The 72089-nt window shown below is 43.9% G+C and overlaps 1 long non-coding RNA gene across 1 annotated transcript; it reads left to right on the top strand.

Moving 5' to 3' along the window:
• Positions 1 to 39455: 39455 nt before the first annotated feature.
• Positions 39456 to 44025, top strand: LOC103171638. Its single transcript, XR_006085916.1, has 4 exons — positions 39456 to 39885; positions 40299 to 40607; positions 42268 to 42318; positions 43521 to 44025. It is a non-coding gene; the product is annotated as an uncharacterized LOC103171638 (long non-coding RNA).
• Positions 44026 to 72089: the final 28064 nt, after the last annotated feature.

The raw sequence follows: 72089 nt of genomic DNA, 5'->3' as shown, positions 1-72089 counted from the left end.
TTGGGTTGTTCTTCGCCTCCAGGATTATCGTGGATTAGAAGGACGACTTGGCCGAGGCTAGAGTGGAGCGGCAGATTTTGAAGAGGTCCAGCCAGATTTGTCGGTGGACCGTTAGGCCAGATTTGAGGCAGCTGCGTTCAGCGTCCCGCACCTGGCTCTTCATTGAGCCGAGGTGGGTGGTGAACCAGGGGGAGGAGCGAGAGTAGGAGACAGTACGGAATGTGATGGGGGCAAGAGTGTCGAGTGTGGTGGAGAGGGTGTTATGGAGGAGCGTGAGAGGAGAAGACGTGTCAGTGAGGCTTGAAGGCCAGAGGGAGAGGAGTTCAGAGGACTCCAATGCAGCGGTTAGGGATTGTGGGCATAACTACTTCCAGGGGCGGAAGAAGAAGGTGGTAGGTCTGGTGGAGGTGGGTAGGAGGGTGGAGGTGGTGAAGGAGATGAAGTAGTGATAGGAGACGGTCTTGTCGCTAATGGTGACATCCGAGACACTGAGGCCCCGGGTGAGTACCAAATCAATTGTGTGGCCGTGACGGTGAGTGTGGGAGTTGATGTGGAGGGAGAGGTTGAGCGAGGAGAGCAGGGAAGAGAAGTCCGAGGAGATGGAGCAGGAGCTGGTGAAGTGCAGGTTGAATTCGCCCCGGATGATGAGGCAATCAGAGCAGAGGCAGAGATGCAAATAGTGTAGAATTATCGAAGTTGAAGGTGGGAGAGGTTTTCGGAGGCTGGGAGAGTAGGAGGATTTTGAGTGAGAGAAAGGAGGGATGGGAGAGGGTGAGGTGCTCGAAAGAGGGTAAAGTGACAGAGGAGTAGGGGGATAGGGCAAGTGGTGACCTTGAGATAAGTGCTTCACCAACGCCACAACGGTTGGGGCGAGGGATGTGGTGGGACGTGTAGCCGGTTGGTGTGTCCTCTGTGAGGGGGATGGTGTCGCCTAGGGTGAGCCAGGTTTCCGTTAAGGCTATGATGTCAACGCTCTCATCGAGGATGTGATCGTTGATGACCAGGGCCTTGTTACAGAGGCAGCGGACATTTTGTAGTCCGATGTGGAGGGAGCGGTTGACAGAAGGGTGTGTGGGAGGGGAGGGGGTCCAGGTTGTGAAGTAGTGGTGGAGGAAATGGGGATGAGGGAGGAGAGGTTGGCTCCCCGGGTCTGTGTCCGGGGTGGCTGGCGAGTGTATTGGGGAATGGGGCAGTCGGTGTGGCTGCTGCTGGACAGCCAACGCCGAGTGCCACGGTGAGCCCGGCCGGCGGAGGATTCCCAGGCTGGTTGTGGAAGGGTCAATTGGGGATGGAAGCCGAAAGGGACGGAGAGACAGTCGGACAGAGCGGGAGAGATGTTGAGGGTGAAGGGTTTGTGGGCAGAGAGGAGGGGGGAGGGAAGGAGGGGGTGAGGGTCAAAGCGGCAGCCAAAGTGCGCACGCGGAGACCGGGAACGAGCGGTCAGTCGGATGGCATTAGCCCATAGGCTGGGGCTGGGGCAGCGAACCCAACAGGACCATTGTGGAACACGTAAAAGGCGCTGATATCAGCATCAAACTCGACCTTTGCTGCTCTCACTATAGTTACATTTCACACAGACTCTATATGAATTACCAATCTTTTGAAGAACAAGATAACGAAAGATGACGCAAGAGTATTTTTTTTAATTTGGTGATGATTCATTGGTTCAGTGAGTAAGTAACTAAATGTAGACAGTATGGGAAATATATACACGTCAACCAAAATTACAAGCATTTTGAAGAGATACATTCCAGAGTTAATTTTACACATAATTTGTCACAACGCTTGAAGCCGCTTTGAGTCACTGATCATTACGAACCTAAGACACCACTTGATTTTCGTTTTACAATTTACGAAAGGCCGATACATGATTGATTTCTGATATTTTAGAAGCCAACCCCATCCTATCCTCAACCAATATCTCGATATAAACGACCCCGCTATTACTCCTTCCCCACTGCTCCACATCTCTCTCTTCTCTCTTTCACGTTAGGTTTCTAACATGCTTAAGAACATGTGGCTTTGGCCGTCAATTCAACTTCCATGATCAACTCTTATTCATATAATCCTTTGATATGTTGATGCTCGCTTCTTTGGGCTCGTGATTATTTTGGGCTATAACACAATTTTCTGGATAAAAAATAATATTTAACTGTGGTTTCTTGACCTTCATGAGTGAACTGAGTTGAAAAGGAATCTGGATTTTCTTTTACGGAACACAACGGAAGCATTTAAGTTCATACATTCTCATATATCGGTTAATTTGCCTTTCTTTCACAGAATATAATGCGAAACACTTTCAGATGGCTCAAGGATGCGGTAATCCACAGCATCAATGGCAAGGAATACTATTATTCACAGAATCATGGAATCATAGAATCGAAAAGCACAAAAAGAGGCCATGCGTCCCATTGAGTCTGTTACGCTTCTTTGAAAAGAGTAATGTTATATCAATCCCAATCCCCAGCACTTTCCCCATAACACTGCAAACACGTCCTCCTAAAGTAGCCAACCCCGGGTTTTCCGCAAAATTTACTTCAGACATCGTCGAGTAAACTTACGGAACAGGTTTCTCGGGAGAAAACGAGAGCAGAGAATGTTTATTTCAAGAAAAAAATCGATAGATTTCTGTTCGAGAATAATATCTTGTGATACGCTCCACATACGGAAAACGCACACACTCACACACGCGCGCACGGACATACACACAATATACAGCATATAGTTTGGGAGACAACATGTCAGGCTTCACTCAAGAAAATGGATGGCGAACTCGATGGATATTTGTCTTTTTAGGCAGCAAATTCAGAATAAGAGGATATTATCTTAAAATTAGACCTCGGCTTTTAGTAAAGGAATTAGGAGACAATTTATCATCTAAAGTGAAGTGGATGTCTGCACCTCTCCCCCTGAAGGTTGTGCATGCTGAATCTATTCACATCTTCAAGACTGAGGTTCCTCGGATTGTTTTAGGTCTGGTTATTAAGGGTTACTGGGTAGGTTGGTTAATCGGACTGCAGGTCCTCAATCCTTCTTGTAGCCCACTCGACTTTGCGTCAGTCTCCTCCCGACTAGACTTCTGAACTACTCTCTTTGTGTAGTCCTGTAGCTCAGTGGTTAGAGCACTCGCTTTGCAAGCGAGAGACCTGAGTTCAATCCTAGGCAGGTCAGAGCGAAACCTCGGGCAAGTTTCCTTACTCCACACAGAGTCCAATAATAATCCCCAAATCAATAATAAATTGGTCATTTTCTATCTCCGACTGCTTGTGGGACATCGCTGTGCGCTATCGGCTGCCGCGTTCGTCAACAAATATACAGTCAATTCACTTTACAGTGTGTTCTGTGAAGCGCTTTGGGACGCCCTCCCGACGTGAAAAGCGCTATATCAAATGCAAGGATTATTATTATTATTTGCCGGTCTCCCCAGCTCCATCATACATAGGATCAAACTCATCCAAAACTACGTGGTCCGCATGCTCATTCCTCCTATAACAAGTAACCCGATCAGACCAGTTTCAACCGCGCTCCACTGCTCGCCATCACCGACCTGGTCGAGGTCAGATCCTCCCACTCGTTTACAGGTCACTTCAAGCCCTGGTTCCTCCCTACATTTCTGACATGGTTAGTCCACAACGCAAAACCCGCTCCCCCTGTTCGACTTCTTACAGCCTTCTCCATGTGCCTCTTGATCCCTGTTGACCACTGGAGGTCACCCTTTCAGCCACTATGCCCCGAAACTCGGGAACTCTCTTCCTCAGACGCTTCGCTTCACCCCTTGGCTTCCCGTCATCTGGACCCACTGAATATATCCCTGTTCGACCGCATCTGAAGTCACCTTTCGCATCCACTGTCGACGATTCCTGCTCCACCACTGCCCAGTGCTCCGAAATGCTGCACTCTGTGAGGGACGCTGTATAATTGCAAGACATGTTTCTTGTGTACTCCACAACGACATGAGAACTCTAAATTTGTGACTGTGAGCTTCCCCAGCTCTGCCCTGCACAACCGGCAGAATATCAATAACTCTTTATACCTCCATCCCAGAGTTGCTTTGACTTACCCTTTCTTACCTCATTCAAGTCTGTCTCAGAAGCTATCCCTTTGCTGGCGGCAGGGATGAATTTTTAGTTTCTACCCCGCTTCACTCCAATTCCCAGCCTGGTTTTGTCATCATTATTATTAAACGTGTTGCCTTGACTTCACAAATCGAAAGGCGCAAGATTAATGTTAATTTTTCATTGAAGTTGAAACAATTTTATTTGAAGAAGTGTGGAATATAATTTCCACAGTACTGCACCATAGACTGAAAAATTATATTGATATCATGTCTTTCATTTTCTGAAGACGTCTGAAAACGATCAGTTTGCGACCGTTGTGTCTTGCTGACCCTCAACTGAAAAAGTCAGATTTTATAAGGGTCCAGTTGTTTGTGAGTTCAGGAACAAGATTCTCTCTTGAAATGTGATTGAGAAACGGGGGTCATTATGGAGTCCTGACCTCACCAGTGTGTGTCGTTGTGGGGGTGTGTGTGAGTGTCTGTTTGGGTGTGGGTTTGTATATACAATTTCTGCGCAACTCAAATGTGAACTGAGTTTCTCCTGTTGTCCTGACTGACAAACCCGGAAAATAAAATTGGACGCTCCTTGCACTGCAAATTGCTGCCACGTTAACCTACACAGCACAGAATCTCGACACTTTACAACAGCGGTGTCCAAATGTCGGCCCACAGTCCGCATCCCGCCTTTTGGGTGATTGATCCGGTGAGACACCAATTCCAACCTTCCACCTTTCGCTCCATCCACGATGAAAATTATCGTAAGGCAGCGGCTGGAAATCGCCTTTGCGAGTGTGCAACTTGGCGAATGAAATTCAAGCCGGACATTGCTGCAGTGTGTCAGGAAGGAAAGCATTTCGCTGATCAATCACATCCTTAGACACTGACAGCTCGTCCAGCTGCAGAGAGCGAATACCGCGCACACGATAACGTGCCACAACAGCAGCAAGATTACATTTTTTGGGGGGCGTCACAAGGCGCTGATGTCAATATCAAACTGGAGCTTCGCTTCTATCAATATAGTAACATTTCACACAGACTCTACTTGAATTATCAATCTTCTGGAGAACAAGATAATGAAAGATGACGCAGGAGTGTTTTGTTTTCAAATTAGGTGATGATTTATTAATTGGCTGGTTAAGTGAGTAAGTAAATAAAGACAGAAAATACGGGAAATATACATACATTTCAAGTCCAATAACAAGCGTTTTGAAGAGACAATTGAAGACAATTCGTTTTACACATCATTTTTCACACCGCTCGAAGCCGCTGTGAGTGACTAATAATTGCCAACCTCAGGAGTCACTTGATTTTCTTTTCATAATTTACCAAAGACCGATACATGATTGATTTCTGATATTTTAGAAGCCAACTCGATCCTCTCCTCAACCCTATATCTCCATATAAACGACCCCGCTACTACTCCTTACCCACTGCTCCACATCTCTCTTCTCTCTCTCACGTTAGGTTTCTAACATGCTTAAGAAAATGTGGCTTTGGCCGTCAATTCAACTTCCATGATTACTTCTTATTCATATAATCCTTTGATATGTTGATGCTCGCTTCTTTCGGCTCGTGATTATTTTGGGCTTTAGCACAATTTTCTTGATAAAAAATAATATTTAACTGTGGTTTCTTGACCTTCTTGAGTGAACTGAGTTGAAAAGGAATCTGGATTTTCTTTTACGGAACACAACGGAAGCATTTAAGATCATACAGCCTCATTTATCTGTTGATGTGCATCTCTTTCACAGAATATAATGTGAAACACTTTCAGATGGCACAAGGATGCGGTAATCCGCAACGTCAATGGCAAGGTATACTATTATGCACAGAACCATGGAATTATAGAATCGAACAGCACAAAAAGAGGCCATGCGGCCCATTGAGTCTGTTACGCTTCTTTGAAAAGAGCAATGTTATGTCAATCCCAAACCCCAGCCATTTCCCCATAATCATGCATCCTCCTGAAATACCCATCACGCGGGTTTTCCGGAAAACTTACTTCAGACATCGTCGAGTAAACTTACGGAACAGGTTTCTAGGGAGAAAACGAAAGCAGAGAATGTTCACTTCAAGAAAAAGTAGATAGACTACTGCTGGAAAATAATATCCTATGATACGCTACACATACGGAAAATGCACACACTAACTCACGCGCGCACGGACATACACACAATATACAGCATATAGTTTGGGACACAACATGTCAGCGTTCCCGCAAGAAAATGGATGGCGAACTCGATGGATATTGGTCTTTTTAGGCAGCAAATTCGTATTTTCTGAACAGAATGCGTATTTGATAAAACGGGCATTTCACCATATTCATCAGCTGTTTTCTGAATTTGGTTTGTGTCAAAGCATAAATACATGTGTTTGTAGAGCAGCTCAATAGCCGAAGCATATCTCCAAACTGTAGTGCTATCCATGAGTGACCAATATTATTAAGAGTCGCAAATTCGATTTCGTATTTAAAATAGGCTATCACATATGTCACCCATAAGCATATAAAACTCACCGTTACTGTAAAGAGCAAAATGATGGATTTTCTACGATTCTGCATCTCTGGATCTTTCTGATTTTCCCCATTGCTGTGGCCTCGGAGCCTTCTCCGTGCAGCATTGCTCAATAAGATATATCTGATGGTCAGTACATTGAGCAGCAAAATGAGAACAAATGGGATAAATGGCGTTAAAATGCATTGACACAACTGAAAAGCGGTCCATATCCATGAATAATAAAAATTTGCTTTAACAACACAAAACCAAGGCGTGTTGTTAATTATAAATAGCGTTTCGCGCTCGAGGTACCAGGGTATGTTGATCACACAGCTGGACACGCAGATCGACACAATGACCACAGTCGCTGTTTTCTCGGTGCAGTATTTGCTTTTCAGTTTCTGATGACAAATTGCTACAAATCGATCAAAGGTGAAAGCGATTGTGAGCCAAACAGAACAGGTGGTGGTTGCATGGAACAGCACCTCACGGATGCTACAGATAGGAGTCAGGTTCAGGAAAATAAATTGAAACCTATAAGCTTCTGAAATTCGCTTCCACATCACATCAGTGATCACCACCAGCAGGTCTGCCACTGCCATGGCCACCAGGTAGCGAGTGATACATGTGGAGAGACCGCACTTTCCTCGGGAAAGGATCATAATCGTCACCAAGTTAACTACAAGAAATAAATCACAAAATATATCAGATTCATTTAATGAAAATAATGCCATCGTTTCGATAATCAGTACTTCGAATAAACTTTCCAATTCATGAAACACCTTTTCGTGTTGTGGAGACGTTTTAAATTGCTTTAGAGAATATACTGTGAATTGAATTGACTTTATGTGTTGAGGGCAAAACGCGGCAAAGGATTGACCGAAATACATTCCTGGATTGATTTAATTCTTTTTAAGAGATTATTCCGATCGCAAATGCAATCCGCCAATCAAATAACTAAAGAGTTCCTGCTTACTGCCCGTTAAACTGAGGCTTGTGTAACCAGCATACGACAGCTTAACATATCGGGTTGCCAGAAATATTTATTAGAAAATTGAATTAACACTGGAAGAAGAAGCCGTAAGTGTTTACGGTGAAGTTTCAATGTGACTTTCAGGCGTAACATTTGAAAACTGAGGTGAGCATATCTCCACAGGTTATTGAGTTGTACAAGGCAGAAAGTTCGATTAATTTGTCAATTGGGAGTGGTGAGACAACTGATGATGTCAGCAGGCAAAGCACAAGAATAACAATAATTCCACACTGCAAACTTCACAAATAATACTGTGATGCAATTTTTGGTGTCACAATAACATGATGAGGCTCAGCATCAACTGCATGGATTGTAGTAGGAAGCGATTGATCACTGCCCGTGATGGAGAAATGAAGTTGGTATATTACTTTAAATTTAGTCACCGTTTGTTTAGCGGCTCAATATCCAAGATAGATTCAAATATCGCTTGGATTGCCAATCACAAATAATTGTCGATTGAATAATTCCTTCAAATATTTTTAACAATTTTTTCCGAAGGTAAATTCGGATTCGATTCGAATGAGGAATCTGCAGCCTGTATACTGACACACACTGAATTCCATACTGCCATTACAGCTGCCCTCGTCAGGCTTCTCTGGTTTTCTATCAAAGAAAGGATTGATTTCAAGATCCTCTCTCCAGTCCACAAGTGCGTTCACGCCCTGACACATCCCTACCTGTGCTGAGGGGAGAGGAGAGGCCATGGATTGAGTGGTTAATTATTACAATGGAAAAAGATGGAAGAAGCAACAAAAGTAGGCAGGGAAATGGAAGAATTACTTTGATGACTTTGACTATCAACGTGTTAATGATGTATCCTCCATGTGTCCCTTGCCATCTTCCGCAATACTCACTGCAATTAATTCACTCACTATATCACTTAACCATCAGATTAGCGATCATGTTAATTATAACCATTTAGCGACTAATGCTCGTTAATGCGATCATTTGATTTAAACTGATGTCAGAAAAGTATTACCTAATCAATCACATAAAACAGATGACTAAAAATTGTGATGCGCCCCAGTGAGTCTGATGCACTGAAGAGAAGTGATTGTGGAATCATGAGGACAAGAATCGTAAAATGCGGGTGAATGAGCAAAGTTCAGGAATTCATTGATTAAACACAAAAACGTACCTGGAATGCCAATACCGGCAATGATTGGGTAATATATCGTTTCTATCTGATTGATTATTTCATCCAATGTAAGTACGTTCATTTTTGTTCAGGATGATGCTGAGTTTTTGTGTTGATCACAAACGCTTTGCATTCAATTGTTGGATGACACTTTCAAAGAAGTATTTATATAGCAGAGGAATTTCCCCAGTGAATGTGACAGGTGGTGTTATCGCTGATAATGATTGTAGTCGAATCAACAAATAATTAAAGACAGCTGCTAAAGAATATCAAGAGGGAATAGCAAATGTTTTTGTGAGTTCGTAATAGGGGCTGTATGAGAAAAAAGAAAAACTTGACATTGACCCGATGTCTTTTACGGGGGAGAGGGGACGGGTTGTTGCGGGCGAGTGACCAAAGGCGCGGTCGAAATGAAAGGTCTTCAGCAGTGACCTGAAAATGGGAAAGTAGGGATCGAGAAGAAGGGAGTGAGGAAGACAGTTTCAAAGCCTTGGGGCATAGTGGCTCAAGGCACAGCCATAGAGTGTGGAGCGGAGGAATCGGGGGACAAGGAGGAGGCCAGAACCGGATGAACAAAGACATCGGGTGCTGTTTTGATGCCAAGCAACGATTATTACCATCGGCTATCGATTTCTCAACAGTCTTATTAACAATTCCAGTTTCCAGCGTGAACAAACCCAATCAATATTCAGTTTCACAAGTCCAGTTTCAAAATATTTTGGATACGATGCTTTGTCCAGACTAAACACTGATGTTGAGCTATTCCCATGCATGTGCTCTGTTATCCTCAATCATGTAGGAACTTTGTTTTTTTATTATATTGCTATATAAGTCTGCGATTAATTGATAGATCCTATTTTTCCACATCTGTGCAAGTTGCTTATCTTATAAAGAACGTGACATATACAATCACTTTTTAGTTAGTATCATATCTGGTTTGTTGGAAAAAAACAGCTCTATCTATTGCATCTATGATTTCATAGTGATTGAGAATGTTCCCACTGAAAAAGAGAATATTGAGCTGCGATATGATTGACATTGCGATTCAAAAGTAGCTAAACAATTTAAATCAGCCACCCTATTTCAAACAGTACAGAATAATGTAATTAGCCGACACATCCTGCAAATGAAGTGGGGTGAATTCAGAATCAATCTTTTGAAACACTAATTCAGTGAGCGAACAGTAAACCGGTGGATCCGGCTCCCTATGGAGACAACAGCATCAAGATCAACAACACGATTACAATAGCATTTCACGTCGGGAAGACGTCCAAAGCGCAATAGCGTGTTTCAGCCACTAGTTTTTGTCGGGTTTGGGAGGGGTTGGGCTGGGGGGTTGCGCTAAAGGGAAGAGGGTAACGAGGGACGGCCGATGGCATGGTCAAGGAGGAGGGTCTTGAGGCGGGACTTGAAGGATGATAAGGAGCGGGCGAGGCTCAGTGCCTGGGGGGATGGCTACAGAGGCTGGGGGCAGAGTGGCTGAAGGCTCTCCAGCAATGTTGGGCGGGTTGGTCGGGGAACGTGGAGATGCCAGAGGCGGCTCAGAGGAGGGAACGGGCGGGTTGGCAGGGCGTGAGGAGACAGATGAAGTTGAACATTATGATTCCATCAAACACAGCTGAGAGAGTTTTCTTTTAGGCAATAGCATTACGGGACAGCACATTGGCCGTTATTGTCAAATGTTCGTGTGGCCGCCAGGAAAGTGTTAGATGAACAAGATGCACCTCCGTATTTCCCTTGTCTAGAATTTCTTAGGTTCTTATGTTATTATATTATTTTTATTATATTATTCTCACGTTTGCTGGTTTATTTGATACCAATTTTTCTTGATGTGAATATCGACGTTTATACAGGTTGTTTCGCTAATATTTGATAGTTCACCAGAAACGGCTTTCTGATAAGTTCACGTGGAGGACAAAATTTTGATTTGGAACCTTTTTCAGGGATCCGAAGTCGAAACATATCTGGTAAACAATTTCCATCCATAAGTTCTATGAACGTTAAACTTTTAGGTCAGGTCACGATTGTAGAAGCTATCAGGTTCACAGCGAGGTTAAATGCTGAAGGATAAATGCGATATGTGAATGGTCTTTACTTTAGAATAACCAAGAATTCGGTATAGAAAATATAGAATTCAGTCAAGACCAAAGAGATGCAGATGGGATATTACAATCCGCTTGCTGCCGCGATCCAAGAGATAGATAACTGATTAATATATTTTTTAAAAATTACCATTAATGCGCATGTGAAATTCAAAAAAGTTGATATGAAACAACAGCTTCATGGATTATGTTGCAAAGTGCCACTCCCGTGAACAGGAGAACTTGGGTTTGATTCCCAGCCGGGCCTTGCTAAATACTCCAACATCAGTAATGTTGGTTTTTGCTGCTGCCATTTTCACAGTATGATGTAACACTGCTATGTTTGTTGCTACAAATAAAACTGAAGGTTTAGTATATGTCTGAGAATTGGTCCACCTCGTTGCGGTGGTGACCATTCTAGTTTAAGAACAAAGTCCCAATGGCACTCTACACACGTTGCAGCGGATAGTGGGCATTTGTCTATTATTATATTTGAAAATCAACTGAACAAGAGCGAGCTTCTGTTGAGCAAACGTTTAGACCAACCTTTGGGCAACATATCACCAGGTAACGGAACAAACTGGGGAAGGATCGAAGTTTTGACCATTCCCTCATTGGCAGAAACATGATGCTGAAACATCCGAATTATTTACCAGCATTCAGATTGGGAAGGAGAATTGGCTCAGTATTAGATCTTTGACTGCAGAACTCATATGCTCATGAATCTCTTCGATGGCGCTCTGGTACCTATCGCTGATGGCTGCAATTTCAGCCACTCGTCTCCGAAATTCAAGAGCATTCTTCCTCTCTCCCGCCACCTTTCTTCTCTATTTTCAGGTCGAGTCTGAAGAGCGTCCTCTTCGACAATGCCTAGAGTCACGTTCCCCCTCCCCCAGGCTCGACATCATTAATCACTCTGTGGTGCTACCGTGCATAAGGTGTGCAATATAATTGCAAGTTGTTGTTATTTTTATTAACCGAACTGTGATCATGGTCAGCATTGTCTACACTACCGGCATGAACTGCAATGTCATGCACGTTTGTAAAGCCAATCTTGTATAACTTGTTAAATATAAGCAATATAAACATGGACTGAGAATCTTCGAACCTTCTTCCTTCGGCAAAGTTTGCCTCACCCTGATAGTTCCATCTATTTTTCTTGAGGGTAAATTCTGAATCTCGGTTTGTGTAATGACTTAATGGAAGAAACGAGATTTGATAATTTTTTAGCAGCATATGTTGTAGGTGAATGGCTTCTATGAAAATTCATAGACTCATAGAATCATAGAATTATACTCCACGGAAGGAGGCCTTTCGGCCTATTGTGTCTGTGTCAGCTGTTTGAAACGAGCTATCCAAACAATTCCCACCACCCCACCCACTCCATTGCCCAGGAAACTGTCCTCCCTAAAAGTTCTCTACCTATCCCTTCAAAGTTGTTATCCAATCAATTTCCACCATCACTTCAGGCAATGCTTTCCGGATCGGAAAAACTCGCTGTCTGAAACCATTTCTCTTTACCGCCCTCTGTTTATTTAAACCATAATTTTATATCGGTTGTCTTGGATTACCGACACACGCCCCCCAATCCACCCCCACACAAACACTCGACCCACACACACTCCCAAACCCCCGTTAGAAATATTCTCTCTTTGTTCACCCTCTCGAATCCCTTCATAATATGGAAAAATTCTACTTAGTCTCCTCTTTTCTAGCTCTGCTCCAGGCGAATAATCTTAGTTTCTCCAGCCTCTCCTGATAACTCAATTCCCTCATTCCTGGATCCGTCCTGGTAAATTTCCTTTGCTTCTTATCCAATGGCTTGACATCCTTCCGAAATGTAGTGCCCAAAACTGAACAAAGTACGCTCGCTGATGTCAGGGTCCAGGGTCTTACAGAGATTCATCTCACCTTATTAAATATTGTACCCTATGTCGCTATTTATAAAGTCTCGTTTCCGATATGCTTCTTACCAGCTTCATCAGCCTGTCCTGCTAACTTAAAATTTACCTATATGAAACCCCAGGTATCTCTGTTCCTTCACACTTTAAGCTTCTATGATCTAGCTTTTATTGCCTCTTTTCATTCTTGCTCCAAAAATGCATCATTTCGCATTTCTTCACATTAAACTTCATCTGCCATGTCTCTACGCGTTTTTCCAGTCTTTCTGTGTCGTCTTGTATTCTACTAACATACAACAACAACAACAACAAGATTCCATTTATAGAGCGCCTTTCACGTCAGGAGGACGTCCCAAGGCGCTGCACAGTTGGGTCATGACCCGAGCAGGGGGGAAATGGTCAGGGTGAGGGGAGGGAAGGGAGGGAGAGAGGAGGGGGGAAATGGTCAGGGTGAGGGGAGGGAAGGGAGGGAGCGAGGAGGAGGAAGAGAGTCGAGAGGGGAGCTGAAGGCACGGTCAAAGAGAAAGGTTTTGAGACCGGCCTTGAAGGAGGAAAGGGAGGAAGCAAGGCGAAGGCACTGGGGGATGGAGTTCCAGAGCCTCGGGGCTGAGAGGCTGAAGGCCCGACCACCGATAGTAGGGCGGTTGGGGCGGGGGACGTGGAGCAGACCGGAGCCAGAGGAACGGAGGGTACGGGCAGGTAGGTAGGGGGATAGTAGGTTGGAGAGGTAGGAGGGAGCAAGGCCGTGAATGGCCTTGTAGGTGAGGATGAGGATCTTGAAATCAATCCTCTGGGGGATGGGGAGCCAGTGGAGGCGAGCGAGGGTAGGAGTGATGTGGTCCCGAAGCCTGGTGCGGGACAGTACACGAGCTGCAGAGTTCTGAATGACCTGCAGCTTGTGGAGGGAGGTGGCGGGAAGGCCGGCGAGGAGAGAGTTCCCATAGTCCAGCCTTGAGGTGACAAAGGCGTGAACCAGGGTTTCAGCGGCGTGAGGGGTGAGGTAGTGCCGTAATCTGGCGATATTCCGGAGGTGATGGAAGGCGGTGCCAGTTGTGGTGCGGATGTGAGGGAGAAAGGACAGCTCAGGGTCGAACAAAACGCCGAGGTTCCTGACTGGCTTTGAGAGGTGGAGAGTGCAGCCTTGGATGCTGATGGTGTCAGCGCCTGAGGTGCGGAGGCGCTGACGTGAGCCAATCAGGAGGGCCTCGGTTTTTCGCACGTTGAGCTGAAGAAAGTTGTCTCTCGTCCAGGACTCGATGTCGGACAGGCAGGCTGTCAGGACATCGGTGGTCGTGGAGTTGAGAGTAGAGGAGGAAAGGTAGAGTTGGGTGTCATCCGCATACATGTGGAAGTTAACCCCATGTTTGCGGATGATGTCACCGAGGGGGAGCATATAGAGGGTGAAGAGGAGGGGACCGAGGACAGAGCCCTGAGGGACACCACATGAGACAGTACGGGGGGTGGAGGAGAAGCCATTCGTTGAGACGAAGTGAAGACGGTGGGAAAGGTAAGAGCTAAACCATTCAAGGACAGTGCCTTGAAGGTTGAGGTGGGAGGACAAGCGGTGGAGTAGGATAGCGTGGTCGACCGTATCGAATGCTGCCGATAGGTCGAGGAGGACGAGGAGACAGAGGGAGCCCTGGTCACAGATGGTCAGGATATCATTGGTGACCTTGACCAGGGCAGTTTCTGTGCTATGGCAGCACGGAAACCTGACTGAAGGGGTTCAAAAAGAGAATGGGTGGAGAGGAAAGAGCGCAGTTGGGAGGCGACAACTCTTTCCAAGACCTTGGAGAGAAAGGGGAGGTTGGAGATGGGCCGGTAGCTTGATAGCTGCGACGCATCAAGGGAGGGTTTTTTCAGGGTGGGCGTGATGATGGCAGTTTTTAATGGAATGGGGACAGAGCCAGAGGAGAGGGACAGGTTTATGATGTCAGTGATGTGTGGGGCAAGAAAATGGAGCTGGGAGATAAGGAGTGGAGTGGGGATGGGGTCAAGGGAGCAGGTGGTTGGTTTTAGGGATAGGATGAGTTCAGTGACAGAGGGTGGGGAAACGGGTACGAAGGTGTGTAGGGGAGGATGGGTAGGAGTCGGAGTGTGGGAGGGAAGGGGTGGGTGGTGGGTGGAAGTTGGAGGGGAAGTGACCGCGGAGCGGATTCCCTTGATCTTGGATTCAAGGAAATCCAGCATCTCCTCGCAGTGAAGGTTGGAGGAGATGACCTGCGCGGGGTGGCGGGGGGGACGGAGGAGTCGGGATGTGGTGGAAAACAGTAGCCTGGGGTTGTTCTTCGCCTCCAGGATTATCCTGGAGTAGAAGGACGACTTGGCCGAGGCTAGAGTGGAGCGGTAAATTTTGAGGAGGTCCAGCCAGATTTGTCGGTGGACCGTTAAGCCGGATTTGACAAAGGTGCGCTCAGCAGCCCGCACCTGGCATTTCAGTGAGCGGAGGTGGGTGGTGTACCAGGGGGAGGAGCGGGAGTAGGAGACAGTGCGGGAAGTGATGGGGGCAAGAGTATCGAGTGTGGAGGAGAGGATATTGTGGAGGAGGGAGAGAGGAGAAGAGGGGTCGGTGAGGGTTGAAGGCCAGAGGGAGAGGAGTTCAGAGGACTCCAAGGCATCGGTTAGGGATTGTGGGGGTAACTTCTTCCAAGGGCGGTAGAAGATGGTGGTGGGTCTGGTGGAGGTGGGGAGGGGGGTGGAGGTGGTGAAGGAGATGAAGTAGTGGTCGGAGATGGCCTTGTCGGTAATAGTGACATCCGAGACACTGAGGCCCCGGGTGATCACCAAATCGAGTGGGTGGCCGTGACTGTGAGTGGGGGAGTTTATGTGTAGGGAAAGGTTGAGTGAGGAGAGCAGGGAAGAGAAGTCTGTGGAGATGGAGCAGGAGGGGGTGAAGTGTAGGTTAAAGTCGCCCAGGATGATGAGGCGATCAGAGGAGAGGCAAAGAGATGTGAGGAGTGTTGAAATGTCAGAGATGAAGGTGGGAGAGGTTTTAGGGGGCCGGTAGAGGAGGAGGATTTTAAGGGAGAGGAATGAGGGGTGGGAGAGGGTGAGGTGCTCGAAGGAGGGGAAAGAGCCAGAGGAGTAGGGGGATAGGGCAAGTGGTGTCCTTGAGATAAGGGCAACACCACCGCCACGGCGGTTGGGGCGGGGGATGTGGTGGGAGGTGTAGCCGGGTGGCGTGGCCTCCGTGAGGGGGAAGGTGTCGCCTGGGGTGAGCCACGTTTCTGTCAAGGCCATGATATCAACGTTCTCATCAAGGATGAGATCGTTGATGACCAGGGCCTTGTTGCAGAGGGAGCGGACATTTTGCAGTCCGATGTGGAGGGAGCGGTTGACAGAAGGGTGTGTGGGAGGGGAGGGGGGTCCAGGTTGTGAGGCAGGGGTGGGGGAGATGGGGATGAGGGAGGAGAGGTTGACTCCCCGGGTCTGTGTCCGGGGTGGCTGGCGAGAGTGGTGGGGAATGGGGCAGTCGGTGTGGCTGCTGCTGGACAGCCAACGCCGAGTGCCGCGGTGAGCCCGGCGGAGGATTCCCAGACTGGAACAGAGGGAGGTTGTGGGAGGGTCAAGTGGGGATAGAAGACGAGAGGGACGGAGAGAGAGGAGGAGAGAGCGGGAGAGATGGAGAGGGGGGAGGGTTTGGGGGGAGAGAGGAGGGGGGGGAGGGAGGGGGTGAGGGGCTCGGGTCAAAGCGGCAGCCATAGTGCGCACGCGGGGACCGGGAGCGAGCGGTCAGGTGGATGGCATTATCCCGCAGATTGGGGCATCGAACCCAACAGGACCATAGTGGGCTCTGATGTGAGCCCTGGGGGGGTGGGGGGGGGCGCAGAGGGTTTTTTTTTTTTTTTTTTTTTTTGTGCGCGCGCACTCACCTGAAAACTAATCTATGACGTCGCAGTTCCCCCGCTCCGCCCCCACACCTCCCTCCCCTGCCCCGGGGCTGCACTCGCTCCGGCGTCGAGTTTAAGTACCTGGGTCAGTAGGCCCAGGCTCCTCCCGCGCTGTCCTGCTGCCGCTCCCCGACTGGCTGCACTCGCTCCGGCGTCGAGTTTAAGTACCTGGGTCAGTAGGCCCAGGCTCCTCCCCGCGCTGTCCTGCTGCCGCTCCCCGACTCGCTCCGGGGAAGCGAATTAACAGGGAAATAAATAGGAATTTAAACAAGTAAACTGGTGGGAATATATAGGTAAGAGAAACCATAGGTTAGAATGAGAAAAAGTAAAAATGGTAGTGCAGAATAGACTGCCAGATAATGGAAATATATTAAGTTGGTGTAAGAAGCTTGGCAACGTAGACAAGGAACCAGAGAGTAGAGAACACGGTAGGAAATTAAAAATGTTGCATCTGAACGCGCGAAGTCTTACCCGTGGCGGACAATCTCACAAATATAGTTGGCTCTGGGAACGGGCAGGTAAATGGGACTGAATGGAGTACTCTTAAAATGCCGTCACAGACACGATGGGTCAAGGTCTTTATCTCTGCCGTAAATAACATGATTCTATGATTTTACTAACTTGGTGGCTGATTCTGGGACATTGCTGTGCACAAATTAGATACCGCATTTACCCGAACAATAACTACTCTTTGAACAGGATATCTTGAAAAGTGCTTTGACATGTTTTCCTGATGTGAAAACTGCAAAACGAAATGTGGGAATTATTATTGTTCTTATTGTTATCCGGTTTATTTGAACGCTCAGCCCTCAAGGGACAATTCACCTCAAACTGGAGGCTAAAGAAGACAGACAGAGAACGGGGAAGTGAAGCAAAAGCAAAGGCAGGAAATTAGGTCAAGAGCAAAAGATAGAATCTATCGTGTGAGACCGAGGATAAGATGGAGACGAGCTGGAATTTGAGAGCCTTGAGGAGAACATTTGAGAGGTCAGGTCGTGTCTTCAATAACCCTTTCTTGACTGTCGTCTTTAGTTATTGGTCGGCATTCGAACACGAGCAGGACAATAATTACCAGAGACAGTGCGATCGCCAGGCTGACATGGACAATGTTCACAATTCCCTGAGTAGTCAAGAAACCTGTGAGATAAACACAGATAAAAGACTGGTCAGTGACTGAATGATGACTGCAACAGTGGCACAGGTTTTGTCTGTCAACGGAGTGTCCGACAGAAGGTGAAAACCATCATCATGCTGAGGATGATTCAATCAAGTTCCACAGCGACAACTGAATACTCTATAGCACGTTGATGGGCTTCCTCTTGCGGACAGTTCGACAGCACTGAAAGGAACGCAGTTTAATAGAGCAGCACAGACCATAGTACTCTTCTGTGCTGGATATTTCTATGGTTCTACCTATGCCACTGGCACGTGGAAAATTGGCTGCAGTTGTAATGGAATGCATCGCGTAATGTTCTCCCCTGAATATCCAATCAAAAAGACTATTACAACAACAACAACCTACATTGATATAATTCCCTTCACACAGGATAGGGCCTGGGAGCTTTGCAACGAGTCCTATTGAATGTTAAGCAAGGCACAGGGGGAGGGAAATGTGACTTTAAGAGCCGTTAAAGAGGTAAATCAGCAAGCGAGATTAAAGATAAATAAAGGGAGTTTAATTGGAAGGATTAGAGGGAGGAACTCGGGGGATACTGGGCACAATGTCCTAATCTGTTACATAGAATAATAGAAATTTACAGCAGAGAAGGAGGCCATTTGGAAGGCTACCAACACTTCCCGATGCCCCGCTCTAACTTCATAAACATGCAGTTGTGTTTTTATTTCGTTTTTAGATACCTAAATAAATCCCTTTTGTAAGATAATGTCGAATCTGTTTTCACCACCCTTTAGGCAGTGAATTCCTACTTGCTCTTTTGATAAAAAAAATTCGCCTCTTCTCCCCTCTGGTTCTTTTGTCAAATGTCTTAAATATCTACTCTAAGGGGAACGATCTTAGCTTCTCCAGCCTCTCCACATAACTATGTCCCTCATAGCTGGTAGCATCCTGGTAAATGTCGTCCTCACCATCTACAAGGCACCAGCATCTTCCATAAATTTTATTGACCAGAATTGGGCACAATAATCTCGCTGTAACCTAACCAGCAATTATTGAAGTTTCAACAGAAGTTCCTTAATTTTTTGTTGTATTTTTGTGTAGTTTTTGCCCCAATTTATCAAGCCGAGAATCTTATATTCTTGGAACCATGGAAAATAACCACAGTGACAGCCTGCGAGACTGTTTCTGTCTGAGATTTAATAAGAGGCAAAAATGTGGACTCTTCTTAAGCCGAGAATTGGACCCCGGGTTTGTGCTCTAATTAAATAATTGCCACAAGATCCTCACACTTCTGTTCAAATCCATTCAGTCCCTGTCACCTCCCTACCTCTGCGACCTCCTCATTCACAAATCTGCCACCCTGCGCTTCCGATCCAATGGACTCATTCCCGTCCCTCGCACTATTCGCCCCACCATCGGAGGTCGTGCATTCAGCCATTACGCTACTAAACTCTGGAATATTGTACCTCAATCCTTCCGCCTTGCACCCTCTCTCCAATGCTTCAAGTACCAGGCGCTATACAGTTGGGTCAGGAGCCGAACAGGGGGAAATGGTCAGGGTGAGGGTTGGGAAGGGAGGGAGCGAGGAGGGGGTAGAGAGTCGAGAGGGAGCTGAAGGCACGGTCAAAGAGAAAGGTCTTGAGACCGGCCTTGAAGAAGAAAAGGGAGGAAGTAAAGCGAAGGCACTGGGTGATAGAGTTCCAGAGCCTAGGGGCTGAGAGACTGAAGGCCCGGCCACCGACGGCAGAGCGTTTAGGGCGGGGGATGTGGAACAGATGGGAGCCAGAGGAACGGAGGGTACGGGCAGTTAGGTAGGGGGATAGTAGGTTGGAGAGGTAGGAGGGAGCAAGGCCGTGAATGGCCTTGTAGGTGAGGGTGAGGATCTTGAATTCGATCCTCTGGGGGATGGGGAGCCAGTGGAGGCGAGCGAGGGTGGGAGTGATGTGGACGCTAAGCCTGGTGCGGGACAGTACACGAGCTGCAGAGTTCTGAATGACCTGCAGTGTGGAGGGAGGCCCGGGGAGGCCTGCGAAGGGAGAGTTGCCATAGTCCAGCCTTGAGGTGATAAAGGCGGGGACCAGAGTTTAAGCAGCGTGAGGGGTGAGGTAGTGCCGTAGTCTGCGATGTTTCGGAGGTGACGGAAAGCGGTGCCAGTTGTGCCGCGGATATGAGGCAGAAAACAGCTCAGGGTCGAACAGAACACCGAGATTCCTGATGGCTTTGAGAGTTAGAGAGTGCAGCCTAGGATGCTGATGCTGTCAACGCCGGAGGTGCGGCGGCGCTAACGCGAGCCAATCAGGAGGGCCTCAGTTTTGCGCACGTTGAGCTGCAGAAAGTTGTCTCTCGTCCAGGACTCGATGTCGGACAGGCAGCTGTCAGGACATCGGTGGTCGTGGAGTTGAGGTAGAGGTGGAAAGGTAGAGTTGCGTGTCATCCGCATACATGTGGATGTTAATCCCATGTCTGCGGATGGTGTTACCAAGGGGTAGCGTATAGAGGGTGAAGAGGAGGGGACCGAGACCAGAGGCCTGAGGGACACCGCACGAGGTAGTGCGGGGGGTGGAGGAAAAGCCGTTTGTGGAAACGACAGAAGCTGAATTGTTCTGCAGCTTCTGGAGGGTAGAATTGGAAGGATCAGATCTTTTCAGATTATTGATTATTGTTGTTAAACACATTTTACCTCCTGATGCTGTGCTCAACCATCTTTTAGTTGGGGAAATGGATGAGATAGCAAAAAATATAAAAATAATCGTCCAATCTTTGATCATGATACGGTTCTCTAAAGCAAAATATCAGCCTCGCTGCTCCACACTGCTAATTCAATCTCAATCTGTGAAACCGCTCACACCTCAATATATGCCCTAACTCTTCAAATCTCTATCCATTTCACTCTCTCCACTAATTACATCTCCTGACTCAGCAAGTCACTGTCCACCACGCTATTGCAACTTAGTCCAACCCATGAACTCCCCGAGACATCTCTCTCTTGCAATCCAATCCATTCCCTCTTACCCAAACAATTGATTACCCTCTTACAGCTCAATCTATTAACTTTGTTATCATTGCTATTATTTATATCTTACCTCTTGAATCTGTGCTTATCCTTTTTGTAGATTGGGGCATGGTTGGGATATCTCAAGTCAACAACAATAACAACTTAGTTTTGCATAGCGGTCTCACACTTTAATCAATCCCCTTGTTACCCCACATCTCTATCCATCTTATTCTCACACTTTCACCAGTCCACTGTCATCCCCAAATCTGTATCCATCTACCTCTCACACCACAACCCATCTGCTGACTCCACATATTCTCGATTCACTTCTCTCTAGCTCTTCAATCCATTCCATGACTCTCCGAAGTCTCAATCCATCACCCTCTTGAACACCAATCCATCCACTGACTCGTTCAGTTCTCTATCCATCAACCCATGCACGTTAATAAACCCCTGCCTGACCAAATTTTCCTATCCATCTCCGTCGTAAACTTGAATTCTTCCATGACTCCTGAATACTATACATGTCCACCTCATACCGCAGTCCATCCCGACACAAGAAGTCACTATTCTTCTTCCTCTTGCAATTCAATCCAAACCTTGTCTTCCCAAAATCTCTATCGATCTCCCTCAATCCATTCGCCAATTCCCACGTTTATATCCATCTCCGTCTCACACTCTAATCCATCCCCTGACTGCAAGTGTCAACCAAGACCTTCTCACACCTTATTCCATTTTCGGATTTCCCTGATTCTGTCCACCAAACTCTCACACCCTAATCCATCGCCTGACTCACCGAAATCTCTATCTATTTCCTTCTTGCAGCTTCACCCATCGCCTATCTACCAAAATCAGAGTCCATCTACCTCTTATACTTAGAAAGATGGATAGAGCCATAGATAGACAGACATACATCCTGATGGATGGACTGATGAAGAGATAGGAACTTATGAACAGTAGAATGCCATTTTGCCTCTTGAGAATTTTGCGCGATTTTATAAGATTAAACCTGATCTGCACATCAACTCAAATTAATCGAACTTGCCACATATCCTTCAATATCCTGACGTAACAAACACTCCTTCACCTCACTCTAGACAATGTGAATGGATCCAGCCATAATACGCTGTCTTTTGCGGCGAAAGTTTGTTGCACATTTCCACTACTCTTTGTGTGGAAAACATGGTCCCTTACTTCTCTACTAAAAGGCCTACCTCTAATTTTAAAATAATATCCCTTGTTCTGGAATCCCACACAAAGGAAAACGATTCTCTGTATCTACCCTATCGTAACCCTTTATCGTATTAAACAACTTAATGGAGCAGAGAGAGAAACAGACACAGAAAGAGAAAGATCGAGAGACAGATGGAGATCCATCAGGGCAGAAGGAAAAAACTGATAGATAGTGAATGGAATAAGAGAGAGGGACAAAGACAAAGGGATGGCGTGTGCTCCCACTTACTTGATAGAACGGTCACGTAAATTTTCTGGTAGGACGGGGTGAAATCTTTTATCTTGATATTATAGCGATATGATCCGGAATCTGTTTGTTGAACTTTGCTGATGTTTAAGCTTCTGAGATCCACGCAGTGACGAGTGTCACTGATAATCACATTTCCATTGTGTGTCCACAGCACCTCAATTCTCCCTGCAGTGATTGAGCCGTTTGTATGTATTGTGGGTGTGGTGTTAAAATAACCAGGGTGAGAGATGTTACAGGTCAGAGCCAGCCGGCCACCCGGGGTCAGAGAGTTATCAGCAGACACAGACACTGCGGAGAGATAGGAGACAGACAAGGGGACACAGTCAAAACCATTAACTAAAACTTATTCCAACATGACTTACCGCAGGAACATTCAGAGTCTGAAGATTAACTGTATCTGACACTGGTCTGCCAAACTCACTGCATTGACGGACGTCTTATCACTTTCTCTATGAGGGACATAGAGAGAGAAAGAAAGAAAGAAAGAAAGAAAGAAAGAAAGAAAGAAAGAAATAGGGAAAGAAAGAAAGAAAGAAAGATAAAAGCAAGATAGAGAGACTGATATAGAGCAGAGAAAGAGAAAATGTCAGAGACAATATGTGAGAGAAAAAGACTGAAAGAGAGAGAAAGTTAGACAGAGAAAAAAAAGACTGACATGGAGGAAGAAAAGGAGAAGTAGAGACTGAAAGAAAGATAGGCAGACTGCAAGACAGAAAAACAATAAAACACAGAGAGAGAGTGCTAGAGACAAATGAATAAATGAAGAGGCAATGATTAAATAAATGAAAGAAAGAAGGAAAGACAGAAAGAAAGACAGAAAGAAAGAAAGAAAGAAAGTAAGAAAGAAAGAAAGAAAGAAAGAAAGAAAAAAAGAAGCAAGACAGGGAGACTGATATCGAGACCGCGAAAGAGTAAATGTGAGAGAGAATGAGTGAGAGAGAAAGACTGAGTGAGGGAAAGAGAGAGAGAGAGAGAGAGAGAGAGAGAGAGAGAGAGAGAGAGATACACATGTCAAGGGATCTTTCGGGTCTTTGCACTAACTCACCGTGAAACACTATCAGATGGATGATGGATTTATACACACGTTTGTTTCCCTTCTCTCCTTTATAAACATTACAGTGATACTCCCCAGCCTGGCTCATTGTGGGTGTGAGTAACAGGGAGACATTCCCTGACTGGAATGCGTTGGAATCAGCCACTGATAACTCCGTGTGATGTGGGGAATTACACACAGGTTGGTTTTCAGTTATCTCACACAAGCTGTACCCTTCTCTCCATGGGGTTGTGATACATTCCCATACAGCGACTTTGAATCTCTTCCCAGCCTCAGCAGAGCAGGGCAGTAAGACAGCGCTGGAGCCGTTAGACACCACATAACTGACGCTCGTATCACTTCCCGAAGATCCTGCAAACAGGAGATAAACGGGAGAGAGACTGAGAAACATTCCTCACCTAATACACAGACAAAGCGCGAATTCTGCTCCTCGGGATCATTAGCGCAACACACAGCGTATTGTCATAATTCTAATTCTCGCATTAGTTATAGAACAGTATAAAGTGCTCAATGAGTCTAAAAGCGCTTTACAGAATGTACTGTGAAGCGACTTGACTGCCAATTTTGTGCTCGAAACACAGCAGCCAATTGCGCACAGCAATGTCCCACAAACGGTCACGGATTGAGTGAATAGTTTATTATATATTTTTTAAAGGAATTATTAAACCCAGGAAAAGAGATCCGCCCAACAACTAAAAATCGTGCTCCTACTACCTGCGAGGTAAGCAGTGGCGTGTGCGTGAAATAAGGAAACTTGCCCAACATTTAGCCCTACCAGGAATTGAACCCAGAGCTCTCAATTCAGAGGCGAGAGCTCTAACCGCTGAGCTGCAGGACTGCAAATATGATGTAGGTTGTGATAAACAGCACATCACAGAGGTAGAAGGAGTGTCAGAGGAAGCCAGAATCAAAAGATAGGGAAAGGGTGAGGGGGACAAAAGAGGCGGATGCAGGGAAAGATAGGGAAAGAAAGAGAAAGAGAGAGAGACACAGAGGGAAGTAGAAGATGAAATAGTGTGAGAGGCGAATAGAAGTATCGATGCAGGAAAGAGCGAGGAAGGAAAAAGGTGGAGATGAAGGGAACGAGAGAGAGGGAAAGAGTGGGAGAAAAAGGAGGAGAGAGACACAAAGTGAAAGCGACAGGGAAAGAGAGAGATATAGAGATAGCTGGAGAAGATAGAGAGCTTCCTCTTCTACTGTGCCTTCGATCACTCTGCTGCCCTCCGTGCCCTCCATCCCTCCTGATCCCAACCCCCAGCCCAGGTAAAAACCCTCTTTGTTGAACAACAGCAACAACTTGCACTGACATAGCGCCCCTCACTCAGGGCAACGTCTCAGATCGTTTACTACCTTGAGACGTTCTCCCGACTTCAAGAGTCACATTGCAAATGCAGTTTGTGGTTGTGGCTGGTGACTGTTTGTGGGGAGACAGAAGTAAGGCCTCTCATGTCCTGTGTAACAGGAAGTGCCATGGCGGGTCTTATCAGCAAACTGATGGTGAGAGACCATCTCTCCTCTCCTCACTCAAAGCCAAATAAGGAAGTACAACGGAGACTGAAATCATCAGAGCAAATGCTAACTTTCACACAGACCCTTTCACAACTTAAAGCGCTTACATGAACATAGCAAAGTGTAGTGACTGTGTTTTGCAGGCCAAAGCGGTAACTAATTGCATACAGCGTCTTCCCCGCAAACAACCGTGAAGTGACCAAGCCATGGTGTCTTTCATGTACATCAAGTGATCATAGACAGAGAGAGAGAGAGAGAGAGAGAGAGAGAGAGAGGGAAACTCCTTTCTCTATTCCAGACAGCGCCGTGAAAAATCTTTAACATCCTCCATACACAGATGTAATCTTGGGGTAAAAATCAGGAGGCTGGATGGCTGGGAGGGCAGGGAGTGTGACTCAAAGCTCAGAAGAACAGGAATATCTATTTATTTCTGATTCTTTCTCTACCTCTCTCACTTTCTCTGTGAGCGAGGTTCAACGTCTCTACAAATTCGGCTGTCTCTCCCCCCAAGGCTGCGCCGGAGGGTCAGGCTGGGCTGTGAGTTCAAACCCACCCCCCAACAATTTTTGTATGTGGCGTGGAATGGGGTGTCTCGTGGGGGGGGGGGGGGGCTGAAAACCACAATCTTCTGTCTCGAAGACGTGATGGTCTGCGATCAACTGATCCAGGTGTAGATTTAGCACATCGCACGGCACAAATTGTCAGCTTTTGATAACCAGCACAACACACCACACAAGTTAGCCCCTGGTGTAAAATGCAGAGCGAGGATCGCTCAGGTCTGTGGACACGTACCTGGAGTCAGGAGAGAGAGAGACAGGAATATCCACCAGAATGACATGATGGAGTGACTGATCTCAATTGTGGGCAGGACACGGGCTCTGTCCTTCACAGCTCCACTGCTGGTACAAGGGTATTCCTGTAAGGTGTGGGTCACACCACAAGACAGAGATACTGAGAGACAGGGAGTCAGTGTCAGAGAGTGCCAGCGAGAGAGAGACTAAGCGACAGAGACACAGGGAGAGAATGAGAGTCAGGGACAGTGAGAGACTGACACAGAGAGATAGTGAGACAGAGAGACTGAGAGTCAGAGACACAGGAAAAGAATGAGTGACGGAGTGAGAGACTGAGAGACAGGGAGAGACTGAGAGACAGGGAGAGAAGCTGAGCGACAGAGCAACAGGGAGAGAGTGAGAGTCGGAGACAATGAGAGACTGAGAGACAGAGAGTAACAAAGAAAGACTGTGAGACACAGAGAGACAAAGAAAAGTGTGAACGCTCCGCGAGGCAGAGTATGAGAACGAGAGACAGACAGAGAACTGAGGTACTGATAGACTGAGATAGAGAGGATCTGGCCAACGCCTCACACACCAGGAAATGAGAGAACCTTGCATCAGATGTGATCCAATGTTTATAAAGATCCCAGAGTAGATTGTCTTTCAAGCTCTGTCACTGCCTACTTTCTGGTTGCAGAATTGACTTGTACTTCGCCTTCAAATATGATTCTCAAATTACCATTTATTATATATGTATCCTCTGCGCTGCCCCTCTTAGACTCATGGAATTTGACAGCACAGAAGCATTACCAATCAGTTCCAATCCCCCAATCTTTCCCCTCTCCTTGCATTTTATATATTTTCGAGTACCTATCCAATATTCTATCCATCACCATCTCAGACATCACTCCATCTCCTGCCTTGTCAAGTCTCTAACCATCCACTGACGAGCCAAAGTCTATATCCATCACCATGTTACACCCGCGTCCATCCCTCGAATCCCTCATGTCTCTATCCAGCTCTTATCTCACTGCAATCCATCTCCTGACTTGAGGAGTGAGAGATTGCATGAGCTTACGGTTTTAATAGTAACTGAATGATGAAAGAAGGTGACTAAGAGAGAAAGGGCAGCAAACACATATCAGAGAAAAAACAGAGAAGTCAGTTCTGCAACAGGAAAGTAGGAAGTGCCCAAATCACACTGTGAAAATAGAGCCATTTCTGGTCTCCATTTGGTCACTGAACTTGTTCTCATCACAACTTTCAAAGTCTTCTCACGTTTTGTTATGTTTGTTGTTAGTCATTGCTGAGCTCTCTCTCTCTTTCTGTTTCTTTAAGTCTTTATTGGTCTCTCTCTCTCTCTCTCTCTCTCCCCCTCGCTCTCACTCTCTCTCTCTCTGACTCACTCTCTCACTCACTCTCTCTCTCTATGTCTCCATGATTGCCTTGTCTATTTGTTTTTCTTTGAGTCGCTCTTTGTGTCTTTCGCTCCATGATTGCCTTTGTCTATCTATCTGTGTCTCTCGGTTTCTGTCTCTATCCATGACTATTTTTCTCTATTTCTGTCTCTCTCTGTCTCGCTCCATGGCTGTGTTTGTCCCATTGTGTCCCTGTGTCTCTCTCTCCTTGTCTGTATTTGTGCCTTTGACTTTCTCTCTGCCTTTGTCGTATAATGTCTCTCTCTCTGTCTGTCTCTGTCTCTGTCCCTGTGCTTGACTCGTTGTGTGTGTGTGTGTGTGTGTCTCTCTCTTTCCATGTCTGTCTTTTTCTATTTGTTTGTCTCCCTGTCTCTTTCTATATCTGTGTTTATCTCTATGTCTCTCCGAGTCTCTCGCTCCATGCTGTGCTTGTCTATTTGTTTCTCTCTGTTTTTCTCTGTTTCCGTATTGGTCTATTCAAATGAGTCTCTCTCTCTCTCTCTCTCTCTCTCTCTGTCCGTCTCTCTCTGTCTGCTTGTGTCTCTCTGTGTGTCCTTCTCTCTCCGTGTCTGACTTTGCTTGTTTGTGGCTCTCTCTCTGACTGACTGGCTTTGTCTATTTGTGACATTCCCTTTCCATGTCTGTTTTTGTCTCCAGTTCCTCTCACTGTCATTCTATGTCTGTCTTTGTCTCTCTGTGTCTCTCTCGCTCTATATATTTATATTTGTTTTTTTGTCAGGTCTTGTCTCTGTCTCTCTCTATTTCTGCATTTTTCTCTCTCTGTATGTGTCTCTGTATCTCCATGCTTGTCTCTATCTGTATGTTTCACTCTCTCTGCAGATTACTTCTGAATGTAATCCCTTCTATCGCAGGCCGTATTCTCTGGTTCTACTGTTCAATGCAAAGCAGAGACATGTAAAGGGAGACTGGGGTGGGGTGGGGGGGGGGGGGGGGGGGGGAGTGCGACAGAGAGACAAAGGCAGAGAAAATGAGGCATAGAGACAGAAAATGTAAAAAAGAGGAGAGATAGATGGGAAAGAGAGAGGATGAGAGAGGGGTAGATGAGAGATAGAGTGAAGAGAGGAACATGAGAGAGAGGGAGGAGATATAGAGAATTGGCAGAGGGAGGAGAGATAGGAGAGATAAAGGGAAGAGGGAGTGAGAGGTAAGAGAGTGAGAGGAGAGATAGAGAGAGAGAGAGAGAGAGAGAGGAGAGAGAGAGAGAGAGAGAGGGAGGAGTGTTAGAGGGAAGAGAGTGAGAAAGAGAGAGGAGAGATAGATAGATAGAGAGAGAGAGAGAGAGAGAGAGAGAGAGAGACAGAGAGAGAAAGTAAAAGGAGAGGGAGACGGGGACTTGGGGAAAGCGAGAAGTGGCAGTGATGGAGCTTCACGACCACGACCGAAATAATATAAAAATATGTTGATCCGTTCATTTGTCTGCGTAAGAGATTGTGTGCCTGTGTATGAGGGAGTGTCTGTGTGTGTGAGACAGTGTGAGTCTGTGTGTGAGAGAGTGTGTCTGTTTGTGTGTGAGAGAGAGCATGTATCTATATGTGTATGACAGCATGTCTCTGTGTTTGTGAGCATATATTAGGATTAGTGAGGGAGAGCATATGTCTGTGTGTAAGAGAGAGCATATGTCTGTGTGTGTGAGAGAGCATGTGTCTGTCTGTGTGAGAGAGCATGTGGTGTGTGTGTGAGGGAGAGAATGTGCACGCGTGTGTGTGTGTTTATTGTGTGTGTGAGAGAGAGCGCATGTATATGTGTGTGTGTAAGGGCATGTGTCTGTATCTGTGAGAGAGCATGTGTCTGTGTGTGAGAGAGAAACTGTGCCCTCGTCTGTGAGAGAATATTTTTCTGTGTGTGTGAGCATGTGTCTGTGTGTGAGAGATCATGTGTCTGTGGTTGTGAAAGCATGTTTCTGTGTGTGTGAGAAAGCATGTGTCTGTGTGTGTGAGAAAGAATGTGTCTGTGTGTGTGAGAGAGCATGCTTCTGTGTGTGTGTGAGAGAATGTGTGTCTTTGTGTGTGAGAGTGCATCTGTGTTTGTGTGTGAGAGAGAGCATGTGTCTGTGTGTGTGAGAGAGCATGTATTTGTGTGTGTGAGAGAGAATGTCTGTGTGTGTGTTTGTCAGAGTGCATGTGTCTGTGTTGGTGTAGGTGAGAGCATGTGTCTGTCTGTGAGAGATCATGTTTCTGTGTGTGTGAGAGAATGTGCATGTTTGTTTTGTATTTGAGAGAGAGAGCATGTGTCTGTGCGTGGGGCGGTATATGTGTCTATGTGTGTCAGAGCATGTTTCTGTGTGTGAGAGGATGTTTTTTGAGTCTATGATAGAGAGCATTTGTCTATGTGTTTGAGACAGCATATGTCTGTCTGTTTGTGAGAGAGATGCGTCTGTGTGTGTGGGAAAGAGCATGTGTCTGTTTGTGTGAGAGAGCATGTGTTAGTGTGAGTCAGAGATCATGCGTCTGTATGTGTGTGAGAGAATATGTGAATATGTGTGTGTGAAAGCATGTTTGTGTGCATGTATTTGTGTTTATGAGAGAAAGCATCTGTCTATTTGTGTGAGAAAGCCTGCTTCTGATTCTGTTAGAGAGCATCTTTTATGTGTGTGTGTCAGAGAATGTGACTGCATGTGTGGCAGCATGTGTATGTGTGTGAGAGACAACATATGTATGTGTGTGTAAGAGAGCATGTGTCTGTCTATGTGAGAGAGCATGTGTCTGTGTGTGAGAGAATGTGTCAATATTTGTATCTGTGAGAGCATGTGTCTCTGAGTGTGAGAGTACACATGTCTCTGTGTGTGAGAGAGAATGTGTCTGCGATTGTCTGTGTGAAAGTGCATGTTTCTGTGTGTGTGTTTGCGTGCCAGTGTCTGTGTGCGAGAGTACGTGTTTCTCTGTGTATGAGAAGGAGAATGTGTGTGTTTGTGTGTGTGTGTGAGAGAGAGAGAGTATGCGACTGTATCCATGTAGACATATGGATAAATATGCATGTAAGTCTCTATTCATCTTCATCTCACAGCCCATTCCATCCCGTGAATCCCTCATATCTCTATCCATCTCTCTTTCTCACTGCAATCCATCTCCTGACTTGGCGAGTGAGAGGATAGAATGAGGTGCGAGAGGGAGTTTGGATAGGCACTGAATGACGAAAGAAGAAAGAGAGAAAAAGAGGGAAAGTGCAAAAAGTACTTATTAGAGAGAAAAACACAGAAGTAAATTCTGAAACAGGAAATCAGGAAACGGCAAAACCACACTGCAGAAATAGAGCCATTTCTGTTCTCCATTTGGTCACGGAATTTGTTCATAGCACAACTGTTAGAGGCTTCTCATGTTTTTTTTATGTTTGATGATAGTCAGTGCTGAGCTCTCTCTCTCTCTATATCTCTCTGTCCCTCTATGTCTCTTGGTCTCTCTCTCTCTCTCTCTCTCTCTCTCTCTCTCTCTCTCACACTCATTCTCTCTCTCCATGACCTACTTGTCTATTTGTGTCTCTTTGTGCCGCTCTGTGTCTCTCTCTCCCCATGATTCATTTTGTCTGTTTCACTGCTTCTTTCTCTCTCCATGACTGTCTTTGTCTCGCCGTCTCTCTCAGCATCTTGTTTTTTGTGTCTCCCTGTTTCTCCCTGTGTCTCTCTCTCCATGTCTGTATTTGTGTCTTTAACTCTCTTTCTCTCTGACCGTCTTTGTCGCCTTGTGGCTCTCTTTGTCTATCAATGTGCTTGTCTCTCTGTGTGTATGTCTCTCTCTTCACGCCTATCTCTGTCTATTTGTGTGTCTCTCTGTCTCTTTCTCTATCTGCATTTGTCTATATATCTCTCAGTCTGTCTCACTCAATGCTGCGTTTATCTATTTGTTTCTGTCTGTTTTTCTGTATTTCTGTATTGGTCTATTCAAGTCATTCTTTCTCTCTCTATCTCTCTCTCTTTCTGTTTGTATCTGTTTTTTTGCGTCGCTCTGTGTCTCTTTCTCTCTCCGTGTTTGACTTTGCTTATTTGTGCCTTTCTCTTTGATTGGCTTCGTCTATTTGTGTCAATCCCTTTCCATGTCTGTCTTTGATTCTTTGTTCCTCTCTCTGTCTCTTTGTGTCTGTCTTCGTCTCTAGTTCCTGACTCTGTCTCTCAATTTCTGTATTTCTCTCTCTTTCCTCTCTCGGTTTCCCTATATCTGTGTTTGTCTCTTTGTTCCTCTATCTGTGTCTCTATGTCGACCTTTGTCTCTCTGTTTCTCTGCCTCTCTGTATGTTTGCTTTTTGTCTCTTATTGTCTCTGTCTTTCTCCATTTCTCCCTGTTTCTCCCTGTATGTTTATGTTTTTCCATGCCTGTCTTTGTCTTTGTGTGTCACTCAACCTACAGATTTGATCTGAACGTTACCTCTTTTATAGTCTTTGGTACAACTGAACAATACCAAATTTGAAAAATAACTTGACATTGCTTGTAAGTTGTACTCATTTTTGGACACCAACTACTTAAAAACGACACGGGATGATTTTGAGCCTCCAGGAATGCAAGATAAATTATTTCCCCATCACCCCACGCCACGCCCCACTCTCCACTTAAACAGGAAGACGTGGAGAAAGGCAGCTTTAGCGGTTGAGAATTTTGTCCATAACAGGAAATAACTAAAAGGCCCTTTGTATTAATGTTCAATCAGACAATTTTCTGCTAGAAAATGATATCTATGGATCCATTACACAGGCAAAAAAACACAGAAACACACACAGACAGAGAGAGGGATAGATAAAGTAAGAGAAACACACACACATACAAAGCGGGTAAGATACACATACGGACAGAAAGAGCCCACAGGCAGTGATATATAGACACGGAGAAGTAGTCTCACACGGATACCCACACACATAGATACACACTCAAACAGATACTCGCAAACACAGAGAGAGGGAGAGAGAGCGGGAGTCTCATGCACACACTCACAAAACACACACACTCAAAAATGCACACAGAGAAGAGAGAAAGGGACTGAAACGGTCACTCAGAAACACATAGCCAGAAACACTTATAATGACACTCATAAACATATATACATAGAGAGAGAAATACCCACACAGACACTCAAAAACACAGTGAGAGAGCGAGAGACTCACATAGGCTCTCACAAGCAGATACAGAGAGACATTCCAGCAGACATTCACACATACCTAGAGGAACAGACCCACCAGCCCCACCATTGGCTGGAGAGCCTTCAGCCACTCTGCCCCCAACCTCTGGAATTCCATCCCCCAGTCACTCCACCTCGCCTCCTCCTTAGCCTCCTTCAAGTCCCGCCTCAAGTCTCTCCACTTCGACCATGCCATCGGCCACCCCCTTTGGGTGTGAAAGGCTGTGCACTGTCCAGCGCCTTGGGACGTTTTCCCGACATGAAAGGCGCTATAAAATGTAATCATATTGTTGTTGTAAATAAACAGGGAGAAAGGCTAGCGTCGTTATTATTAGTTTGTTATATTCCACTTGTCTGACAGCGCTGTAATATTTCATTCTGCAGCATAAGCACAGCCATATGGCAAGGCCGCTCAGTCCTTCTGCATTTACCTAACATGGCGGCAGCAACCGAGCCAGCACCAGGGTTTGAACACATACACTTCTGATCCAGAGGGAAGCGAGATTGCTGCTCTGTGACCAGTTTTACACAACATTCACAGTCAGTACAATTTCCATGAGCTGGGTGTGTATTGTATTGAGTTTCGCAGTTTGAGCGTGGATCTGATTGAGGTGTTTGAAATGATAAATTATTTTGAGATGGTAACTCGGGGGAAACTAACTTTTTTTGGCAGAATCCAGAACGAGGGATATCATTTTATAGTTGTAAGTAAGCCTTTATAAATGAAATAAGGAGGTATTTTTTCCCGCAAATGGTGTTCGAAATCTGGATTTCCCTCACACAAAAAGGCTGTGAATTATGGCTGGATCCATTTGAATTTTCAAGACGGAGGTGATTAGACTTTTGTTATGTCAGACTATAAAGTGATATGCACACATTTGGGGATTTAGAGTTGAGGTACAGATCAGTCATGATTTAATAGAGTGGCGGAACAGGCTTGAGAGACTGAATGGTCTAATCCTGTTCCTGTATCCCAACGCTGTATAAATGTCAGGATTATTACAAAATGCCATACCTTGTGGAGGTCACCCGCTTCCTTAATGGAAATTACAGTGTGATCCTTGTCATCACGAGACATGGCACAGAGCCCACAGAACGATCTTTGTTCCGTTTCACAAAACAGGTTCAGCTTCTCCTCATGATCTTCACACTGGTATCCCGTCTCTTCCAGTCTCGGATTCAGGCTCAGTCTCTCAATACTCTTCACAATGTTAGACACAAAGCGATTGGGCCGAACACTCCTCTGGGGAATCTACTGCCTGCACTGAGGACAGGACACAGTTCCTTACACTGTGCCCCAACTCTGTAAAGTACAGGCTCTGCAGAAGTTGTGCCCACAGTCTGCAGTCACCGGAACCGTGTAAAACTCCAGAGAGATTGAACGAGCAGCTTCAGTTCTCATGTTCTCTGGTTCCTGTACGGAAGCCATTTCACCATCAGCTCTTTACTCTGTTTGTTACTTATACTTTTACCCACAAGAGGAAGTGGCCGTGTGGGCGGGACTCACAGATCATCTGCTGTATAAAGCGACAGGCACCTGAAGACAAAGGAAACAGAGATGTTTAGCACATTCTTCAAATTCGTAAGGCAGTCTCTACGAGCGCTTAATAATAATAACAATAAAGGCCAACAACAACAAAAACAACAACATCATATGTGTAAAGCGCCTTTCACGTCTGGATGATGTCCCAAGTCGATGGACACTCAATGTTTGGGACCCGAGCTAGGGTTCGGAATCGGGGAGAGTGGCAGGCGGGCGTGAAACAGAGAGTTAGAAAGCACAGTCGCAGAGGAGGGTGTTCAGATGGGTCTTGAAGGAGGCAAGGGAGGGAGCGAGGATTTGGGACTGCGGCATGGTGTTCCGTAGGATGAGGGCAGAGTGGCAGAATACCTATCAACAGGCGTGTGGCGAGCGAGTCGGGGGGTTGAAGAAGGCCAGAGCACTCTAAGCGCTCACATATAAAGAAAGGACGAGGATCTTGGACAGTATCCTCTGTGTGACGGGAAGCCTGTGAGTAGGGCGAGGATGGGCGTAATAGTGCCACGGACCCTGTACAGGGAGAGGACATGAGATGCCGTGTTCTGGATGATCTGCAGCCGAAAGAGGGAGGAGTTGCGGAGGACGGCAGTCAAGGGGTTTGCATAGCCAATTCTCGTTGCAATGAATAGAAGGAAAGAACAACCATATGTGTAGCCTTAGTGGATGGTTTTGAGATTGGAAGTGAAGAAAATAAAAACAGGAAAAGTTGGGAAAGCAGCTTCAGGCAAAATGGTAAGTTGTTTGATAGCCAAAAATGTTGCGATTAGAGGAACCAAAGAGTAAATGTCTTTCGGAGAAAAGGCATATTATTTCATTGACTGTGATAAACCAAAACAACAATATTTAACATTAATCTTAGTTAACGTTAAAAAAGCGCTGTTATCGTGCATTACATGCACTTCTCCTTTCACAAATTTGTGCTCAACCAATGGTGATCGATGGGAAACCAACTGATTGTCATTTGTCGCTGAGACAATCCTGCCACTGACATCAATGTTTTAAATGTCCTCTTGTTATACATAAAGCTTATTTGTGGGTAATCATGTGTCTGAAGTGAATGTCTGTTACACAAGATGCAATTAGTTGTATTTCGTAACACCAAACTACATGAAAATCGTCGCAATCAGTACACGGTGTTTGCTGAGCATCGATTGCCTTTAATTTCATTTATCACAATATTGTAGGATGACAGTGGAGATGAGTTTTAACACCAGTCAATTATTCTCGATAAAAGTTAGTCAATATCCAAAAACAAACAGAATGTCAAAAGTTGCGTTTGTTCCATCACATATTGCATTATTTTGCACTAGGAATTCTGTTATTTCTGGAGTCCTGTAGATCTGTGGTTAGAGCTTTCGACTTGCAAGCGACAGACCTGGGTTCGGTTCCCAGCATGGCGAAACTTTGGGCAAGATGCTTAATCAAACACACACCTGATAATAATGTCGCAACCAATGAAAAATCATAAAAATGGATAATTCAATCGAGGAGGGTTTGTGGGATATTACTGTACGCGATTGTCTGCCGCCTACTGCCCATATATTCACTTTATAGAATATCCTGTGAAGCGCTTTGAGATGAATGGAAGACGTGAAGAACGCTACAATAATAATAATGATTATAATAATAATAATCCATGCATTTGATTTAGCGCTTCTCAGTTCGGGAAGGCGACCCAAAGCGCTTCACAGAATACACTGTTAAGTGAATTGACTGTATATTTGTGGGCGAACACGGCAGGCAATTGCGCACAGCAATTTCCCACAAACAGACATGGCGCATTGAAGTTTGAGGTGAGAGGAGAGGCGGTGGAGGAGGATTGAGTGGTCCACTGTGTCACAGACGGAGGCGAGACGGGATTTATACCTCACCTTCAATGGCTTGAATGTGGGAGTAGAATGAGATATTTCTTTTTCGGTATCTCCTGTCGTTCATGATTTGTTTGCATTTTCGCTTTTCTTCCAACTGCTCAGAGCCAAATTGGCGCTCTGTCATCGTGCGCAAGTCCGTAGCCAACATAACCAATGTAGAAAAGCTAAGCCCCAGCAACAGCAACACAATTATATTTTTAACGCAGAGTCCACCCAATGAGTCCTCCCACAGGTGTCCTTCCAGATGAATATCATTAAGAATGAAAGTCTGTCTGTACGTCTGTCTGTGTGCCATTCTACATTCCATATCATATCCTTTGGTTGCAAGCGTAGCCACAAAGGCTACAGACAGTAATAAATAAAAATACTATTACAATATTAAATAATTATATGAAAAACATTACGGAATAATATAATTATTTTTAAAAAATATTTACAAATATATTGTAAAATATAGCAAACTGTTTTAATGTATTGATATTATCAAGTTGAATAACTTATAACAGTTTATAACGTATTATATCGTGTAATTATATTTTATTTTATATCTGTTTTATATAAAATCTCTGAAATCTTAATACATATATGTATTCATTTATAAAATTTAATAAAGTAGAGCGAGAGTGAAGCGATAAGAAAGGTGAGAATATTTGCATTAGTTCAAACACTGTAATGATAATAATATAGTGTCCAAATTTAACAATATAGTTACATAGTTATAGTACGACATGAGTCTAATGGTAATACCTGCAATAATTTAAAAACTGTAACACTACACACACACATATATAAGTCAGGAGATAATAATTATTAAGAATAACCCATGTGCCTGATACAAGGCGTTTCCCCCCACCAATCCCACACTCCCACCCCTGCAGACCAACAGAGAGAGACAAACGGAGACAGACATACCGAGAGAGATCGAGACAGAGACGCACTGAGGAAGACAAATAGAGAGGCACAGAGAGAGAGAGAAGGAGATAGAGAGAAACAGAAGGGGGACAAAGAGATACAGAGAGAGAGATTCAGCGAAAGGCACAGAGAGACAGGAAGATACAACGATAAATATGGAAAGAGAGAGCGCGATAGAGTGCACAGCACTGACTAAAATCGCTCAGACCAGGAAATGAGAAGATTCTCCGGGTTGTGGCCTGAAGCGAGAGACTGAGTTCAATCCCCGGCAGGTCAGGGCGAAACCTTGGGTACGTTTCCTTACTCCACACAGAGCCTAATAATAATCCCTCCAAAACCCCCCCAAAAAAACAACATTTTCAATCTACGACTGTTTGTGGGACATTGCTGTGCGCAATTGGCTGCCGCGTTCGCCCACAAACATACAGTCAAATCACTTTACAGTGTATTCTGTGAAGTGCGTTGGGACGTCCTCCCGACGTGAAAAGCCCCATATCAAATGCAAGGTTTATAACACGTCTGTGTGACCAATCAGAAAACATAAAATACACCATTTCACAACGTGTTTTTTGCAACTTTCCTGTTGCATAATTGGCTGCTGTTTCTGCTGTTTTTTCCCCTTCAGGATTCATTTGCTGCCCTTTCGCGTTCTTTGCCTGTCATTTGAGTGTTTTGTCCTGAGGCACAAGGGGTTGGATTCAAGTGCGAGAGAGATACGGACAGAGACGCGGGGAGTGAGAAAACGGATTGAGCTGTGAGCGGGAGTTCGATAGAGACTCAAGGACACAACATGTGAATGATGAGAAAAACAGCAGGTCATTTTGCAACAGGAAAGTGACAGATGCATCATTATGAAATGTTTTTTTTTCATGTCCCGCCTTTGTCACTGAATGTGTTCAGGTCACAGCACTGAGATGTTCGTGGTATTTTGTGGTGTGAGCGGTGTTGACCAGTGCTCGGCTCTGGTTCTGTCTCTCCATCTATCTCGTTGACTACCTCTCTCGCTGTCTCTCAGTCTCTCTCGCTGACTCTCCCTGTCTCTCTCTGTCGCTCTCTCTCTCTCTCTCTCTCAGTGACACTCTCTGGCTTGGGGAGTGCCCCCTGTCTATGTGGCTGAGAGATACAGTAATAGCGTGGGTCAGGATTTGGGATGGACAGAGGCCGTGTCGTGCCCAGAGCTGAGCTCAGTCACTCCGTCATATCATTCTGCTGGATGTTCCTGCCTCTCTGTCTCCTGACTTCAGGTACGTGTCCACACTCCTGAGCTCTCCTATCTCTGCCTTTCACCCCATGGACTAACTTGTGCTGTATGTTGTGTCAGGTAAAGAGAAGGTACTTTCTTTCTCTCTCCCTCTCTCTCTGTCTCTCTCTCTCTCTCTCTCTCTCTCTCTCTCTCTCTATCTCCTATCTCTCCTTCTTTCTCGGTGTCCTGGCTGAAAGGTTTCAATCGCAGTTCATTTCACGGCTGTTTGCGGGAATGTCGCTCTATGCAATTATCTGCCGCGTTGCGCCATAAAACGCAGTCAACAAACTTCACTGTGGACCTTCTGAACCACTTTGAGTCGTGAAAGTCTCTGTGCGAAAGTTAGCATCAGCTATGATGATTGCAGTCTCCTTTGTACTTGCTGATTTGGCTTTGAGTGAGAAGAGGAGAGAGGAGAGGAGGGCACTCGCTCAGTGGTTAGAGCACTCGCTTTGCAATGGAGAGACCTGAGTTCAATTCCAGGCAGAGGGCCAAACCTTGGGCAAGTTTCCTTACTCCACACAGAGCCTAATGATAATCCTTCCAAAACCAAAAACCATAATAAATTGGTCATTTTCAATCAACGACTGTTTGTGGGACATTGCTGTGCGCAATTGGCTGCCGCGTTCGCCCACAAATATAGAGTCAATTCACTTCACAGTATATTCTGTGAAGCGCTTTGGGACGTCCTCCCGACGTGAAAAGCGCTATATCAAATGCATGTATTATTATTATTATTATTATTATTATTATGGTGTCTCACCATCAGGCTGCTGATCAGACCAACCATGGCACTTACTGTTACATAGGATATCAGAGGACTGACTCCTGTCTCCCACAAACAGCCACCAGCCACAACCACCGACTGAATTTACACAGTGACTTTCACTTTGGGAGAACATTTCAAGCTGTTACCTGCTCTGGGACGTTGCCCTGAGTGAGGGGAGCAATGTAAATGCAAGTTGTTATTGTTCAACAGTGAGCGGTTTGTACCCGAGCTGCAGAACGGGATCATGAGGGGTGGAGGGCAGTGAGGGCTGGAGGGTGATCGAAGGTCTGTAGAAGGGGAAGCTCTCTTTCCTTCTCCGTCATCTTTATTTATCTCTCCTTCTCTGTCACTCTCCCTCTATGTGTCTCTCGCCTCTTTTTCTCCCTCACGCTTTCCTCGCTCTTCCTTCCCTTCAACTCCCCTTGTTTTACCTCTTCACTATTTCCTGCATCGATGCCTCTTTTCCCGTCTCACATTGGTTCACTTCTTTCCCTTTTCATCTCCCTCTCCCTCTCTTTCTCTTCCACTCCCTCTCGATCCCTAAATCTCCCTCATTTATCTCCCTCACTCTATCCCTAACTTTTGTGTTGCTCCTTCCTCTCACGCTCCTTCCCTCTCTGTGATGTGCTGCTTATCACAACACTATGTGGAGACCTGTTGCTCAGCTTTTTGAGCACTCGCCTCACAAGTGAGATTTCTGGGTTCAATACCTGGAAGGGCTAAATGTGGGGCAACTTTCCTTACTATACGCACCAGCGTTTACCTCCCAATCAGTAGGAACACAGTTGTTAATTGATGGGCGTATCTATTTTCCGTAGTTAAGAATTGCTTTACATATACATAATGAACCAGTTACACAATCCGTCACTTTCCTTGGGAAAATGTTGTGTGTAATTTGTTGCCATGTTTCGGAAGTAAAACATACAGTTAATTCGACCCACAGTAGATTCTGTAAAGTGCTTTGTGACGCCTCGAATACGCAATAAATCGCTGCAGTTAATATGCGAACAATGATTATTATTAAACAATGTGTAATGTGCTAATGATCACGAGGGGCTGAGTTTGCGCTGTGTGCTGTTTATTCGGTGAGGAATGTTTCTCAGTCTCTCTCACGTTTATCTCCTGTGCAGTCTCTATGAGAAGTGATGAGAGCGAGAGTTATGTGGTGTCTAACGGCTTCAGCTCTGCCTTACTGCCTTGCTCACCTGACGCTGGGAGGGAAAACAAATCCGCTAAATGGTATTGGTACTCCATCTCAGGGAAGGAAGAACTAAACTTGTGTGAGATAACTGAAGACAGCTCTGCGTGTGACGACACTCATGATAAGGACATATCAGTGGCTGATTCCAACGCTTTCCAGTCAGGGGATCTCTCCCTGTTACTCACACCCACAATGAGTCTGGCTGGCGAGTAACAGTGCATTGTTTATAAAAAAAGAAGAAAAAATTGCGTATACATGCATCGTCCATCTGATAGTGTTTCACCGTAAGTTACTGCACAGACCTGACTGATCTCTCGACATGTGTATTTCGCTCTCTCATTCTCAGTCTCAATCTTTTCTCTCAGCCATTCTCTCTCGCATTACATCTCCTTCTCAGTGTCTCTATCTATCTTCCTTACTTTCTTTCTTTTTTTCATATCTTTCTTTCTTTCCTTCTTTCTCGCATTCTCTCCCGCTCTTGCTCTCTCTCAATCTCTCGCTCTCTCTTTCTATCTCTCTCTCCTTTTCCTTCTCTTTGTCTCTTTGTCGCTCGCTGAAGGGCACATATGGTGCAGTGAATTGGGCAGACCAGATACAGATAGAAACGGTGACTGTTCCTGCTGTAAATCATGTTGGAATATGTTTCAGTTAATAGTAGTAACTGTTTGTCCCCACTCTTTCTCCTGCCTCTCTGCAGTGTCTGTGTCTACTGAGATCTCTCTGACCGCAGGTGGACGGCTGGCTCTCACATGTCAAATCTCACACCCTGGTTATTTTAACACCAAACCCACATTTCATGGAGACGGCACAATTAGTTCGGATGAAATTGAGGTACAGTGGACACATGATGGCAATCTGATTTTCGCTGACAGTCGTCACTCTCTGGATTTTAGAAGCTTAAACATCAGCAAACTTGAACTCAAAGATTCTGGATCATATCGTTATACTTTCAAGATAAAAGGTCTCACCCATTCCTTCCAGGAAATTTACGTGACGGTTCGATCAGGTAAGTGTGATCACACTCAACTGTTCACCTGCCATCATTTTCTTTTTCTCCTTTCTCTCTTCCCACTCTCTATCTGTTTCTCCATCTGTCTTCTCTCCAACTTGTCTCTAGGTCTTTCTCCCTTTCTGTCTGTATCTCTCTCTCTTCAGCATTAAGTTTTTTTTAAATTATAAAGTGTTCGATAACGTAGCTACTTATAAGCTTTTTACTATGTGGGGGAATCCAGGACACGGGACATTATCTTAAAATTAACGCAGAGTCATTTACGGGTGAAACTTGCAGCCATTTTGCCACTGAAATAAAGGGCAATGGATATCTGCAACACTCTCTCAACCGCAAAATGCTGTCTGTTGTGGCTGGAACCATTTACATTGTCGAGACGGAGGCGCATAGATGTTTATTAGCTCAGATTATTAAAGGAAAAGGAGCAAGAATGGGTAATTCTAGTTTACGTACAGTTTAGACATAAACTTATAGAATAGCGGAACAGGCTCCATGGGCTAAATGGCCTCATCCTGTTCGTAAGTACCTATCTCCACATCAGTCCTTCCTACTGCTCATCTGCCTGTCCGTCTCTCTCTCTCTATCTGTCCGTCTAACCGAAGAGGAAGATAGATAAAGAATTTGAGTACTTAAGTGATGAACAAATGCAAATGAAGACATGTGTAATCATGCGATAGATGGAAGTGTAAATGGGAGGTGGACAGCCATGTCCAGTCAGAGGATTTTCGATAAACTGCGAGAGGGAGATGGATAGAGTCTTGCAGGTTCATGGGAAAGTCGTGAAGTTTAAGAGTTAGGTGGATGTTCTTTTGGGTGACTCAGTTGATTGATTAAGGTGTGAGCAGGAGATGGGATGAGATATTTGGGAGAGAGGGAATGGATGAATGTGTGAAAGTGAAATGGGTAGAGACTTTTCAGAGTCAGTGGGTGTACTAAGATGTGAGACAGAGATGGATATAAACATGGGAATTTAGGGATGGATTGAGGCGAAAGATGGAGATGGATAGAGAATTTTTTGGATTCAGGGATGGATTGGGCTGTGAGAGAGAGATGGACAGAAATGTGCGGGAACCAGTGGGTGAATTGATGTGCCACTGGGAAATGGATAGAGACTTGAAGAGTTACCAACGAGATTGAAGTGGATGAGGTTGCAAATGGGGATTGAGTAAGCTGTGGAAAGCAGCTGGCTGATGCATTGTTTCAGATCATTGTGCTATTATCTACGACTGAACTTCTTTTCAATTTAATTTTTTAGCTCCCTCAACCATTTCCCCATCTACAATACGGATAACCACAGACGCAAAAGATAAGAGATTGGTAATACAATGTTCTAATGGATTGATGAGCAAGACGGAGACGGATGCAGACTTGATCATTCAACTGGTGTCTGAAGTAAAAGAGGGAGATTGATAGTTGTTAAGAGGATTCAGTGGATTAATTTTGTTTCGAGATGGAGATGGATAGAGATTGCGGGAAATTAGGGGATCGATTGAGATGTGAGAGGGAGCTGGATAGAGTTTAGGAGTTTGGGGATCGTTTGAGATTGGAGAGCTTGCAGATTGAGATTGAGTTATCAGTGGAGAGCAGAGAGGCTCCATCTTTTTGGAGCATCGGCAATCATTAACAATTGAACACTGTGCAATTTTTCTTTTTTTAGCTATGCCAACCATACACTCAACTTCAAAGGAGACGAGCAAAGGAACAAGAGGTAACCGATTAACAATAACACTAACTAATAGATTGCGGTGCACGAATGAGATGGATAGAGATTTGGGTGAGACAGCGGAATTACTTTCTGGATTCAGGGGATTGATTGTGTTTCGAGATGGAAGTGGATAGAGATTTGCGGAAGTTGGATATGGATTCAAGGGCAAGAGGGAGACAGATATAGAATTACCGGAGTCAGCGGATGGATTGAAGTGCAAGAGGGTAATGGAATAAGACTTCGGCAAGTCAAAGGATGGATTGCGGTGCTGGAGGGAAGTGAATATAAGCTGTCCCAAGGATTGTGGTGTGAGAGATGGCTGGAAACATCTGGGAGTCAGGGGACTTACTGTGGTGCAGAGTTAGACGGATTGAGACTTAGGCAGTCAGGGCAACTATTGAGGTGTCAGGTGAAGAGAAATACTTTGTGGTGTCGGGATGGATTGAGCTGCAGGCGGAGTTGGATAAAGGCTTGGGGGAGCCAAGCAATGGAATGAGTGTGAGGAAGTGGCACCTAGAGGCTTTCTAGAATGAGGTGACAGATTAAGTTATGAAATCTGTAGATGGATACAGATTCGGGAATTGAGGGAAGTATAGACTTGCAATAATCAGTTGGATAGAGATTTCGGGGAGTGAGAAGATGGATGGAAATGTAATAGGAAAATGAAAATTGACTTGTTGAGTCAGGTGATAGATTGACGTGTGAGATGGAGATGATTTCAGGAGTCATTGGATAGATTGAAGTGTAAGACTGAAATGAATAACCAATTTGGGGAATCGGGGAATGCACTGACGTACAAGTGGCTGGCAGATGGTGACAGTGGATGGATTGGTGTGCAAGTGGGAGATGGATTGATAATTCCGGGAGCCATGTGATTGATTGTGGTGGTAGGTAGAGCTTAAAAGGCAGACTTGGGCGTGAGAAGAGAGACTGTGGTGTTAGAGGGAGATCGATAATTAAGAGGGGATGTCAGAAGATTGATTGAGTGGTGAGATGGAGTTGGATAGAGATGCGTGGTAATTAGCGGATCCATTGAGGTGTGAGAGGGAGATGGAGAGAGACTTGCCGAGTTTGGGATCGATTGAGGTGGGAGAGATTGCCGATTGAGATTGAGAAATCAGTGGAGAGCAGGGAGTCTGATCCATTGTTTTAGAGCACCTTCTATCATTGAGAATTGAACAAATATGCATTTTTGTTTTTTTTAGCTATCTCAACCATACTCCCAACTTCAAAGGAGATGAGCAATGGCACAAGTGGTAAGATATTAAGAACAACATTATTTAACGAATTGAGTTGCACGACGCAGATGGATGGAGATTTCGATTTGTCAGCGGAATGATTGAGTTTCTAGATGTAGGTGGACAGAGAATAGTGGAAATCAGTGTGTGGATTGAAGTGCAAGAGGGAAATGGATAGAGACTTGAGGGACAGGGGGTGGATTCATGGTCAAGAGGTAGATAGATTGAGACTTCGGAGAGCATTGAATGTATTGAGCTGTTAAGGAGTGTTAAACAGAAACTCTTGGAAGTCAAGGGATGGCATGGCATGTGAGATGGAGATGGACAAAGATTTGCGGAAGTCAGTAGATGGATGAGGTGACAGGGATAAGGATAGATATGTGGGGGATCAGGTGATAGACTGTGGTGTGAGAGGATGATGGATAGAGAATTGAAGTGTTAGGGGATCCATTGAGGTGGGGGAGACTGCAGACTCAGATTGAGTTAGCAGTGGAGATCATCCATAGTTTTCGATCATCTTGTTATGAATAACGATTCTACAACATTTCAATTTACTTTTTTTAGATATCGCAAGCATTCCCCCACCTGCAAATATATGAGTACGGACTCAATATGTAAAATATTAATGAGGGCAATAATTAATAGATTCAGTTGCAAAAGGGAACTCCTGGAGATTTTTGCAGTCACACAATGCATTGAGGTACAAGAGGAAGATGGATGGCGTTAGGTGATTTTTAATGATGGTTATGGATAGAAACTTGCAGAATTCAGGATATGGATTGAAGTGCAAGAAGGAGATGGATAGAGACGTGAGTGTGTCGGAGGATGAATGGAGGTGTAAGATGCAGATGGATAGAGACTTGGGGATACGGGAAATCGTTTGAGTTGCGACAAACCAATGGATAGAGATTTGAGGGATCAGGGGATGGATAAACTTGCGAATGGGATATAGATAGTCATGAGGGCGAGGCAGCGGATTGCTTGAGGTGTAAGGAGTCAGCGGATTGATTGAGGGCAGGTGGATTTAATGTTGTGCAGTCAGGCGATGGAGTAAAGTGTGAGATTATTATGGATATAGATTTTCAATTACTGGATCTATTGAGGTGCAATATGGATATGGATAGAGAAAAGGGTGAGTCAGAGAATGGAATGAGGTTAAAGAGGAAGATGGACAGACACTTGGGCATGGAAGAAGTTGCAACACAGTGGTGGACAGAGCCAGATTGAGTTAGAGGATAGATTAATGTGCGAGAAGGAAACAAATAGACATCTGGGGGAGTCAGGGGATGCATTAAAATGCGAGAAGTCGATAACCAGAGATTTGGTGGAGTCAGGGGATTGACTGACGTGCCATAGCGAGATGGATATAGATTTCACGGTCTTTTGCGATGGAATAGGTGTGACGGGGTGATAGATATAGATTTGAGGAGTCATGTGGATGGATTCATTTTTATGACGGAGATAGATAGGCAAATATGAAGAGTCATGGATGGATTGACGTGCATGTGGGAGATGGATAGGAAATACTCGAATCAAGGGATGGGTTGAAGTGTGAGAGGGAGATGGATAGAGACTTGAGGAATTAGGGGCTGGATTTAAGTGGGAGAGTTTGCATATGGAGATTGAGTAAGCAGTAGAGAGCCGCGAGACTGTTCCATTGTTTCAGAGACCCGTGCTCTCATCAACGTTTGAACAACTTTAAAATTTACGCTTTTTAAGCTATTTCCACCATTCACCCATCTACATCGTGGATGAGCACAAACATAAAAAGTGAAATATGAATAATAAAAATATTTAACAGTTGTTATGCAGGAGGGAGGTGGATAGAGGCTTGTGTTGTTAGGCGACGACTGAGATAAAAGAGGGACATTGATAGACGCTTAGTGCGACAGGCGATTGACAATTTTGCGAGATTGATATAAATAGAGTTATGCAAGTGCAAGAGGGAGATGGATATCGAATTGATGGAGACAGTGGATGGTTTAAGTTGCAAGATGGAGATGAATTGATACTTCGGTGAGACATCGGATGGATTGCGTTGCTAGAGAGAGGACAATATATATTTCTCGGAGTCAGAGAATGGATTGTCGTGTGAGAGGGCGCTGGATACAGAAGTTAGGGTATTGATTGAGGTGTGAGAGGGAGATGGATAGAGATGTGGAGGAATTAGGCGATGGATTGAGTTGCGAGTGGAAAATGGACAGCGAATTGTGGATTTTTGGGATTTATTGAACTGGGAGAGTTTGCCGATTGAGATTGACTTAGCAGGGGAGAGCAGCGAGGCTAATACATTTTTTCTAGAACGTACTGCGATGATCAACTATTGAACAACGTTTCGATTTAATTTTTGTTGCTATCTCATCTATGCCCCAAAAACAAGTATGTGCACAGGCTCAGTTGGTAAGATATTCATGATATCAGTAACTGAAAGATTAAAGAGGTATAATACGGTTAGAGCCTTGTGTAAGCAGTGGATGTTTGAGGTGCATTAGAGAGATGGATGGATGCTTGCCGGACTCACCGGAATGATTCAGTTACGAGAGGAAAGTGGATAGAGACTTGCTGACGTCAGGGTATGAATTGAGTTGGAAGAGGAAGATGGATAGGGATTTAGAGAATCAGGCGTATGACGTATGAGTGGGAAATGGATTGAGATGTTGGTGAGTCAGAGGTTGGGTAAAGTTGTAAGAGTGAGATGGAAAGAAACTTGGGGATGTCAGGGGACAGATTGAGTTGCGAGAAGGATATGGATGGAAATGAAGATATGTCAGGGGATGAATGAATGTGTGAGAGGGAGATGGATAGAGTCTTGAAGAGTTAAGGGATGGTTTGAGATGTGAGACGCTGAAGACGGAAAGTTAGTTAGCAGTGGTAAACAAAGAGCCTAATTCATTATTTTAGAGCGACGTGCTGTGATCAACGGTTGGACAATTTAATTCTGTCGGTTAACTCAACCGTTCCCCTAAATAAAAAAGGGAATGAGCACAGAATCAAATTTTATAGTATTAATGATAAAAAACATTGACAGACTGAGGTGCGAGAGGGAGATGTATAGAGAGTTGTATTTTCAATGAATGATTGAGTTACAATAGGGAGACGGGTAGAGAGATGGGGGAGTCAGGGGTTTGATTGAGTTGAGAGAAGCAGATGGATCGAGATTTGGGGGAGTCAGGAGATCAGTTGAGTTGTGAGAGGGATATGGCTTGAGCTGGTGAGTAGTGTGTGTGACTATGTAAGTGTGAGTGCGAATGTCGCTGTGTGGTGGGGGGGCTTGCGCGTGTAAGTGTGTGTTCGTGTGTGTGAGAATGTGCAAGAGTGTGTCTGTGCGGTGTGTCTGTTTGTTTTGTATGTCTGTTTGTGAGTCATTTCTTTTCAATAAAAACATACTTGGCGACCTCAAACATTCCCCGATCAACAAACTGGATGAGCATAGGTTCAAAACGTAAGATAATAAAAATAGATAATAGTTTGATGTGCAAGAGTGAGATGGATAGATACTTGTGTGTTCATGCGGCGTCTGAAATACAAGACGGAGATTAATAGACGCTTAGGGGATTCAAGCGTTTGATTGTTTTGCGAGATGTATGTGAGTATAGCTTGTGGAAGTCAGCGTACGAACTGAAGTGCAAGGTGGAGATGGATAAAAATTTGAGGAAGTCAGAGGATGGTTTGCGTTGCAAGATGGAGAATAACTGAGACTTCGGTGAGTCGTCGGGTGGATTGCGGTGCTCGAGACACGTGAATTGACTTGGGAGTCAAGGATCGATTACCGTTTGATAGGTAGATGGATAGAGACATGGTGAAGTCAAGATTGAATGAGGTGTGAGTGGGAGATGGATAGAGACGTGGGGGAATTAGGGGACGGATTGAGTTGTGAGTGGGAAATGGACAGTGCATTGAGGATGTAGTGGATCAATTGAGTTTGGAGAGGTTTCCGATTGAGACTGCCTTAGCAGGGGAGAGCAGCGAGGCTTATCCATTTTGTTAGAGCATCCTGCGATTATCAACTGTTGAACTAATGTTAAATCTTTAAAAAATGTTTTTAGCTATCTCAACTATTCACCAAAATACAACCTGTATGAACATAGAATAACTAGGTAGATACTATTGCCAATAATGGATAGATTGATGTACAGGAGGAATATGGATAGAGCCCTGTGTTAGCGGGGGATGTTTGAGGTACAAGAGGGAGTTGAATATATACGTTGAGGACCCAGGGGATTGATTCATTTGCGATATGGAGGTGGATAGAGACTTGCAGAAATCAGGGTATGAATTGAAGTGTAAGAGGGAGACGGATAGAGATTTCGAGGATCCAGGTGATGGATTCACGTAAGAGTGGGAGATTGGAGTGAGATGTTGGTGTTTCAGTGGAAGGATAAACGTGTACATGGGAGATGGCTAGAGGATTGGAGGAGCCAGGTGATTGATTGAAGTGGAAGAAGACGATCGATAGCATTTTAGGGGAGTCATGGCATGGAGTCAGGTGGGAGAAGAAGACAAATAGAGACTTGAGGAGATGGGGAATCCATTGAGGTGACTGGAATTCAACAAGCTTTCAATTTATTTTTTAGATAACTCAACGTTTCCTCCAAAGACAAAACGAATGAGCTAAGACTCAAGAGGCCAGATATCATTATTAAGAATACTGATACTGAATAACGATATAATTATTAAGAATAATGATGCATTATTAAGATTAATGGTACTACTTAATAGATTGAAGATCATGGGGGAGACTGATTGATTCTTGGAAGTCAGGGAATGTATTAAGTTGCAAGAGGGAGATGGATAGAGAACTGGGGTTGTCTGGGGGTGGATTCAGTTGCGAGAAGGCTATGGATAGACATGTGAGTGTATCAGGAGATGAACGAATGTGTGAGAGGAAGATGGATACAGTCTTGAGGAATGAGGAGACGGCTTGAGTTGTGAGACGTTGCAGATTGAGATTTAGTTAGCAGTGGAGAACAAGGAGCCTATCCATTGATTTGGAGCATAGTGCTGTGATCAACGATTGGAAAACTTTTCAATTTAATACTTGTGGATATCACAACCACTCATCCAACTACAAAGGGAATATCCACAGAATTAGGCGTTAATGTATTAATAAAAAACATAATTTATAGACTGAATAGCAAGAGGGAAATGGATAGAGACGTATGCTTTCAGTGAATGATTGAGGTAGTAGAAGGAGATGGATGGACACGTTGCGGAGTCAGGGGTTTAATAGAATTGCGAAAAGGAGATGGACAGAGATTTCAGGGGAGTCAGGAGATTAATTGAGATGTGAGAGTGAGACGGCTTGAGCTGTTGAGGATTCAGTGTGTCTGCGTATATGCAAGTATGAGTGTGAAAGTGTTTGTGTATGGATCTGTGTGGGGCGGGAGGGGCTTGCGTGTGTAAGCGAGTAATTGTGTATTTGTGTGTGTGTTTGAGTGTAAGTGTGCGTTTTTGCTTGTGTCTGCGTGTGTGTATGCCTGTTTGTGTGTCATCTCTGATAACACTCTGTGAAGTACAAAAGCGTAATATTACACAAGTGAGAGGACCTGCGTTTGTTTTCCGGGCAGGGATAAACCGGAGGCAAGTTTTCTGTCTTCGCACGCCTCTCTTTACCTAGCAGTAAGTAACCCGGTTGGTCGATTGACAGATCGGTTTCCGAGGATAACAATCTCTTCAAATATATATTTTTTAGAACTACTATATTCACTCAAAGCACGACTGGTTGTGAAACACTGGTTTTCGCAATTGGCTCCTAAGTTACAACCACTAAATAAACATTGACTAACTTTACGTATATGTTATGAAGTACAATGAAAGTTCTCGAAGACGTGATGAGCCGCTATATCAAATGCAATGATTATAATTAATATTTTTTTGGGAGAAAAACCCACACAGATGAAGATAATTTTACCAGTGATAATCGGCTGTATTCTATTGATCACAACATTGTCTACCGTCCTTTACTTCGTGGTATTCAAGAAACAAGGTATCTGTGTATTTTTTTTTCCTCTCGTTGTCTGACCTACGCATACCAGTCACTACGATTAGCTGGGTGTCTGACACACACGGAAACCTATGACTTCAATCAGCCATGGGTCTTACGCAGACAATGTCTCACACACACACACACACACACACACATACACACACACGTGCACACATACGCACACACGCAAACACTGAAACCCGTTACCATGATCATCAAGGTAACTGACACACAGCGAAACCCGTCACTGTTATCAATCGGGTTTCTGACACACACACAGTGGAAAATAACGCCCAAATTTTGACGCTATTGAAAATTGAGCAGCGGAATGTTTCAGAAGATGGATTCCCATTGACTAATGCACCATATATCTATTTTGTTGACAGGCGGCGCTGACAGCTCATCCGGACAGGGTAACAGTCCGGTAAGATCATTGAGACACTTCCAAATTCCAGTATCCTCCTCGCTGGTCTCATCAGCACTGCCATCCATAAAATCCTCTTCACACATTCCTCCAACCACTTCACAATCTCCCGCACTGAACTCCCATCACCGCAGAACTCACTGGGCTCCGCTGGCGCCCTATTATAAACACTACACACCGTACCCCTTCATACCAGACCACGCAGATCTCCACTGGCTGCCTTTCACACTCTACACTCTAAAACCCCTTCTGAGCAGTCCACGCCAGGCTCCACTGGCTCCACATCATGTGCACTAAACTCTGCTTCCCCATCATATCAATCCTCCGAAGGCTCCAATTGCTCCCTATCACAAACCAATCCCCGTACTGCACATCACACCAATGCTCGATAGGCGCCACTGTTTCTTACCTACAACTGTAATCAACCGGATCTGACACACGCACACACACACGGAAACACATCACCCTGATCAGCTGGTTATCTGACATACACCATAATAATGATTCACTTTGATCAGCCAGGTGTCTGACACACACGGAATCCTGTCAATCTGTACAGCCGGGTGTCTGACACACCGAAACACACTGTAACGCGTCACCGTGATCAGCCGAGTGTCTGACACACATGGAATCAACGGTTTGAAGATCTTCACACGTGTTTCAAATCCATTCATCTCGGACATCTCCGTATTTCTCCAATCTTACTTAATTAAATCCATTCCCTGATACCCCCAAGTCTCTACCCATCTCCAACTGACACCTCAATCCATCCTTTCACACCGCCATTCCAAGCCTCCATCCATTTCCCTTTCACACCACAGTCTATCCCCTGAATCCCTAAGTATCTCTCTATCTTCCATTTAGAGGTAGCTCCTTCCCTGAACCCCCAAGTATTTCGGTATCTCCATTAAGACCGAAATCCTTACCTGACACCCACACTTCTCTCCTTCTCCCATTTAGACCTAAATCCTTCCCTGACTCCCGGAAGTATCTATCTATCTTACATTTAGAGCCACATCCTTCCCTGAGTCCCCCAAGTACCTATCTATCTCACATTTGACCTAAATATTTCCCTGACACCCCAAGTCTCTATACATCCCTGTCTCCACAATACCTTCACAAATCTCCATCTGACATATTAATCAAACCCCTGAATGCCCCATATCTCTATCCATCTCCCTCTCACACATCAAACCATTCACTGACTCACCCAATTATCTGCCCATCTCCGCCCTAAACCGCAATCCAACTCCTGACTCACCCAATTCTCAATCCGTCTCCATTTCACACCTTTATTCTCTCCAATCCATTACTAGCTGCTTCCTATTAACTATTTCCGGGCTTCTGTTTGTACCACAATAACGCGCTCCATTTCTCCCACCAAAACATTCCCTCAAATCACCATCCTTATCCCATCCATCCCATTCTTCAGATTACACCAGAACAACTTTCTCTTTGACCATGTTTACGGTAACCTCCCTCTTATCTACCACTGTCACTTGTTCTGGCTTGCTACCCTACGTGAAGGTTAGCATATAAATTAAAGTTGCTGATGTTGGAAAACTTTCCCAGCAGCAAGTAGGTTGTTATTTGCATGGAGCATTTCCTTCGCAGTGTAATAATTCCAAGAATAGATAATAATAATTTGGTTACTCAATCCACGAATGTTTGGGAAACACTGCTGTGAACATTTGGCTGCCCCCAAAATACACAGCCATTACATGTTACAATATATTCTGCTAATCGCTGTGGTCTAGCACTGCATCGAATGCAAGGACTATTATTATACAGTCTGGTATTAACGGTGACACATCGGTATCTTCTGATATTAAAAGTGACACATCTGTATCGCGCTTTATTAACAGTAACATCTCTATATAGTGCGATATTTCAGTGGCACCACCAATATCGACCTGTATTAACAATCACACCTATTCTGATATTAACTTTTGCACATCTATATCGTGTGCTATTAACATTGAAACTCCGACATATTATTGTCCTAACCGTGACACCTCTATATAGATGAGGTCACACACACACACCCACACACACATACATACACAATCGTGTGATCTCCAACACAGACGAGTCATGAACCAGACGGGATAGGGTCAATAATAATAATCCTTGCATTTGATATAGCGCTTTTCACGTCTTGTAGAAGTCTCAAAGTGCATCACAGCATATGCTGTAAAGTGAAATATCCGTATATTTCTAAGCGAAACGCGGCAGCCAATTGCGCACAACAGTGTCCCGCAAACAATTGAAAATGAATAATACATTGATTTTTTTGGGGGAGCGATTATTGTCAGGCCTCTATGTGGTATGGAAGTTACATTATTATTACGTTTGATCTCTGAACAGGACATTCCCCTTGTTTACGCTTCGATTAACCTGAACGCTTTGAGCCAAGCACCACCAAGAACATGGAATGACAGTCAAAACGTTCTCTACGCAGATCTTCAGAATACCTAATAAGAGCTTCATATACTCTGCCTGTGCTGCACAAGCCTTCTTATCGCAAATGGTTTCTATCAGTGTTTCACAGTGGTACTTCAGTTTGTGAATTTCTCCCCTTCCCCTTGGCATTCAGTCCTTTATTTTTCAAACTGTTTTTTTCCGGGTTTGGGAAACCCCATCAAGTTCATTTCCACCCCAACCACACCCTCGTTCCCTCCTCACACCCGCACAAACCCATCCACAAAATATCTTGAAAATTTGGCAGCCCAGGTTTACTGCAACATTTCAACCCGGAATTTGTTAAAGATTTACTGACTCTGTTAACATAAGTGAACATGATTTTTGTGTTGAGAGGTATTTAATATTCCCCTCGTTGTATAAATATAAGTGGTGATAGGTGGGCGGGTTCACAACGACAACAAATTCCCTTTATGTCGCTCCCTCATTCACTCAACACTTCTCAAGGCGCTAAATAAAATGAAAAGATTATTGGAAGTTCGATGTTTATGTCAGCGAATGACTGTAACTGTGGAATTTCTGATACGATAAATCCGCTTCGAAAATCTGTGGAATTAGTTTCACAGAATCATAGAATTGTACAGCGAAAAAGGAGGATATTCTGCCCATCGAGTTTGTGACGGCTACTTCATGGCAGTTTGCAATGCGGGTCAATTGCTGTTATACCTGATTTAAGATGATGATTGCATGATATGTAAAGCTGCAATGTGACAGTAAAATGCGTTGTGCTTTTGCATTGGCAGTCGTGCCTTCATTACAATTCTATATCCGTTTCATGAGTGGAAAATACATGGTCCATATTGAAACTCAATATGGTGGTGATCACTGGAATAATCCCAATAGCTCGCAAGAAAAGAAGAGGGAAGGGCAATATATACTGAAGGACATTATTCTGCGAGGCGCAGAGGAGCAAAATGAGTTGGTAACGAGCAGCAACTGATCAACTGAAAGCGGCAGCGAGCAGTTGTTTCCCAATATTGGGTGTCCAAAGTGTTTGCGGGAAACATGACAGTGTTGAAATTTATATATTTAAAACCATACAGCACCAAAGTCAACTGAGAATGGCGCAGGTGTTTTATCATTGATTAAATTGAAACTGAAGCCACATGATCGATTTGCACTTCCTCATAATAGGGAACAATATGGCATTGGAATAGATGCAGAGAAGATGCACAAGAGCAGCATCAGGGATGAGGTCCACTTTAGTGACTGTTACATGGGGATCACCTGTTGTTTGGTTGGACATTTCTCTGACAAACGAGTATACCTATTAGCAGAGGAACCAAAACACGTTGTGTGATTGAGCTCGGCTGGACTTCAACCAGTTTAGAACCGCAAGCTTGCCATTGAGAGGAACATCTGGCAAGCTTCCTGCTGATTGTCCAGCAAGTAATACCCAACTCATAAATAATATTTATTGTTGGATTGAAAAGAGACACAAGATAGGAAGAACATCTACCCTCGTGAGAGGTGGGCTGATGAACTCACTTGATCAATTATGACACCAGCAGTGACTTGGATGTTTGTGGTGTGGCATCAAAGAAACCCTTTGAGCCCTCATTGGGTGGAGAGCAGATACCCTACGCTCTCAACCACATTCATGGTGAGCAGCATAACTTAGCAATAAATGTGACATAGCTTCGAAACAACAGGCTGCAAGCTTCAAACAGGCACTAAGGGCATCCAGCAACCTGCACAACTCAGACACAGACACTGACCACTGCGCAGGTTTGATTGCATTCCAGCTTGTTGTTGCTGAACACTTCAGCTTAAATTTAGCTCAGCCCCAAGAGATCCTGCTTACCAACACCAAGGAATCGAGTCAGCAGTTCGTGCCAGAAACTGAACACTAATGTTACTTACAGTCATTTGCACAAATCAGTGGAGAAACTTCTGGGATATAAAGGCTGGCAATTTTGAGTGTGAGTCTGATATGCTCTTTCCAGCACTGGCAGCCTCCAATCTGTTCGTAGACCATGTTGCGAGCTTTAGGCGATTATCCACTGCACTTTTGGCCCACAATTTTTCAGACAATATTAGTTTACTATCCACTGTTGGCAACTGTTGGGATTACTGGTAATTAATTACACTTGTACTTATACCCCGTTGTATCACGTATTTTTGAATGGCATACGACTCTAGGTTTCGGACTCCAGCTTCGACTCCTGGCCCGCTAATGTCCTGTCAATGTTTTGAGGGATATCAAGGCTTGGATCAGTGCAAACTATCAGTCGCCGAATGTCGGCATTCGGAAGCCACAGAGTTTGCCTCCGTCAACGCACTTCCCTCCTGCGGGTTGGAACTTTCCAACCTCCCGGAGCTCTCGCTCAGACTCACCAAACCCATCAGTAACTGAGGAGTCAAGTGCGATCCTTCCAGCACATGTCCTTTCCATGACGAAACCATTTTTTCCCTCCTCTACCAAATTGCCCGCCTGCGTCCAATCCTGATAACAAACACACCGATCGCTCATCCGCGGTCTTGTCAATCGCTGCAGTGTTTCAGGTGCGATTTGTTTGCTGAAAAGGAGGAGGGGAAGCCTGGCGAGGACTGGAGTGGTGGAATTCCGGAGATTGTGGCAGTAAGGACATGGTGGAAGTGCTTTGAATCAGTTGGTTGTTGTGAATGGAGGGGGAGACCAGGGAGAAAACCATTGGAGAATCACGAAATTGTTGGTCTCTGACAATAAGTGCTATGATTGAATTGTTTTAAAATATATTATATCTTACTTTTAATAAACGCATGAATTGCCATAACTGTCTTTCTTAATATACAATAGCTACGTGGAACATATAATTATGATAGAGTTTATTTGCAATTTGATGACAAATATTGGTGCTTCAAATCCCTTCATTTATTTTGACGTTTTAAATTATGTTGTGGGTGATGTCTGTTGTTTTCACAATAATACAATGTGATATTTAAGGTCGTCCTAAATCAGTGGAGGCTGACATTCGGAGTAATTATCGCATCTGAAGAAACGTACATTTAAAATTAATATGACCCACAACTTTCAAATTATATTCTATGCATTTACTTGACCCAGGTCCTATAACAGGGTGATATAATTCTAACGAGAGAAGTTTAATGATCTTTTTTTCAGTATCCGACTTAAAGTTTTAACGTGTTGATAAAAAATAATAATTCTTGCATTTCGTGTTGCACCGTTCACATCATGGCGATGTCTGAAACTGATTCGCTGATTCACAGTGTAAAGTCGAGATTTAATTTATTTTGTGGCCGAAACACGGCAAAGCAATGTCCCGCCAACAGACATGGAGCTACCAATTTAATTTGATGGATTCTTCGTCAGGAAACTTGGAGAAAGTTCTTTCTCTTTCTTGGCAGTGTCAAAGGAGGTCTATAATGTCGAACTGAACCAGCAACAGGCACGGAATGAAGGTTAACATCTTACATGTAACTTTGTATTTTTTACTCTGTAGTTCAATGGCTATATCATATCTGTAGCTCAGTGGTTAGAGGCCTTGCCAGACAAACGAGATACTTGGATTTGATTCGATAAGCATTGCTTAATAAAGCGTTGAAAATATTTTGAATATGTTGAATAAAATGGTCAAAGAATTGGACCCTTCAATCCGTGGTTGTTCATGGGAAACTGCTGTGTGAAAGCAGTTCGAGCAAAATTTCATCAACTTTCGCAGCTTACTGGCAAATATTTCTGTTTGATGTTCCTTTTGTTTTACAGCGAACCTGTTGGCCATTGTGGTCCTGTCCCGGGGAAAGTGCGGTCTCTCAAAATGTATCACCATCTACCTGGTGGCCATGGCAGTGGGTGACTTCCTGGTCGCCATCAACGATGTGATTTTCAACCGAATCCATTCTCTTTATTTCCCTCACACATTTCTGGACATCACTCCCCTGTGTTCCCTCAGAATGTTGTTGATTACAGCGGTGACCCACATGTCAGTCTGGTTCACCGTGGCTTTCACATTTGATCGCATGGTCGCCATCTGTTTTGTGAAAATGAAAACCAGTTATTGCACCGAGAGGACAGCAGCCGTGGTTGTAGGAGTGATTTCTTCTCTGAGCTGTTTTATCGCTGTTCCCTGGTACTTTATATTTGAGCCAAGACAGATAGTGAAAAAAGTGCCTTGGTATTGCAAGTTCAAAACAGTTTACCACACGTCCCCCTCATGGATTGTGTTTCACTGGTTTGAAACAATAACAACCCCATTTGTTCCTTTCTTGCTGATTTTGCTGATGAACGTGGTGACCGTCAGACACATTTTAGTGGCAAACAGAATCCGCAGAAGTCTCCTGAACCAAAATAGTGAAAGTGGCAATGATCCAGAGATGGAGAATCGAAGGAGATCCATTATCTTACTCTTCGCCATATCAGGCAGCTTCATCCTGTTGTGGCTGATGTATGTTTTAGAATTTATACTTTCTCGAACTTTAGACAATTATTTCTACACAGATTACACAGACCCAGTATATGTTGTCCGCCACGTGACCGAAATGCTTAAGCTCTTGAGTTGCTGCACAAACACCATCATTTATGCCTTGTCACAATCTAAATTCAGAGAGGATGTAAAATATCTCGTGATATATCCATTTAAACACATGTTTAAACTTCTTAAGTAATGTAAACTGTTTACCTCTCGCAGCGTAGTTATTCAATCACTGATAAGTGGAAAGCAGTTAGTAACACAAATGGGATGTGGCCCTTTATCACAAGAGTTTTGGAAATTCATTGATCCTTGCATTCGATTTAGTGCCTTTTCACGTGTTTAAGGATTCGTAAAGTGTTTAACAGAATATGCTGTAAAGATAATGACTGTATCTTCTCTGTGAAAATGCAAAGAGTTTCTTTTCCATGTATATATATTGCTGGACAGATCTTTTTGGCGATTGTTGGGGGTTTTGATGAAGCTGGTGGTTGGAGCTGAGTGGGGTGAGAAAGGAAAATATAATCCCTGGCTCCGGCAAAGTGATAGGTCTTGAGACAGATTTGGAGGAGGTAAGCCAGTGTGCGAGTCAAAATAACTCTGTGATGGAATTACAAAGATTATGTGGAACAGGCTCCTTTGTAAAACGATTGACGCATGAAGTGATGATTTATTCAAAGACAGATTAGATAGTGCTCTTTTAGGAAATAACACTGTGTGATATACTCACATAAATAGTTCGGGACATATGTGCTGCAACCGCCAGGAATGTGGAAGTTGAGCAAGATGGGCCTTGATCTTTTCCCGTCTCACATTGCTGATGTTGCTACGTTCTCCAAACTCATCAGTTACCAAGTTCTTGATATTCTGCCGCTTGTGCAGGGCAGAGATGGGGAATCTCACAACCAGAACGTTAGTGTTGTCATGTCAATGTTGTGTGTAGAAGAAAAACACCTGGCAATTATACAGCACCTCTCACGCAGGGTATCATTTCAGAGGACTGGACAATGGTGGAGCACGAACCCGGGGCCAGGAGATGTGGGAGGTGTCTTTAGGCACGGTCGAGTAGAAAGATCTTCAGGGTTCCAGAAGACGGGAAAGCAAGGAGCAAGGCGAAGGGATTGAGGAAGAGTGATCCAGAGTTTCGGAGAATAGTGGCTGACAGCGATGTCACCAATGGTGGAACGGGCATCACGGGGCACATAACGTAGGCTGTAATAAGTCGAGCAGTGGGAGTGGGATTTGGTTTGGGGGTAATCATGTCAGAAATGTAGGGAGGAACCAAAGCTTGAAGGGAATTGAAAAAGAATGCAAGGATCATATTTCGACCTGTTCGGTATGGGGAGCAGTGGAGCTTGTGTAAAACCGTGTTAGAAAATAAAATCAGCCATCATCCGTTTGCAACCAGATATCAGACTATTTTATTATTATTCTTTCGTTATTCCCTAATATCCCGATGGGTCAAACCAAAGGCCGGGACAATCAACAGGCCTTATAACAGGACAATATCACCGTAGATATGTCGAGTTCAACACTGTGTCTTTACAGCGCACAAGCTTGATTCTTCATGCTTTCAGTCTTCTTGCTTACAGCTTTCAATCTTCCATCTGATATCCCCAGTCTTAGTGTTTCTAGCTCTCAGTCTTCCATCTCCCGTACCCTTGTCTCCGCGACCCGGGACTGCCCCATTCGCAAAGTTAACGGAACTCTTAAACCGATGTTCGTCGGTGCGGACATTAGATCACCTGCCGAAACCATGCTGAGTTCACGTGTACACCTCATGGGGTGTAGTGCCTCAGCACACATACACATTGTCCTTAAGACCACTGTTATCTGATTGAGTGAGATAGACGATTGATCAATTTAGGGCTGTATCTGTTGCAATTTTTTTTTGTGATGTGGGATCATTCGAACATTCCCTTTAAATGACTGCATATTTCCTATCAGTATCCCGGGATGGTACCAAGGTCCTCTGGAATAAGCAACTTGCTCATTATTTGCTATTTTGAGGTTTACCTTTTGTCGCTTGGCAGGCCCTGTCAGAATCTAGCGACTTATTGCTAAGTCGAGATCCTGTGTCGACCAGTACCCTGGACCAATATCTCCGTGGACGTGTTTTCATTTACTGATAAGAGGTGACCCCTGCCATGTCCAAAGCAGTCCTGTTATTCTTTCAAAAACAGAGAAAACCAGATGTGTCCTATCCCATGATTGTCATTACTTTCTCCGTTCTACATTTGTTTAATGTTCAATATTATTAGATTACAGCTTCTATAATCTAACAACAGGTGTGATCGAGGTACGCGTTATAGTACAGGGTGATTATGCAGGCAGCGTGGCATTGCATGAGTTGGATCCTATGCACGGTGGAGCTGGGTAGACTCGAAAATAAAATATTTTAAAAGTTCAGTCGGGAGTTGAAGAAAGAAGGGTCGAGAAGGCAACAACTATGAATGACTAGATAGAGGGAATCATAGAAACAGGAGGATGCCATTCTTCCCCTCGAACCTGTTCTGCATCTTATCGAAGATACCTGATTACGACCTCCTTTCCAATTAATCACCCTGCCCAGTATCCCTCAATAATCTTACCTTAAGAATATCTATCCACCTCAGCCTTGAAGGTGTGAATTGACTCAGCATCCATAGCCTTGAGGGGGAGAGTTCCAGGCAGCCACTACGCATTGCGGGAAAAATTACCTCCTAATTCCTGTACTAAAGGCCTAGCTCTCATTTCAGGATTATTTTCCCTTGTTCTGGATTTCCAAACCATTGGAAATAGAGTAGCTATATATACTTTATCCATGATATTTATCAATTTAAAACCTCAAACAATTCACTGCTCAACCTGTTAAATTCACGGGAATAGAGACAATGTTTATGCCAACTCTCTACACATATTTTAACAATTTTCACCCTGTTATCCTTCTGGCACATCTGCGATATTCAGTTAGAGGCCAACATCCCACTTGTCAATTTCATATTGTTTTGTACCAGCGAGCTTGTGTTTAGATAATTGTGTTGGTGGGCACTCAAATCCATTTGCTCTTCCATGTTTCTTAATTTCTCACGATTCAGTACATATTATGATATGCTATTTTTGGACCCAATGTGGATGACCTTGCATTTCCCCACATTGAACTCCATCTGCCACAATCATGTCCGCTCACGTAATCCATATAATTCTATTTGAATCTCCCTGCTTCAATCTAAAAAATATACTGTCCCTGCTATCATCTGCAGATTTCGATCTATTTGTCTATTCCTTCATCCAAGTTGTTTATATGTGGAGAAATGTGAAGCCCTCCGGACAGCAACCTCAAGAACACCGATTATCCCGTGCTCCTGTTCAGAGATAGTTCCCCTTTTTCGCAAACATGTGTTTCGTGCCCCGAAACCAATTAGGTGCCACATCGCAAAGTTACCTCCAATACCATGCATTTTTATTGTTGCGATTAACTTCTTAGAATCGTAGAATCGTACAACAGAAAAAGAGGCATTTCTGCCCATCGAATATGTGCCGGCTCTTCGTACAGCAGACAAGTAGGCCATTCTGCCCATCGTATATGTGCCGGCTCTTCGAATAGAGCAATTAATGTCAATCTCACTCTCCATCATTTTCAACATATCCCTGCAAACCCGTCCTCCTCAAATACCCGTCCACCACATTTAAAATGTAGTTATCGAATCGGCCTCGACCACTCTTTCAGGCAATGCGTTCCAGATTCGAACAAATCGCTGCTTGAAAACATTTCATCTCACCTCCCCTCAGCTTCTTTTAGAGACCATTTTGAATCTATGACCTCGAGTCACCGACACACTCACCAGTGGAAACAGTTTTTCCCCTTCTAACCAAACAAATCCCCTGATTATTTTGAAGACCTCTGTTAGATGTCCTCGTAACCTTCTCTGATATAATGAGAAAAATCCTAGTCTCTCTAGCCTTTCCTCATAATCATGGTCCCTCATTCGCGGACGATCTTCGTAAATCTTCTCTTCACCCTTTCCAATGCCGAAGCATCATTCCTATAGTGTGGTGCCCACAATTGGGCGCAGTATTCTTACTGAGGCCTAACCACTGTTTATACAGGTTAACAATAATCTGCTGACTTTTGTAATCTATGCCCTATTTATGAAGCCTACCATCTCATTTGCCCTTTACACAGCATTGTCTACCTGTCCTGCCACCTTCAAGGATTTACTTGCCTGCACCCACAAAACTCTCTGTACTTTTACACCCTTAAGATTGTATTACCTAGCCTACATTGCCTCCCCTCATTCTGTCTGCAAAATGCATTACCTCGCATTTATCCACATTGAAATTCATCTGCCACGTGTCTGCCCATTTTATCATTCTGTTTATGACTTCCTGCAGTTGGCTGCTGTCTTTCTCATTGTTTGCTACCCGACCTAAATTTGTGTCGTCCGCAAACTTGCAAACGGTACTTGCTATATTCAAGTCCAGATCATTTATGTACATTCAGAAGAGCAGTAGTCATAATACCGATCACTGGGGGACCCCACTGTACATTTCCCTCTAGTCAGAAAGGCAGCCGTTCACCAAAACCGTCTGCTTTCTGTCTACCAGTCAGTTCTGTATCCATGCAGCCACTGTTCCTTATATACCATGGGCTTTTAACTTTCTTACAATTCTTTCATGTGGCACTTTGTAAAATGCCTTTTGAATGACCATACAAACTACATCAAATGCACTACCTTTAACCACCCTATCCGTTACCTCATCGAAAATCAAGATTTGCCTTTAACAAATCCATGTTGGCTGTCCCTAATTAACCCATATACTTCTCAGTGAGATTTATTCTGTCCCGGATTATAGTCTCCAGGAATTTCACAACGACTTATGTCAGGCTCACTGGCCTGTAGTTCCCAGGTTTATCTTTCTGTCCCTTTTTTATACAGGAGAGGCATATTGGCCACTCGGCAGTCCGGTGGCACCACTCCTTTGTCCAACGAAGATTGAAAAATTGCAGTCAACGCCTCCGTTAATTTTACGCTTTCCTCCCATAGAAATCTTGGTTGCATCCCGTCCGGAAAGGTAGACTTGTCTACCTACAACGCAGTCAACCTTTTCAATAATTCCTCTCTGCTTATACTTATCTTATCCATTTCCACTACCCTCTCCTCCGATACTGCGAAATTTGGTGCATCCACTCCTTTTGTGAAGGCAGATGCAAAGTATTTATTCAGCACGGCAGCCCTGCACAATAAGATTTCCACCTTGTCCTTAATTGGCGCCACACGACCTTTGACTTGCCTTTTTTTCTTGATATGTTTGCAATATATTTTACAATTCCCTTCAATGTTAACCGCTAAACGTTTTTCTTATTATCTTCTAACCCCTCTTATTTCCTTTCTCAAACCTCTTCTGCACTTCCTGTATTGTATTTGGTTGTCTTCTGTATCTTGGGATTGACATTTGTCATGCGCCTCCTTTTGCTGCTTCATTCTGGATACAATATACCTCTGTCATCGAGGGAGGTTCGGAAGAACTAATTTTCCATTTTGTGTGAATCTATTTATTCTATCCCCGAGCTATTACATCCTTGAAAATTTCCCACTGCTTTTTAGTTGTTTTCCCTGCCAATTCTTCTTTCCAGTCCACCATGGCTGGGTCTCTTTTTGAACCATTGAAATTTGCCCTTTTCGAGTACAATATCTTCACTTACATGGTTCCTAGTCTTTCCATATGCACTCTCAATCTTATGATGCTATGAGCATTACTACACAGCATCTCTCCAAATGATACCTTCTCCACTTGCCCTACTTCATTCCCCAGAACTAGATCTAGCACTGTTTCCTTCCTTGTTGGGCTGGAAACGTACTGATCATGAAGTAGTCCTCCACGCATTTTAGAAATAATTCCCCATTATTGCGCTTTGCTCTGTTGTTTTGCAAGTCTTATTTTTAGATTTTGGCAAATGGTCAGATATTGACAAATGTGATAGTCACGGTTAAGCAGCCAGAAATTTTGGATGCGGCATAAACAATCAACATTCAGGGTCGACTCACGGAACGAATTTGTAAAGCAATCAGGAAAAATCCGACTGATAATCAGACACTGACATTTCCACCAGAGAGCAAGAGCTGCATTTGGAGAAACTGCACCAACCTGTAGACAGGAATACAATCGCAACAACTTTATCTACAGAGAGAGAGAATGGGCAATGGCCAGACATAATGGTGTATTCTTTCAGTTGATTTCATGACAATCAACGAATACTGTGGAATTTCTGCTGTCACAGCATTTGCCACTTCTTACTAAAATCTTAACCTTGTGGATTCAGAAGGAACAGAACAGCAAGATGTACTATTATCTCTGTCAGGTGTACAGTGATAGTGGCAGCGCCAGAGGTCAGGAGGCGCTGAGGGGAGCCAAAGAGAGTCGCTGTTTCTTGCAAACATTCAGTTGTAGCAAGCTGGCTCTCCTACAGAACCTGATGTCTGACAGACAATTAGCCGGATTATTAATGATCCTGGAGTCCAGGATGGATGCTGCCATGGAGAGTTTGTGTCTCGTACAGATGTGTGGCACTGAGACCCGAGAATGATATTGCCAAGTTCAAGTGGTCCGAGAAGCCATCCTGCGTGGAAGGCGCTATTTAGTCTAAGTTGTTGTTCTTGAACATGACTCCATGCTGCTAATGACAACAGCAAGCGGCCGATGCAGACATAGAGATACACACAGTGAGAGACTCAGATAATACAGGTAGAGAGAGAAACACAGGGCGACTCAGCGAAACATGCACACAGATAGACAAATATACACACAGATGCGTAGCCATAAACATAAGTAAAGAGAGACAAATCTGGGGACAGAGATAAAGAGAGTCACGACAGTCAGAGGGAGAGACAGGATTCCAGCATTTCACTGGAGTTTCCCAAATTGGAGCGTCAACTTATTGACTTCTGACTCGGAGGCGAGAGTGTTGCCACTGAGCAGCCTGACATCTTTATGTATTGTATTTGAAAGAGCCATTTATTTCATCATGTATGAAGTGAAGGGAAATCGTTATCGGAAATGTGTGTTTCTCCTACAAAATGTACAATCAATTCAGTAAAGTACAGCTTGTGAAGGGGATTAAAACGTCTGAAAGCTGTGTTAAGTTGCCAAACGAAATGCAAGGACTATTATTATCATTCAGAACTCTGCAGCTCGTGTACTGTCCCGCACCAGGCTTCGCAGCCATATCACACCACCCTCGCTCGCCTCCACTGGCTCACCATCCTCCAGAGGATTGATTTCAAGATCCTCAACCTCACCTATAAGGCCATCCACGGCCTCGCTCCCTCCTACCTCTCTGACCTACTATCCCCCTACCTTCCTGCCCGTACTCTCCGTTCCTCCGGCTCCGGTCTGCTCCACGTCCCCCGCCCCAATCGCCCTTCCATCGGTGGTCGGGCCTTCAGCCTCTCAGACCCTAGGCTCTGGAACTCTATGCCCCAGTGCCTACGCTTTGCTTCCTCCCTCTCCTCCTTCAAGGCCGGTCTCAAAACCTTTCTCTTTGACCGAGCCTTCAGCTCCGCGTTCGACATTCTTCCCCCTCCTCCCTCACTCCCTTCCCTACCCTCACCCTGACCATTTCACCCCTGCTCGGGTCATGACCCTACTGTGCAGCGCCTTCGGACGTCCTCCTGACGTGAAAGGCGCGTTATAAATGGAATCTTGTTGTTGTTGTTGTTTTTGTTTTATTATTCTCTATTGCAAGCAAGTTCTGATTAATTGGTTAATATCCAACAGTACCTAAACACACACAATTAGATCCAAAATTACTGATCCTTGGCGTGCTAAACCCAATTCTCTCCAGAATTAAAAGCAATAACTGAGAAAACACGAAAAACTCAACAGGTCAGGCAGAATCTATCGAGAATAGAATGTGATTCAACGGGGTGCATTCTTGTTTATTGAGAGAAGCATTAGTGGAAATATTGGCGACATTGCTGACAACTTGTCAATCCCTTTTGTAAACTGAGTTTGTGCCAGAGGACTGGTGGGTTGCAATTGTTCCTGCACTGTAGAAAAAGGGGCAAAAACATACACCTGGCAACTATAGATCTGACGTCAGTCGTGTGAAATTTCTAGAAACTATAATCCGGGACAAAATGTAATTTCACATCGAAAAATATGGGTTAGTAAATGACTGCCAACACGAACTGTGGAGCGCAAATCATATCTAACAAACCTGATGGAATATTTTGATGAAGTAACGGCCATTGTGGACGAAATTTATGCAGTTGATGAAGATGGATTCTCAAAAGGCGCATTACAACGTGCTGCATAAGAGACTTGTAGGCCAATTAGAGGTCTATGCTATTAGAGGGACAGTGACAGTATAGATTCAGATCTGCTTGGGAGACCAACAGAAGATACTTGACGTGATGATTGTTTTTCTGAGTGGAGGGAAGTGTGCAATTGGATCCCCCAGGCGTCAGCATTGGGACCATTATTGTTTTTAATTTATATAAATGATTTGGACTTGGATATACAATTTCCAAGCACAACGATTATATTGAGCTAGGAGTTGTAGTTGACTATGAGGAGGTTATCATTAGACGATAAGACGACACATACAGAATGGCAAAATGGGCAGACACATGGCAGATGAAGTTTAATATGGAGAAATGCGAAACGATGCATTTTGTGACCAAGAATGAAAAGCGACTATATAAACTGGAACGTGGAATCAGAAAGAGGGTGAAGGACAGAGATATCTGGTGTTTCATATAAGAAAATCTTTTAAGTTAGCAGGACAGGCTGATAACGCTGGTAAAAAGCATACGGGATACTATACTTTATAAATAGAGACAACATTCAATAAGCAAGATGAATATTTATAAAATACAGGTCTCAGGCCTCAGCTAGAGTAATGTGTTCAGTTGTGGGCACCAACGATAGGAAGATTGTCAAGGCATTGGATAGGAAGCAAAGGAGATTCTCCAGAATGAATCCAGGAATGAGCGATTGAGTTATCAGGAGAGGCTTGAGAAACTATGCATATTCTCTTGGAGCAGAGATAGATAAGAGGAGGCTTAAAATAATGTTTCAGTACAATGAGGAGATTGGATAGGGTGATCAAATAGAGAATGTTACCACTGGGTGGGGGGTAGATATTTGGGGGTCGTTGGGTGGAGTGGTGTGTGTCGGTAATCCAAGGTCACCGATGTAGAATAGTGGTTAAAAGAAGCAGAGGGGAGCTGAAGATAAATTGTTTCAGAGAGCGAGTTGTTCGGATCCGGAAAGCATTGCTTGGAATAATGGTGGAAACCGATTCGATAACCACTTTGAAGGGATAATTAGATAACTTATGGGGAGGACAATTTGCAGCGCTATGGAGCGAGAGGGATTGTGAGAATTGTTTCGTTATATCCTTTCAAAGAGCTGACACAGACACAGTGGGCCGAATAGCCTCCTTCGTCGAGCATAATTCTTTGATTCTATGAGATTCCAGAAAAGCCTTTAACCTACAACATATGCAGCAAAAAAATACTAAATCTCGTTTCTTCCTGCATGTCATTAAAAAAGCCGAGATTCAGAACTTGCTCTCAAGAAAAATAGATGGAACAATCAGGGTCAGGCAACATTTGCTGAAGAAACTGTTTTCGTAGATTCTCAGTTCATGGTTATATTGTTTATATTTGGTCAAGTTATAGACGATTGGCTTTAAAGACGTGCAGCGGTTGAGAGTTCATACCCATGGTGAAGACAATGCTGACCATGATCACAGTTAGGTTAGTGATGGAGGAAGAATTAATTTTGGGGCCTAGCCGCTGAAAGTGCAGCCTCCAGTGTTAGATATAAGAGCGACAGCGAAGAGGGTCATGAGCACATGATTGCTGCAGTCATAGATCTAATACTGAGCCAATTCTCATTCTCAACTTTAATGCTGGTATATAAAACGAATTTGTCAGCATAATTTTCCTGTCAATGATAGAACAGTCGAAACTTATATTCTTCTCCTGTTTGTTCCTGCACCTGATGATATGTTTCTCAAAGATTAATCTAAATCTTTGCTCACCAGATGTTCACTTTTGGTCAGTTGCTTGTCAGATATGATAATAGTGAAATGCCCACTGTCCGCTGCCACTTGTGCAGAATGCATTGGGGACGTTGTTCTTGAACAAAAATATCAACAACGCAACGTGGTGGAAAATATTCTCAGATGTACTAAACCTTCAGTGTTATTTGTAACAAATAAATTTGCAGTGTTCCATGATACTGTGATATCACGGGAGCAAAAGCAACATTCATGTTGTTCGGGTATTTAGCAAGGATAAACCCAGGATCTACTCTTCATGGGACTGGCGCTTTGCAACCCAATCCACGGATCCGTTGTTTCACCTCAGTATTTTTAAACTTCACTTCCAGATGAATGGAATTTTTTTTAAATAAGCAGTTTGGCTTTGTTTGATTTCCATACGTAGTTAAAGTTTATTTTGATGATTGATGAAATATTGCACGTAATTGGGATGTTAATTCATTTGATAATTCGTTATTTTTCCAGGGTCGATCATCTCACCAAAGTTCAATAATTTTAGCCTCGATAATGGTTAGAACCAGGGTACCAGATCATTCAAATGTGGATCAGTGTCCATTACTGGGAGTGAAGCAGGAAGTGGATGGTGTTATCTCATCTGCATCTCTTTGGTCTTGACTGAACTCTATATTTTATACCGGAATGTTGGTTATTCTAAAGCCCAGACCAATGCGATATCGCATATAGCCTTCATCGTTTAACTTCGCTGAGAACGTGATAGCTCCTGTTATCATGACTTGACCTTATGGGTTGTAGATCATAGACCTTTTGTGTGAAAAACGTTTAACTGCTGTGTGTAGACTGGCAGATCGCTGAAAAAAGGATCCTTACCACAATATTGCCCACCACTTATGCTTATTAGTAGGGCGTTTCAGGTAAACAGTGAAATATTCGCTAAACAATTTGAGTAAACGTTGATATTTGCATAAGGAACAACTAGTGCAAAACAAACTTGCAATAGTGACATCTAAAAATAATATGATAACATTAGAACCTCAGAAATTCTAGAGAGAGAAAAAAGACGGAGGTCCATCTTGATCATCTTCCACTTTCCTGATTGTCGCATGTACATATGACAAGAACTTCCAATGTGCTGTATCCCATCAATCCATTTCCTAAAAGAAAACCATCTAATCTGTGTTTGAAGGGTTCAAAATTTTATGCTTCACCTTTTTCCCCAGAGAGCCTGTTCCATATGTTTACTATTCGCTCACTGAAATATTCTTTCAGTAGTTTCATTCTGAATTTACTTTACTTCATTCGCAGGACTTGTCCGCTGATTTTATTATTCTTGACTGTTTGAAATAGTGTTACATAATTTACGTTGTTTAGCTCTTTTACAGCGAGAACATTCTCATTTACGTGAGACTCATAGGTGCAAATAGAAAGAACTGGTGTCTGCAACAAAACAGACATTATGATAACGTAAAATACACTCAACAGGTGTCATTGTTTATAAAATAAGCAACGAGACGGGATCAGGAAAAATACGGATATATGAATTAAATGCAGAATTATGTATAACTGTTCATTATTGTTTCATAATTATATAAAACTAATATATTTCCTGCAACGTTGAAGATCATAGAACTGATGTATGGGAAAAGCTTAACAGTAGTGTTGAGAACAGACCCCGAACAAAGGATCCGAACCAAAATACTGTGAAACGGGGCTTGTGAAACTGAAAAGTGATTGGCCTCGTTCACGCTGGAAACTGGATCTGTTATTCTGACTATTCCCAAATCGGCAGACGATGATAATAATAATCCCAGCAGCTGTTATAGCACCTGATCACGTCTTCGAGACAACAGCAAAGGATAATAATTTCTAATTTGATATGCCGACTTTCAAATCAGGAGGTCATCTCAATTTGCTTTACAGGACGTACTGCAAAATGAATCGACTGTACACTGTGTCACCGAAACTGGATGCCAATTGACCACATCAGTGTCCCACAAGCAGTGCAGGGTTGACAGCACAAATAAATTTTCTATTATTTACAGAAGTTGACGTGATTATTTTCTCCAAGAAAAGGCATACGCCAAGCGAATATCCAGGTTCCTACTTACTGCTTGCAGAACAGACTCATTTGGAGATCATAAATTTGCCCAATGTTTTGCCCTACCAAGGAGGCGAACCCAGGTCATTTCGTTTGTGCGTCTAGAGCTCTAACCACTCGTCTACAAAACTCCAGAAAATATCAACCGACTGTAAATAGTAGCCATTTGAAGAAGTTCTAACATAATAAGAAAAGCAGAAGAAATTCATATGAGATTTTGGCAGTGTTTTTCTTCTGGCTGATTCATCAATAAAATCTGCTTAAAAACATATCTATGGAGCGTAAAGTGCATCGTGTCAATGACAACATCTTATTTTTCATACAGCCTATGTTACAACTTGTAAAAACATGTTCAATTCCCTCTTGATATTCCTCAGCAGCTGTCTTCAATTATTTGTTCATTCGACAATAATCATTTTCAGCGATCACACCACCAAATCAATCAACTGGGGAAATTCCTCTGCTATATTAATGCTTCTTTGACACCGACATTCAACAATTGAAGACTGAGCGTTTGTGCGTTTGTGGTAACCACAAACACTCCGTATCGTACTCAACAAAAATGGATGTGGTTGAATTGAATAATTAACTTGTTCAGATAAGACCGATATACTACGCAATCGTTGCAGCTATTGGCGTTCCAGGTAAGTCAATATAACTTCTTATTTCTGTTTAATCTATGATTTTCTGAACTTTGCCCATTCATCCCTATTTCTCGATGCTTGCATTCATGTTTCCACAAATTCTTATCTTCAGTGTAATACGATTCAACGAGTAAAATCACAACTTTTAGTTACTGATTTTATATGATTAATTCGTCAGTAAATTTCGGATCTCAGTTTAAACGAAATGATCCTATACACGAGCGTCAGCCATTATACGTGGATAATTTATATGATTCCGAATCTGATCAATAAATAACAAACTGAATGAATTCATGGCAGTGAACAGTGAGGATGACGGCAAGAGCCTCCAGAAAGATACACAGGGCAGGTAGAAATAAGCCTCGCATTTCAATTGGCAATTAATCACATCGCTTCACAAAATATATTTTAATTTGAATTGACTCCGTATTTTTTCGGCGAAGCACAGCAGCTAATTGCTCAGCAGTGTCACACAAACAGACTTGGGACGAGTAACATTTTTTTGTTTCGAAGCGATTATGAGTACCAGAAAAATTAATCACCAATCCTCTCACAGCAGTTTCTACTTACTGCTCGGCAAACATAGGCATGTGGAGGAAGAAAACTTGACAAATGTATCGTGCCACCTGGGAAACGAATCTGCTCAATCTCAACTTTGTGCTGTTACCGTTCATCCCATCTACACCTCTCTCCTAAGCACAACTATACAACTGATTTGTCAACGGCTGCCTTTTGTTAAATTCAATGCAAATTAAAGAGGAAGGTCGTGAGGAACCATCAACATTGCTCATCAAACAGCAATGGAGGAGAGTTTATTCAGGGTCCCAACAACTGTGTGTCGAAAGAAAACGGCCGCAGCTGGTCAATCTTGGAGCCTCTGGCACCAAGTTCCAGAGAGTAAGGAAATAAGCTTAGATCTCGAAGACCAATTGTTAGGCAGAGAGGAGTATAGGAGCTGCTGCAGATTGGAGTCCGCTGTGAGGACAGTGCAGTTGGTATAGTAAGGTTTGAAAAGCTTCCCCATGGTGGGATTTGAAGTTTAGTCCGGGGATGTTAAACTCGATCCTCTTTTTTTCCTTGAACCCACTTTGTCCTTTGATTTAATTCACCACCCAATAGATTGCATTCCCTCTCTGCTCACCTCAGGTAGGGAGGCGCCGTTGGTGAACGTACTTGTAAGACAAGTGAGAGGATCTTGAAATCGATCCACTTTTGGTAGAGAAACTGTGTAGCCTCACCAGGACAGGTGGAATGGGGGTGTGGAATTTAGCGTTGGGAGTACACAGGCTGCAGATTACAAGTTGGAATCGAAACTCAATTTTACTTTTGAAAAGATAAGTTGGAAGTATTTCAACGAATTATTGAATCGATCAACTAGTTTTATTTGGCAATCCAAACTACTTTTGAAACTATCGTTGATATTTAGCAATCTGAACAAACAGTGACTAAATTTTAAATAACATACCAAGTAGATATCACTATCAGTGATCAATCGCTGCTTTTTATAATTTACGCTTCTCGTACTGCGCATTGCCACATTAATGAGACATTCAAAACGGCATCACAGTATTATTTTTGAAGTGAACGTTGTGGAGTTGTTGGAAAACTTGCATACAAATTGCTCAAAGCAGTAAAAACAACAGATATCAAAGAAATTATCTTATCTTATATTTATATTTTATATTTTACGCCTCATGCTTTACCAGCTAACATCTTCAATTATCTCTCGAGCGACAAATTAAGAGAACTGTCTGTTTTTTAATATTCTCGAGCTGGTGGAGATGTGTTACCTAAGTTTTTAAATGTTGCACCTCAAAATCACCTAATCAAAATCATCCATTATTAATGTTATTTTGTAAATTATTTCTAGCAAACCGGTATTATAAACCGATGTATATTAGATACACATGTCTGTTCACAAAAGAGTAAGTAGAAACTCTGTAGTTATTTGATTGTCGTATTGAATTTCCGAATGGAATAATCCCGTAAAATTTCATTCCATCCACGACTGTATTCCCGACAGTACTGTGACGCTTTTTACCCACAGCACACAAAAGTCAGTTAAATTTACAGCATCTTATCTGAAGCACTTGAAAACGTCTCTGCAACGCAATGAGGTACTGCATGATTTGGAAAGATAATTATTTGTAAACTTATTGAACTCCATTCGAAGCATTGATTATCGAAACTAGGGCCTTAATTTCGTAATCTAAACCTGAGTTTATTCATGATTTATTCCTTGTAGTTAACTTGGTGACGATTGTGATCCTGTCCCGAGGAAAGTGCGGTCTCTCCACATGTGTCACTCGATACCTGGTGGCCATGGCAGTGGCAGACCTGCTGGTGGTGATCACTGATGTGATATGGAAGCGCTTTGCAGAGATCTATTCGTGGAGTTTTATTTTCCTGAATCTGACTCCTATCTGTTGCATCCGTGAGGTGCTGTTTCATGCAACCACCACCTGTTCTGTTTGGCTCACAA

The sequence above is a fragment of the Callorhinchus milii genome, unplaced genomic scaffold (genome assembly GCF_018977255.1).
Source record: "Callorhinchus milii isolate IMCB2004 unplaced genomic scaffold, IMCB_Cmil_1.0 Scaffold52, whole genome shotgun sequence".
In the NCBI taxonomy this organism is placed as follows: domain Eukaryota; kingdom Metazoa; phylum Chordata; class Chondrichthyes; order Chimaeriformes; family Callorhinchidae; genus Callorhinchus; species Callorhinchus milii.
This window is presented reverse-complemented; position numbering and strand designations above follow the sequence as displayed.